Below are 72,089 nucleotides of genomic sequence, written 5' to 3'. Positions count from 1 at the left end.
ATTATATTCATCAATAAAACTATAACCTACGAGTCTTTACACGTGTTTGTAAAACTTGCACCAGTTCAACAAAGTCTTGATTTTTTCGGTTTGATTGTTTGATGAGCTTATGCAATTCTGCAACTTCAGCCTTCAAGGATGCGACTTGTGCATTTTAATATATTATTGTTTTGTGTATTGTCCTCCTTAAAATGAAGTAATTGTGTTTTGAATTTTTTTTTCTTAAAGGATGATTTTTTTTTTATTTTTTATACTAGCGATATTGGGGGACGGAGAATGAAACTTAAAACCTTGAGTACATGGGTAAATGCTATCAACTACTTGAGCTATAAGCCCTTACTAAATGATAGTAATTAAAAATTTAATCATAAAGATAAAGAACTTTTGCTTTATATAGGATAGACATAATACTTTTCTCAAAAATAGTAGTAAAATAGTGAGAAGATCAACTAAATCTTGGTCTAGTGAAATTTCTCTTCCCAATATTGAAGAGGCCCTAAGTTCGAAACCCCCAACCTCCATTGATTAAAAAAAAAAATAGTGAGAGGCTTCAAAGATCTTGTTTTCGGTAGAGGTGGGCACGGTCCGGATTGAATCGGTTTCACCTCAAAAGCACAACCGAACCAATTACAATATAACAGTTTGGTTCGGTTCAATTTTGACAAAGTCATGAAGGAGACTAAATCAAACAAACCAATTTAAACATTGTTAGCCCAATTACAATCAACAAATTCACAACTTGCTCCATATTTAAATCATTTTCTAGAGTACGAAACCATCCTAAAACTCAACCTGTCATAAAACTTCAAATTTCAATAACTAATGTAGCTCAAATCAAATTTTAATATATAGTTATTACCTAATTAGAGTATTACACATGTAAACTATAGTATAAATAAATAAATATACACATAAACGGTCCGGTTTAGTTTAGGTTGGTTTATAAAAACTCAAAATCAAATCAAACCATATACAGTCCATTTCGGTTTTTAAACCGTTTGACTTTTTCTTAGTTAAAACCAAACCAAATCAATAATTACGGATTGATTCGGTCAATTTCATCGATTCGGCTGAATTGATGCCCACCCCTAATTTTCGGTTATAAGAACAGATATGAATGCAATTTGCAAAGTTGTGAGATGTTTAAATTCTAAGTTGGGCAGACTGTATGTCCCTCGTTGTCTTATTTTTTATTTCATGCTATAAATACATCATGGACAAGAAGCAAGTAGTTTGGGTGAAAGCCCCCAACATTTCCATTGGTTTTTGAGCAGTGGTCGGCTCAGCCAACTGAGAGGATTTGTCCCAATTTTCACACTGTGCAGAATGCATAATTGTACACATATACCCTATTTCATTAAAAATGAAGGTCATCACTGCTCTCTCTCTCTCTCTCTCCCTCTCTCTCTCTCTCTCTCTCTCTCTCTCTCTCTCTCTCTCTCTCTCTCTCTCTCTCTCTCTCTCTCTCTCTCTCTCTAATTCAAATAATTAACAATAATTCTCTCTAGCTAATTGAATTCAACTAATATTGTCAGATCCTCTCAGAAGTACAACAATGTGCCTAGATTTTACCTTTGGTCCACACAACAGCTGTGCTTTTGTTTTACTCGTCCAAAAGATAGACCAGCCCCAACTTATAAATTTAATTAGGTCTCAAAAATTGAGATGAAAAAAATGGTAAGAAAAATTCATGTTGCTAGGACAGCAGGCATCTTCTACTATACTCTGTGGCATGTCAACCCATAAGATACCCATATATCATATGTTTGTGTCTCACTCGGGAGGCTTTGATCGCACTGTAAATCTAACTAGGATTAGTCAAATCATCTTTGCTTATCAATGCTTTCCTTCTTAAATAGCAGACAATACATATATAAAACTCTTGCAAGAATCCTATATATAATTGAGAGTTTTTTGGTTGGATGAGTAATTGTAATTTTTATAGCATAGGACAAATTGGATCATCCTAATCTTGCACATGTAAACAATGGTATGTGTATGTACCAACTAACTATTAGTTCGGTAATATTTGTATTCCTAATGTTCGGTGATATTTGTATTATTAATGTTAGAAGATAGTTCAAGTTATCTAATCCAAATTACAATTTCTGCTACTATATTTCTTTAATAAAAAGAAGAAAAAAAACATAATGTATTGATTGTCTGGCATGATATTAAAATTCTAATTTCATGACGTCCTCGACCATAGAGATTATCAAGCTAACCAACAAGGTGAGGCGGCTCTAATACTGTCTACATCTGTAAACTAGCTTGAGATACACAGCATTTGTCAATTGAAGCTCAAATGATCAATTTCCCAATTTTGTTGATATGAAATGTGTAGGAATATCTTTAACATATAAATCCTCTTGATCAAGTAATCAACATGTTAACTACTAATCCCAATGTTACATTCAACTTAATTTCATTATCAAGGGTGAATTCTAAAGAGTAGAGTAGCCAGACCAGAACCAAAGACGTGCGACAGGCTTATCTATAGAGGCCCTACCTGACTGTATTGTCCACTGTGTATATACAGTACTTGTATCAGACCCCCCCAAAAAAAACAGTGATTTGTATTAGAAATGGGTGAGAAGGAAAGAGGAAATGCCTGATTGCCGTGCAGTGATCAGTTCTCACAAACAAAGTACGTCCAACACATAAATACTGACTACATCTTGTGGGCTTGCTGCAAAGCTAACCAGCATTGCCACCCACTTCACCTCTTAATGCGGAGAAAGAAAGAGAGAGAGAGAGAGAGAGAGTCAATGCTAATGCTTTTATGTTGTGGGGTCTTTTTTTTTATCACTTACTGGATATTAGGTTGAGAGATGTGTGGAATTTGCCTTTGCCATAATGTATATAGGCAAAAAGGAATAGACATAATAAAAGGGGTTGAGGTTTAATTGGAGATCACAAATAAATGAATCAAGTATCCTAAATGTGTAGTTCACAAATTTGATTATCTTAAGTACATAATTGATCTCATGACTAGATTGCCTATGTGGTCACAGTTCGGAAAAATTAAACCTAAAAGTTCTTTAGCAATAACCCAAACCTCACTTTCTAATTTGACAAGAAGAGATCTATAAATCAATAGCAAGCTATAAAGGCCTTGAACTAGTATTGGACAATGCTAACCTCTTACAACCAATAACGGAGAATCCGACCCTTAACAATTAAATTCTAACTGCCTAATTAATAATTAAAATATTATTAGATGTATCAGATGCCGTACATAATATGTCGATATGGTGCACGTAACGTGGTAAACTAAAGAACCGTAACTTCACAAAAATTCTATTATTAACTCAATGGGTATGGGTTTGAACCTAACTATTGAATTCAATCATATCCAAACATAAAAACAAAGAAAATCGCTCTCCCCTTTTCCTTTATTTGGTTGGGACGTTCTCCTTTTGCTTAAAGCAAAGTCACTTCCATTTGCATAAAAGGATGACAATACTTGTACAAATGATTGATTCACAACACATGCATGCACAACAGCTTGTAAATTTGTCACATCAGTTTTAAGTATATTTCACCAGAAGAAACATATATATATTTGTGGGGTAGAATTATAAACTAGTCTCTTTTTTATATGGGCTAAATTTGGTTTCTCCCCAAATCTTGTTTAACGAAAACTACAAAAAAAAAATAACCATCTTAAAATAATAAATAATATACCTAGCTATTACCCATTAGTGTTCATATAGTTAATTTTCTACAGCACCATTAAATTATTTCAGACTTTCAGTGTACTCTGTGGACCATATATGAGAAAGAAAACAAACAAAAAGCAAGTTTTTATTATCTTGCAACAAATTATACTCCTCTCTCTCTCTCTCTCTCTCTCTCTCTCTTCTCAGCTTGTATTAATTATCTTTCTCTACCTTACCAAACTGAAAAGTTTCAAAGCCCCTAGATTATTGGTACCTTGATGACAATTTAAAATTCTTTGGAAATCAGAAAGAAAGCAGGAGGCCCTTGAGGAAAACCAACATTTGAGCACAATTTCAGCACATGCATAGAGAACATGAAGTGGGGGGTGGTGGGGGAAACACCATGTGCATGTGGGATTGCAATAATATATTTCCATGGTAAAATACTGTACATGAGAATTTCAAACCCATGCAGCTAAGTAAAATGAAATATGGATAGGGTTTTGAGAAAGCCAAAAATATAAATAAGAAAATTATATTTAAAAATGAACAGAACAAAATCTAACGTTTAGCAAAAAGAGCCTGTCTGCAGCAGTGTGTTTGACCAGAGATCCCATGCTATCCTTTAAATATTTTATGTTTCCAAGACAGCACGAGTGTGTGTGTGTGTTGCATTGTAATTGTAAGACATATATAAGTCTACTTTGAGTTTCCATGTCCATGTCTTGTTTTGTGGCTTCCAAACATTTCTGTCCTGCAATCGCAAATCCCTATAAACATAGAGATCGATGGACTATTTGCAGATGTTAATGTTAATTTAATTCAATTCAATTCTCATCAATTCGTTTTGAGGGTTACAAGTTTAAGAAAAATAATATTTTCAAATAAGATTATGACAAGGTTTGTGACATGCATGTGACCATGGGAAAAAACTCAGTTGAATTCTGCTGCAGGCTAGTCAAATTCACGACGGAGACCGGCCCAGTCAAATTCTGCTGCAGCCCAAACAACTCATTTGTGTTCATTTGTTCTGTTTAAAACTACAAGCCTCCACTATTGCCTATCAACCATGGCAGCGCCATCTATCTAGATTCTATTACCAAGCTAGCTATTGGCCTAAATAGTGAGGTAGCCATGCAGGCATGAGGTGGTCATGGCTCTTTATGGAGAGGTTAAGGTTATGAATAGCTTAGTGGGGTCAAAATTTCACCTAACTAAAGTATTCACAATCCTAGCCAATCCGAAACATATTTTCTTCGCTTCACTCCTATGTCAAACCATGCTCACTGGCCCGCCTAATTTGTTAGGGTTTGACATGAAACATAATTGTAACGACACAAACACTGTTATAGACTTTGAAACTCACACAAAATTATGGGGGTTAACCTATATTATGAAAAGCTTTGAATCATATTCAAGTCAATTTGCCAAGACAAGATTAATAAATAAACGGGTTTTGAATCAACTAGCCAACACAAAATGAACACGCTCGAAATTAACTAGCTTGAAGTTTCCATGTCGAGTCAAATTCATGTAACTCATTTAGTTATATTAATTTAAATTTTTGTAGGGCTAAAATTGTATACATAAATTTGCTTTTTGTAGAATGTTCTCAATATTATCATGATTTTCTTATTATATATAAGTGGAGGAATTGATATATCATGTTTTTTGTTTGATAAACGAGTCAAGTTGGAATTGGAGATCTCTGAATCTTTTAATACCTCAACACGACCCAATCCCACCAGCAGTGGAACCTACAAGCGCATACGCATTTTGTCCCTCACCAGGACTCTCACCAAATCCATTGCAGGCAGTAACCTCCAGTCCAGTCCCTGCTCAGTGGCTTAACATGAAAGAAGCAAAGTTGATCCAGTATTTTCAACCAAAGTGTTCGAAGTAACTCCTTTAATTCCTCCATTGGGAAAAACTGGATGTTATCTTGAGATCCATCAACAAAGTGACAAAGACAGCATTTATGAAGTTAATGATTGAACCCTACTATTCACATAAAGATATGACATCATACATCATCAAATACCTTGCTTCAATATTCCAGCCCTCTCTCCATCTCTTTCTCAAGCCTGAACTCATTAGTGGTACTCATACTTCTGCAGGCTTATGTAGCCATCACAGATTCATCATTCACAGGGGCTGATCAGTTTTCTGGTCTATAAATACGTACTGGCTGAGCTATCATTATAATTAATGGGCCCATCTCTTTCATTTTTCTGTTAACAACTTGAAGGTCCACTCATTATGGCCTGCACAAGAAATTGTACAAAGAGGCACTTGGAGCATTGGGGTAAAATTTGACCCCAGCCCCCCTCCTTCTCTATCTCTCCAATCAAATCCAACAACAAAATTTATGTGTGGCTGTGAATGAATGATGAGGTTGATTATTATTATTTTGGGGACTTGAGACCCCTCCATACGGACTCCAATTGATTTTGCTTTGTTTCCGTCCAGAGCCCTGCCAAGCACCTCATTGATTCACAATGACAGGTTAAGCTTCAATATAACATGGCATATCTTGCAGCAATCAGAAAAAAAAAAAGAAAAAAAAAAGTATATGCGTCGCATTGCATTTTGAATTAATAGTCATTGAATAAAAGATGGAGATTTTACCAAATGTCCTCTCACTGTGATTATGAGGATTTTAATGGATATCCCCCCTTTTTTTTTTCAAAATTTCAATCTCTTTTTGCATTTTTACGGAAATTTGAACTTTGATCTTATTGGAATCCTAGTAGTTCATGGTTGGCAAGTTGGCAACCAACTGTTTGTTTCATTTGCACAAGTTCCAACCCTAGCAAAATACCTATTGGTTTTCAGTCATTTGAGTCTTATGAATTACATATATTTCTCCCTTTCTTTCCTTCATGCCATTGCCGTTGCCGGTAACTAGAACTACTTTCCACAAGTTGGTAAACCAAGCTCAAAACAAAACAAGTTAATGACATGTTTACTTGAAATGAGAGAAGTCATGAATCGCAAAATCGAAAATTAAGAGAGGCAAGGACTGGATGAGATCAATAACTGTGGATTACAAATGTGTAACCAACATAATTTTTTATTCATTAAACACCAGAAGTTTGCTCTAATTCCTATGTGTTCGGAAATTAGAAATTCAAAATAAGTATAAATCTAGGCACATTAATTAAAAAATAATAATAAAATAATGAAATAGTCAAACATCCAAAAATAACAGCAAAACAGGGAAATGTTATTCCACTTTGGATTTAACATTTTAGTTGGAGTAAGTTTCAGCTTTTTTTTCTGAACCTAAAAAGTGCCTCGTGGGATTTGCTCTAAGTCCCAAAAGAAACCCAACACGGGGAAAGCCCATGATGATTTCATTTCTCTGACTGAGGCCCAGAAGATGCCCACTCAGGTCAGTGCTTTCTGCTTTCCATGGAGCTCTCTCCCCTCCAAAACCCTCTTCAAAACCCTAATTCCCAATTACACTATTGCCCATCAATTTCCCACCATTACCAACCTAAATTTAACGTCTTTTTTTGTTTAATTTTATGAATAGGTAAATCATCCTCAACCTCAACCCAATTCTTTTTTTTTTCTTTTTTTTCTTTTTTTTTTAAATCTCAGAGTTGTATAAGAATTCCAATTAGGCTGTGGTTGATTATGTTATGTCTGTTTTAAGTAGTTGTGTTAATATTGATTAGGAGGAGATTAAGATGAGCCAGCAACCATCGGTGATCCTAGCAACGGCTAGCTATGACCACACTATTCGGTTTTGGGAGGCCAAAAGTGGCCGCTGCTATCGTACCATCCAATACCCTGATTCAGTATGTCTCTCACTTCCCACTTTTCAATTTTTAAAGAAAGAAATTATCTTTGTGTGTGTGTCGTTGTAAATTTTGGATTTTGGAGTTTATTGAGATGTTGGTTTTGTTTTCAAATGATAGAATCCAACTGAGGTAAGCCAATTAGTTGGCATTGAGAGGATTTGAGATTGGTGGAGTGGAATGGTTTCTTTTGTTAGGTGGTCATTGAGTTTCTTTTAGTTCATAGTTGCTTGATTATGTTTTCTGAAAAGATTGGAAAACTTCCTGGTGGGTTTACTTATTGTTTATTTAATTCATTTGTCTGATTTTTCCATTTTTCATGAGCACAGCAAGTTAATAGGCTCGAGATTACTCCAGATAAACGCTTCCTGGCTGCAGCCGGCAATCCTCACATTCGATTATTTGATGTTAATTCAAACAGCCCTCAACCGGTTTGTCTTTCTCACTCTTAGGTTTGCTTTAGTTTTTGTTGAATTTAGATGGGGACTTTCATGATCATTTGTTCTTCTTCCATCAACTCATGAGCATCCTTTTGGTATAATTGTCTGGCAGGTGATGAGCTATGATTCACATACTAATAATGTAATGGCAGTGGGATTTCAATGTGATGGAAACTGGATGTATTCAGGTTCTGAGGATGGTACAGTAAAAATTTGGGATTTGAGGTAATTGTTGACAACACACGTATGCTGTGATGTAGGATATGGGTGAATTGAGAATTTAGGTAGTTTAGCGGAAGCGAAAACCATGGAAAACAGAAAATAGAATGAACAAGGATAGGTCTGGAATCACGCCAAGGGTATGGCTTCACACCAAGTAGTCTCCAATCTCTGGAAAATAAACTTTTCTTTATATCTCAACAACTCAACTCCATAATGAATTACATAGAAGGGGTATTTATAATAATCTAACCCTAGAGTGAAAAGGAAAATCAAACTTATTCTAGGAAAGAAATCTGGAAAACTTAGAGAACCTAGGAACTAACAAATACATTAGGAAACTAATTAATAATTCCCTCTTCCATCTCTTTCGTTTGTGAACCCTACAAAGATGTCCTCATCATGCTGGTTGTGCTATCTATTTTTCTTTTATTAAGTCTTGTTCATATTTTGTATATAGTTTGTTTTTCTTATATGTTGAGTTAATCACAGAGCTCCAGGTTGTCAACGGGAATATGAAAGCCGTGCAGCTGTTAACACTGTTGTGCTGCACCCAAATCAGGTAAACTATTGTCTCGTCCCTTTCTGCTATGGAATATATACGTTAGGTAAAAATGTTATTAGGTTGTAGTATCTTCATAACTGCTCAAGTTATTAAGAAGGATATAGATAACATTGACTTTCATGATAATGTAATTGTATGTGTTTTTTTTTCTTGAAAATATATGATAATCTTCGTAGACGATTTTGGTTTTGTGTCTGGTAAGCTTAGAGAGTGCCAAATGGCTTTCCCAAAAGAGAGTAGGGAGGAAAAAAAACAAGAAGGAAAGCATCATGCTGGCATATGTGAGCTCCTACTTACATTAGACTGTTCAAGTATGATGTTGAACTGGATGGAAGTTGGAACATGCATGCAGTTTTCCATACAGCCCATTGTCATATCTGGGTAACTATCTTATGAGAGTGAACTTTCCCATAATCACCGTACATTGACCATGTACAGAGTTTTGGCTCATCAAATTGTTTATATAGAGATAGTGTTTGCTAAAAGGTCTTAAGTTGATGTAGTGAGCCAGTGGCCATCTGTATTCTGTTGCAATGATGTTTCCATGGGTTTTGTTCAAGTCCAATTTTTAAGTCAGAGTTGTTGTTTCATATTCATTCTTGTTCTCTTAATTGTCAATTTTATGCCCTTGAGAAAAATGAAAGAAGAAGGAAGAGCTTGCATGCCATAATGGTTTCAATTGTTTTTCTAATCTTTAAATCTGTATGTGGTTTTACAGACTGAACTGATATCTGGGGACCAAAATGGCAATATTCGTGTTTGGGATTTGACAGCAAATTCATGCAGCTGCGAACTGGTATGCTTCGCTGTCTTGCACTTATGTACTTCATATACACCTTTTATTACTGCTATGATCAAAATTGCAAATCTAAAGTGGTGATTTTGGGGGAGGTTTCGTCCCCGTTTTCATCTTGCACTAGGTCTCATTAGGAACCGTGTTGTCTAAACAGCAATCTTTTTTAAAAGCCTTGGTATTTTTTTAGGTGAAATGAAGATCTAAGTGGGCAAAGTCTTTACTAGACTCGTGCGCATATGTTGCGCTGTGTTTAACAATAACAACCCATCTTAAATAGAAAATAAATTTGAAAAACAAAAACACTGCGGTGTTCAATATGCAGGAATAGATGGTAGATGGGAAGGGGATTTTTGGATGGTAATTACTGAGGATAAGAATGTGAAGTCATTAACAGTGATGTGTAAATTTAACGGTTCTTTTGGATGGTAATTTACAGAATGGTACATTTAATATCAATCTATGGGGTGAATCTAGGTTCCAGAGGTGGATACGGCTGTAAGGTCATTAACAGTGATGTGGGATGGGAGCCTGGTTGTTGCAGCAAATAATCATGGTACATGCTATGTTTGGCGCTTGTTGCGGGGAACCCAGGTAGTACCTTTATGCACTCGATTATCTGATTTCACCTTCTTATCATACTTCATTCATTTTGACGCCAAGTACTTTTTCTTCCAGACTATGACAAATTTTGAGCCACTTCATAAGCTGCAAGCACACAAGGGATACATCCTCAAATGTCTTCTTTCACCTGAATTCTGTGAACCCCACAGGTTTGATCCATCAAAGCTGATAACCTTTTCTTTCTACCTTTCATTTAGGGTCAAATCTATTGTTTTATTTCGCCTTCATTTCCTACCTGGTATTCTCTCTAGGTCAATAAACTTTTGCCTTTTACTATAACTTTCTTTTTTGGTTCAAACAATATCTACTATTTTATTTTTGCCTTCTGTTGCTAGCAGCCAGTATATTGATTTTGTCACTTGTTGGCTTAACCTGTCTTTGTACTTCTAGATATCTGGCGACCGCCTCTTCTGACCACACTGTCAAGATATGGAATGTTGATGGTTTCACATTAGAGAAAACTCTAGTAGGTAATTATCTGCTATACCATTAAAGGTGCTCATTTTAGTTTACAAATTACTCAATACGCCTGATTGCTTCTTAAAACCAAGCTATATGATAAATTAATCTTTACTGTTTCTTTACTTCGTAGGACATCAGCGGTGGGTATGGGACTGTGTTTTCTCAGTAGATGGTGCCTATCTTATAACAGGTAATAGTTCTCAACAACTGACGATTTTAAATGAACCCATGTCTTCTGAAGCAGCTTGTAGATAACGATGGACACTTGACAATTGAGGATTTTCACTAGGAGTTCTAAACCTTAATCTATAAAATGTCATTTTGTAAATTGGGATATGGCAGCACCCTATCCTTTTTCTGTCAAGTTCGTAAACTAATGCAGTAGTCAAACTTGTGCGATAAATTAACATTCAGATTCTTAGTTTTCTTCTCTCTAATTTTTCTTTGAAAAATAGTGATACTGATAACAGATTGAACAATTTATCAATTATCCATGCAGCTTCCTCAGATACAACAGCAAGACTTTGGTCCATGTCCACTGGTGAAGATATCAGGGTGTATCAGGGGCATCACAAAGCAACCATTTGTTGTGCACTTCATGATGGAGCTGAACCTTCTTCATCCTGAACCAGAATCGTCCTTGGCTCATCTACATGCATGTCTGCCTCGTGTGTATATGTGTGCGCGCACACACAATTACATTATTGTTTATAATGGAATTTTATAAAAATATGGGGGTGCTACATATCCTATTTCAGGTTCCCCATAGAGATATTTTCCGCCTAATGTGCATTATGTGTATTACTTTTGTAACCAAAATAAAAAAGTATACTACTTTCTTCATAATTCCTCGGCACTTTGTTAAATCCACAAATTATATCGTGCCCTGTAATAGCAGCCATACAGTACTGAACAAGTGAGATCAGCTATGCCTGCACTGTTTATTGTTTATTGTAACTCGTGAGCAATGTTTCTTATTGTAATCTCATTGAATGGTTTGTAATAACAGTACTGCTGTATAATCCAAAACTTGGCTTTCTTGGCTTTCATTCTGCTTGTACTAAGTGGTGGGGGGAAAATGATACAGTAGACTTTTTGGGGTTTCTTCCCAATTCCCATTTTATCTCTGTATTTGGTGCTTCATCATTTGCAACCCTTTTCTTTGAGGTGAAAAAAAAAAGGGTTTTTCCCTTTAAAATAAGGTGAGTTTTTGGGGGTTTTGGCTTTAAGTGAATAAGAATGTAATTTCGACAAGAATATATATTTGTGTGTTAGTGCAGACACAATGTAGCATTTCTGATACCAGTCTAAAGCCACAAGCACCACGGCACCCTTTGTACCCGCTGGGCGAGGTCCGATTCGGTCCAGTTTTTATCTTAAATTAAAATCGAAAACGGTACTATTTAACTGGTTTGGTTTGGTCCAATTTTAATGAACAAAAAATTAAAACCGGTTGGTCTGGTTCAATTTTTTATTTTTCTAATTTTAAACCGGATTATTATTATTATTACTTTATACAAATTCCAACTAAAATTTTATGTTTTGGGCTTGAAAATTAACAAATGATCCAATTTCATAAAAAGAGAGACATTGGCCCTAGAAAAGAGAGATGTTTAGAAGTTGGGCTTGGGGAAGTAATAGTTATGAGATTAAAAAAAGTAGCATTTGATTTAAATAATTTTGTATATAAAAAAAACACACAACCGCTCCCGTTTGACTCGGTCTGATTTTTTCACTATAAGAATTGGAACCGGACCAAACTGGTCTGGTTCGGTTTTTGGTCATCTCGGTCCAATTTTTTGTTAACTCGGTTTTTTCCTTTTTTTTTTGGTCCATTCGACTCGATTTTCCGGTTTTTCTGGTTTGAATGCCCACCCCTACTTCGTACATGAAGACAATTATTTAGCTAATACTTATAATCTTGTGATGATAATTTCCTTTATATAATTACAGTTCTACCCTAGTTGGTTAGGGTTCATGGCCCTGCCCACTCTATTTCTGGAGGATTTGCGAATCCCTCCTGCTTATGTTAAAACTTTCCAAGATCCGCCTCATGGGATCCAAGTTGAGAGATAAATTGAACATGTATGGCCGCCCCTATTGGGATGTACTATTAAACCTAAATTGGGGTTACACACTAAAAAACACAGTAGAGTAGTTTATAATCCATGGTGGACTTGATTTTACCAAAGATGATGAGAATGTTAATTCCCAACCATTTATGCAAAAGACCATTTCTTATTTTGTGTGGAAGCAAAGGGAGAAATAGGGATGCTAGAAATCCACGTCGGGTCCTCGCCCCTAATGAGAGGAGATTTCGAGGGGGGGGGGGGGGGGGGGGGGGAGTGGGGTGTTGAGTACAGGGATCTCCAATTTAAAAATGCCCGATCGGAGACGAGTCGGGATGATATTGTTATCCCCATTCCTGAACCTGACTCAATAAATGATGTATTTATTTTTAATTAATAAATATATATAAAATAATATAATATAACAATTAAAAAGTTTTAATGTATAAATAAATAATTAAATAATATTAAGTTAAGTTTTTTTTTTTGGACAAAATATTAAGTTAAGTTAGATTAGTCTATTAAAGTAGCATTGCCGTTGTAATGTAACAGCTGTATGTACAGCCACATATCCTTTTCTTGCGCAAGTTTTTTTTGTTTTCCATTGAGTGAGGACATTCATCTTGATGATGAATTGTCGATGAAAACAATATGTTGTATTAGTTCCATTACTTTTTAGAGATATTTAGTCATATACTCATTCTTAGCACTAATAATATAAATAAATCCTACACCATTTAATTTCTATAAACAAACCCAAAAAATGACAATTGGCCCTATTGAATTTAATTTTTATTATTAAATTACTTTAATGCCCTATTTAGTGTTTTGGGCTTTTTTATGAGATTTTGGGGTTGAGTTTGTTTTAAGAAATCAATGACAATTTTGTAATTTAAAAGAAGTTAAAAATCTTTTTATTATGTTGTAAATGAGCTTTGAGTGTGTTTCTAAAGTTCATTTCATATAGGTTTTTTTTAAAAATAATTTGGACCTCTATATTTGGTATAATAGTGAATCTCCCTAATTTGTATCCCATTTTCTCAAAGAAAATTATATGATTTTATTATTTTTGTCAAATTGAATTGAGTTGAATTTGAGTAGTTGAGTGAAATTTTATAATTCAATTGAATTTAATTGAGTTAGATGATAGTTTAATGTGAAATTGAAGTGTAATATGGATAGTTTTATATTTTTTTAAACATATAATTGGGGATTCGGGCCGGGTTTGAGATATGATCCCCCAACGCGAATGGGAATGGGGATTCCCCGAAATATCATACCGGAAAAGGGGGCGGAAACAGGAATAGAGATGGTACTGCCATACCTGACCCCTACCCGCTTGTTGCCATCCCTAGGCTCAAACATATGAAATCAAAGGCCATTACTTTAACGACATGCATAACTCACCAGATAAGATTAGGAAGTTAGGATGGTGTACTTAGAAGAGTCTTTTTCCTACCATTTTTCTATGGATTAATGATCAAAATGGTCCCCCAACTATTGCTCAAGTATCATTTTGGTCCACTAACTAAAATTTTCATTTCAACGATACTTCAAGTCTTCATTTTGTATCAAAACGGTCATTCTGTAACATTTTTCATTAAATTGGATCATGTGAATTACGTAGACGGCACATGCTCCAAATTTAGGGGTAAATTGGACTCTTTACCAAAAAATAAAAAAACCCCAAATTCCCTCATCACCCCCCCATCTGTCCCACCCTCATTAACAACCCTCACAAAAAAAACCCAGCCACCACACACGCCGATTTGACTAACCTGCAGCCTCGCCTCTCTCTCTCTCTCTCTCTCTCTCTCTCCATGTATGTAGAATGGAAACAAGGTGAAGGGCAGGATAAGTAATGGCAGCCCACAAATTGCACAGCACTTGAGGTGAATAAAATTTGAAGGCTAATTAGCATTACCTTTTGCAAATACATTAACTCTCCATCAATAAATAAATAACGAAAACAAATGTAAGCTTGCCACTGCATTGTGCCAAATTCCAGCAGAATAAATTCGAACAGCAGCAAAGCAAGACAATGGTTGCAGAGACTCAGAATCAAAAGCCACCAGAGCACCAGGAAACAGAAACGCAACAAACACGACAACATACTCCATTCGCACTCACTCACTGCTTTCAATCAAGCCTACGTTTTGCTTCACAATAATCATGCTATGAGAATTTGGGAGGGGGTTCTGCCGAAATGGAAGAAGGATTGGTTGAAAGCCCAGAACTTGAAATCGCAGTAGCAGCAAGAGATGGTGGTAGAGAGACGAGGAGGCGAACATGGGTTTGATTTGAGTCGGAGTGAATGGGTAGAAGACTCTGATGGGTTTGAGTTAGATTTTTTTGTGGAATTTTTATTTTTATTTTTTTGGATTTTAGATATTTGGGCATTTCAGTTTTTAATTTTTTAAATAATATTTTACTTTTTTGCCCCTCAATTTAACAGAATATTTCAGAAACTGAGACGGTAGGATCATTTTGATACCAAATGAAGAGTTGAGGACCATTGAAATGAAAATTTTAATTGATGGACCAAAATGATATTGGAACAATAGTAAGGGACCATTTTGATCATTAAAGTCTTTTTCTATAGAATTTCAACTTCACATTTTTAGTTAGTTATTGAAAGGTCTAAGAAATATCATTGTTTGTAGTTCTGGGTATTTGAGTCCTTTCACACAGGGTTTTAATGGCCATTTTCCTAAAAGTGTGATTGGGTGTTGATAACTCAACTCAGTCAATATCATCAATTTGCAATGATCAGACCTGCGTTATTAAAACAGACCTTGGACATTACATGCTTAACGAAAAAAGAAAAAAGAAAAAAGAACTCATGTAAGTGAAATACAAATAAAGGGCTGCAATTGGCCCAAAATATGTAAAAATCTCATATATATATCTCTATCTCTGTGTGCATTCAACCTCCATCTTGTGCATCAAATCAAAACATCCAGTACCCACATTTACTGGCAATCCAAGACAGATCCTAGCGGATGGGGTTTCCAAGCGATCCACCTGCCCATGATATGCTGCTTCAACAATGAACTTGGAAGCTGTCTCAAAAGTCATTTTATTAAACGGAGATATCGACTCTACGATGCCTCCGAATCGATTCAATGGACGATAACCACCAGCATGAGTCATAAAGTCAGCTATTAGTGTAAGATGCCTAATGTTGACGGATATTCCGTAAGACTTGAAAACATTATTTATTTCTCGGATGATAGTTTCCCTGGCGGCTTCTACTCCGTAAGTGTTCAGCATAGCATGTATGTTATTGGAATAAATATACCTGACATCAAGAACATCTTGCAGTTGCCAAAATGTACCGAAATCAATTCCAGTAGTTTGCAGAGCTGGCATCTCCTTTTTTTCCTTGGATGAAAAACTTTGTTTATTTTCAGGATCCTTCCCAAAGCAGAGGACTTGATTTTCATCGCATGTAATTTGTTTACAGTCAGCAACCTTTCCAGATCTCTGAATATAAACCTTCTGGGCTGTCTTCTGAGCAATCTACATAACATAATTCAAACAATTCTCAACACAGGGCTGAAAGAGAATGTATAGTAATAAAATATATAATGAACACCTGCATAGTAACAAAAATATAAAACGCCACATGAATCTAATTATACTCGTAAGTTAACGGCGGTTTTGGGTGTGCTTTTTATTGTGCTGTTTTCATTTTCCCTATAGTTTTTATTTATTTTTATGAAGCTTCTGACCCATAATAGCTTGTAAGAAGGAGAAATACTGAGTGATGCGTGGGCTAACTTGCCAAGGAAATAAATAAGAGCAGAAGTGTGACAACGAGTAAAACTAAAAGTACCTGAGACAGCAAAATATGAGGTTCATTGTCGGCAAATCTAAAATGGACCTCGAAGTGGAACCCTTTTGCTGACACAAAAATTGCCCTGTCAGTCTCCTTTTTTACCATCTCTGCTCGGACCTTCCTTTTCTTTCTAATTTGGGATCCTGATTTGGTCTTTTTCTCCTTTGACTTGGGCTTAGCTAGGTCCCCAGCTTCTTCTAAAGGACTTCCAGGCATTTCATCATTAGCATCGATGACCCCAATTTCACCATCCTTACCAATTTCAACTTCATTTTCCTCCTCATCAATTTCACTTTCATCTCCATCTGACAAGTCTGCCTCTCTCACTTCATCATCACAGCCATCTTCATAATCCATCTCATCTGTAGCTTGTAGCTTTCGCTTATGGGCATCCAGACCAAAATCCTCGACCCCTTCACCATGTTCACCATCATCTGCACCACCATTGTCATCATCTTCTTCCTCACGTTGAGATCTTTTTTCAGGAAGATTTTCATCTGTCTCATTTGATGCCTTTGGTTGTGAATCAGGCGTGAAATTTTTAATACCACTAATTTTAGAAAGCAAAAGAATATGATTTTGTATGGCATCTTCCAACTCCCTAACAAACACAATCTCTAGGATTTCCTCCCAATCTTCTGATGAATATTCAATGATGGTTCGAAGATGTTCAGGTACGTGGAGTGTCATCTCAAGCTTATAAATACGGCAAGTTTGACCATCCTGAATGAAAAATGGCACAAAGGTTACTTTCATACTCTCGATTATGTCTGCCACAGTGATCTTCTTCAACTTATCAGCTAGCTCCTGAGCTTCCTCCCTGCATATAACAAATAGAGTATTTCTAAGTCTATAAACAAAAAACACGGTGGCCCTACATTCCATAAAATGTCCAAGTAACAAAATACTAGAGGACAAACATCAGATAACACATGCTCAGCAGGGTTTAGCAATATTTAAAACTATGAAATACATAAGATCTGTCATTGAGAGCGAATTTACAAAAAAGCAATTGGACATCAATAAACACTAGGTATTGGTTATCAGCAAGGATAGCTTTGCACGCAAAGTTGCATTCAATTGAGGCAGAATAAACCCTTACATCAACCCTACCCTCACTTTAACTATGAACCAGAGCCTTATGTGAAAATAAGATTATTCAATAGCTCAGAGCATTCTCTTTGAAATTTTGAAACAATAAATCCGTACTGTTGCAAGGTTACTTAAAGACTTATAACAAAATATTAAATGTACAGTATGTTCAGTTGTCTACTAACATACCCACCCAAAAAGAAAGAGCAAAAGTATATCACAACAACCAATTAAAGACTCACTTCGATCTCCCCTTTTGCAATGGGCATGTCATAACTGGCGTCTTAATATCATTTGCAGCAGTCATCAAGATCTCTTGGAGGCGTGGGATTCCAAGGGTCACATTCATTTCACCTCGTCCCGCAAGATGGAAAGTATTCAGTCTGAAAAAGATAGCAATAACCATATGGCAGGATACATATTAATATAACCAAAAATAATGCTCGCCTAAATACAAAAACAAAGCACATACCAAATGCAATTGGTTGTACCAAAAATAAGAGAGGAGAGATAAATTTTTACATCTTTTTTTCTGTTTGAAAAATAGAGAAATCTTATAAAGCAGAAAAATATACGATTAGAAAGAAAGTGGAACTGATGGCCAGTTCAAAGAGACCTGCGAAGGAGAACGACAAAGGCTAGCTAATGCTAAAAGGGTTTTTAGCAATAGACTCCAAAGAGCAGCTCCCTTTAGCAAAAAAATTAGCATCTTCTAATCTTCCAATTATTTTATTTGTCCATGTCTTTTAGGAGACTAAATCAATTTGTCCATGTATTTAAGGAGACTAAATCAATTTGTCCATGTCTTTAAGGAGACTAAATCAATTTGTCCATGTCTTTTAGGACCCATTCTAAATTCTGATAAACTCATCGTAACTTAGTAAGAGTTACACTTTAAACTGTAAATCGCTGAAATAAAAAGTAATACACTTCACTACTAATCACAATCCACAGCCTTAATAAAATTAATTTTAGATTCTGTTCAGGGTTTGGGGAGGGCTTAGATTCTAGGATTTAGCTAAAGCCTTAAATCCTAAATCCATAGCCCACAATACCGAGCCATGCTAGAATAAAATCCAAAAGTAACTATGTAGGTATTACATTTATGTCACTCACTGAATTTGCTTTCTGTTTCAGTTTTGGCAGCTGAGCACTAAACCCTAAGCTCCAAAATGACGATTCTACATTCTAAAGTAATCAACCTCAACCTAAAAATTTAAATCCTACCTGATCAACAATCCAACCCTACCAAACCATTTATTCAGAAAACAAATAACAAATTTTAAAAAATAATAAATGTTCCATAAAAGCAGCAAGAAAAATGAATAATTTTGTTTTATGCATTGGCTAAAAATAAGTAAACGTTTTTCCAAGTTCTTAACTAAAACTTACAAGTTTTGGACCAAAAATCTGAAAGATTTTTTTTGGTCATCATATCTGTGAAAGATAAACTCCTACGTTATGCAGAAACAGATGCTCAAAGTACGGACCAAAACTCCTAAGTCTCATTGCCAGTCTTCAAAAGTCCATCTAATTTCTCTCCAGCCAAACCACCTAGAGCACAGCGAAAACCATGCAACTCCACATAATTTTGACCTTCATCCCTCCTCATAAAGAAGAGAACAAAAGTCCAAGAAATTACTAAGCTACTTCTGGCTAACTAAACAACTTCAACCACGGACACAAAATCACAAAATGTGAAAACATGATCCACAGATTTTAAATCCTTATTTTACAATATGCACCGTTGGCAGAAAAGGCAACTGTTTGATCTATTTCCGTGAACCATATCACAAGTATGGACCATGCCATGAGACACTTGCCAAGTAAAGATGTTCACCTTGGAGGGAACTCTTACAATCCAAATCGATCCTTATGGTTGAAAAAGCCTACACTGCAACAGTGTTGCTTAAAAAACAACCTTTAGATTTACTGGGGAAACTTCCTGAGGGTTCTACTTGTCGTTTTCCTGACTTTAGCCCTGGAAGAGTGGAACCAAGCAATTTCTGAAAGAAAAAAATTAATGAAGACAATAGCCATCATCTCAGCTTCACACAAGTTCCTTCTAAGCCCAAAGTCATAGTTCAATAGTAAGACAGTAGAGGCAACAAGCCTATTAGCCATGTTGTGAAACCTAGAGAAGTTATAGAGTCTAGAACACACATTTTCCAGACAACTCTCCCAAACATGCATCCTCCGAAAACTTAATTATGTCCCTGTTTCCCCCTTTTTTTCAAAAATTCAACCTGAAAACCTACGTTGTTCCCAGCCTAACCCTTGCATCTTGAGATGTAACCAAGGGCAGACATAAATAGCAAGAAAATGAACATTTAAAACAATATGAGAAAAGTAAAATGAAAACTCACGTCATCTGTGTTGACGGTTCTCCTACAGACTGACCGGCAAGAACACCAACTGGTTCTCCAGGTTGAGCAAGGCTACAAAGGTATTTGTGCTCCATTAACTTCAAGAAATCCTCTTGGAAGTTATGATCTTTCTCTTTCAATGCCAAATTATGCACAAACTTCTCTGCTTTTTCTTTAAGAGCCAAAGGCAAGTCTTTAATATAAGGATTTAATTTATCCATTTGACGACGACCTTTCTTGTGAAACATTTCTTTATTCTGAGAAGAATAAACATTAGGAAGTAAATAAATTATTGAAAAATGGTTTTGCAAGGAATTCATATTCAGAAAACCAAAAAGAAGTCCTTACAGCTATTAGGGATTCAAACTTTTGAATAAAGCTCGTCATATGGACATCAATGCCATCTTCTCCATAACGAAATTGAATAATGGAACCATCAGCATCACGAACGGTATTGTCATAAGAAACCTTTAGGCACTCAAGATTTTTTATTATGCATCTTTGCAAGTATCCACTACGAGATGTTTTGACAGCTGTATCAACCAACCTAGCAGTATGAAGATTGTAGTTAAACAAAGAAAAAATCAGTGAAATGGTTACTAAGGATACAATATACCATTGGCTTTATTTGTTTGACCAGGTAAAGAAAAGAAAATATTTTTGATCATCCCACAATAACAACATGATGGCACACAAGTGCGCAAAAACACTCCATGTAAGCATAATAGTGATTTTCTGTTGTGACAAATATGTTTGAAAATTTTAATCTGAAAGGCTATTCCTAAAAAGGATAAACTAGAGCTTCTCTAAATAATTTTAAATGAAAAGAAAAAATAAAAATCACAGGTGAAGTAAGTGGCTGAAGGAAAAGTTTGAAAATGAAGAATCAAAATGCATACAAACCGACACACAAGCAGCACACGCTACCTATGTTTACAGGCTATAGCACGCCCTTCACTAGGGCTGTCTTTCAGAATGAGTCCTCTGCCAAAACGGAAAAAGGGACACTTTTTGACACTAACAAATACAGGGTCCCAAATTCCGAGCTATATAATTTTCTTGGGGAGGAGGGAATGTTTTTTTATTTATTGATCTTTGGGTTAAAGAATAGATAAGACGATCAGTGTGCTATAAAAAAACCACTACAGCCTTTCTGAAGACACTTACACTCGACAAATTTAGGGAAAATTTTTCAAATATATGATCCAGGTAACCCAAATAATGCAAGACGAACTTGTACAGACTTGGGCCTACTCATAAGCAACAGCTTATTTATTCAAAGGATTTAACTCTTTCCTGGGCTCCATCTATTACGGAACTACAACATAATCAAGCATGCACATCGCCACACAAGAACAATATATAATTAAAACAACAAATTATAAAATGAAAACTAACAGCAAGCAAAAATTGGTTGAAATCTTACATCCAAACTCTAAATCTATCTCAAAAACATTATATTGTAGAACGGAGGAAGATTTAGTCATGCTCAGCTATTAATTGTCCCCTTCTACTATGAAGATTGAAAAGATGAAGTACAAGAAATAATTCTTAAAGGCATTGTGGCACAATAATACAATCAATCCAGCAATACTACAATCCAATGTACCTCTCAGAAATTACTGTAAAACCATAGCACTGACCCAAACCAACACTACATTATAAAATTAGAGTAGACACAGCAGTTGATTGGTGGTTAGAACTTATGGACTATAGGGATTTCTTTCCTCCCCAAAAGTCTGCTAGGGTGGGGAACTGAGGAAGCGGGACGAGAGGTTTTTTTTAAATATTTTATATTTTATATCTATGTAAATCTTTTATCTGTATTTTAAAGCAAATGAATGCCATCCCAGTATGCAAAGTACAAGAGTGATCCCTTGGTTACATATTACTTGCATGGAGAATTCTATTGACACCTCCCAAAATGCTCTCTACACCCCCTAAATGTTTATTGTGACTTGTTAATTAAGTTGGTGGAAGGGGTTTACAGAATCTCGTTACATATGAAAAACATGGTCCAATAAACATGAAATCAAATAATTCTCTTTTTAATATTATGTGATGAGTGTTTTTATTTTTCCAACCTTGATCTTCGTTTCACTTCCCCAAGGGAAAAGCAAGTCTCAGTTACTGAGTCATAACTCAACTTAAACTAGGAGGCTCCATTGCTTGCTTGAGATCTAGAAACTCAAAACATGCAACCAAGACTATGACAAAAAACCACAGTTTAAACCTTCTTATCCACCAGCACTATGATATTTCAAGCAATACAGCTGCACAACAGCCCGACGGGTACGGATGCTGTGACATAAAGCTTGCAACTTCCATCAAGAAAAACAAACAAAAAAGAAACTAGAAAAGAAAAAAAGCATATCTTATATTCTTGCACGACAAAATATTGCTTAGGGAAAAACATAAAGGCTGATGATTTCCACCAAAGACAACTTAGACAGGGTGGAGAAAGAAGTTTAAATTACCCTTCACGGCCAGCCATGCAATGGAAATAGTACTCCTGAGGATGAAGACCAGTAAGAAAACGATCAATGATAAAGCCTCCTGCTCGAGATGACCAATCCCATGGGGGAAAGCACGGTAAGGTCTTTCCAGAAATCATTTGAGGGACCCGTTTGCCTTCTAGCTCTTGCTGACCCAAATATGAAGTTATTTGTTGGAGATTAGCCTAATCAAAACGTTAAACAACATTAAATATATATATATATATATAAATATCTATTTATGAAGTTTCTTGAGTAATACTTTATAACAAAATTTGACAACAAATAATTCGTAGCTTACAGATGGTAACATGTAGACTTTTAAATTAAATCAGAACTATCATACTGTTGCACTGGAATGGTTTACATGATACAATGCAAAGGGAAATTAAACGAATCCCCAAAAAATAGGGTATTGGTACAGTAAGGATACAAAACAATCTAATAATATATGTATTTTTTCCTTTTCCTTCTTCTCTTATTCATGTTTTGTTTCTCTGTCCAAATCTCCTTAAACAAAAATAAAGTTCATAATTTTAAAAAATCTTTAAATTCAACCAGAGCAGAAACCCCCCTTTTTCTGAAAAAAAACAATACACCACCTTTGGTATCCCTTGCATATCCATCAAGAATCCATATGTATCCAAGGGTCAAACTTTACAAAAATCTATCAGATATAAATTTTTGGCAGAGCTGTCATACAATAACTCGCATACTAACATGTGCCTTGCACCCGATGTTGAGTATTGAATATAAAATAAACTGTAAAACTGATAATATAAATAACAACAACAACAAAAATAAGAACAAACATATCTTAATAAGCATGATCATGATGTAGCATAAAAAGGGAAGATGAAAATAGCACATGCAGGTAATCCGTACATGTAGAAGCTATAAAGAATTGCCTTTATTTCACAAAGGAAATCTTTATTTCTTATTGTGACTTGTAAGTAAAATATATACTTAGATATTTTATTACCTTTGACATGGAACACATCACATGCAATTTCACATTACACTTTATAACTTGATAAAATATTAAGGTATGTATACCCAATGAACGTATTACAAAATTTCTGCTAAAATACATATGTATCAGTGATAAGAAACAAATCTGGTTGAAGTAATGTCAAAAGCATAACTACTCTTAGTAATCTGATAGTGCACTATCATGTTGCACATAACTCCGAGCATGAATAAGTAAGAAGCAAACTCCAGAAACTTACCACACTACCTTTAGCCCCAGATGTTGTCATAAGATAGATACAATTTTTAACAGATGGTTTTGATAACCCCCTCAACAATAATTGTTTGAACACATCAGAGTTGGAGGTCTTATTATTAAGCTGACTAATCATTCTCCTATCCAAGGATGCCAAGGCAGATTCTCCATTACTCCGAATAAAATTTTCGATGTTTAATTGCAGTTCCACTGGATCTGCAAATTTGATCAAGACATCAAACATGCATTAAGACAAATGAATCAAGAAATGAAAGGAACAAAATGACTGTAATAACTTCAGAAAGAAAGACAGGTAAGAAATTATACATCTCCATTTTAACCAATTTTTTTGTAAGATTGAAATTCTCACCCTAGCAGACTCTATCTGAGTCTGAGACATCCAATGGCATGCTAATTTTCTTTTTGAAGTTAATACTCCAATATCCCATGTTTTATTGAGATTTTACTTGATATTTATGTATGTAGAGAGAGAGAGAGAGAGAGAGAGAGAGGGTGCACCTTACAGCCCCCATGTCACGTTTTAGCAGCAGGATGAAAATACAATAGTTAATAGAAAATGTCCTACTTACGTGTTGCAATCTTCTATGCTAATAACCGTTGGACCTTGGTCCAAACAGTTACAGAATTGTCCTATAAAAACACTGCCCCACAAATGCCTGTATACAACCCAAAAAAATTTCAAAGCCAGCCACCATGCCGACAAACATCATGTATTTCCATCATTGCTAACACTCGTATATCAACTCGTCCCCATCTTGTGGAAATTAGATTTTTCACCACAGGTTTCCACCGATAACAAGTATATAGACCTTCCACCCCATAACAGGATATAGAAAACACTGAAACGTCAACTGACGTTTTTGGGCTGTGGGTTCACACTCTAAACATTGCTTCCAAATCATTCATACAATGACCTCACAATCATCAACCAACATATGTGTGTTGACATAAAAATGTTCACTAAGTAGCTTTTCTGGAAAATGGCATACCTTTTCTCTTAACATCTTTGACCTCGATAAAATCACGGTAAACATTTTCACCCACATCTTCACAACTTTCTAGTTGATCCTTCATTTTTGCGTCTTTGCTTTCCAGTAGCAAAAGATCATCAATCCCACATGTGAACCCATGCATCTGAAGCATAGCACAATTTAATGCAAGTTTACAAAGTTGCTAAAAAAATTATGGCAAACAAGAAATAGAACTAAATAATTAACAGTGAAAATAAATTCTGAACCCGACTAACCTGCAAATACACGGTAAATAAATGACTCAATACAGAAAGCAATTTTCCTGCAGTATCTGAGCCATAGAACTCCTGAACTGTATGGACCAAACCATAATCACCAAACTGAGCCTTGTCAATCACGCCGCGTACTAAGTTGTTTCTATATATTAATAAATGGTTCTCATCAGGCTCCTCTTTTTCCTTTGAGCTATCTTTATCAGTTGCTTGTTCTTTGCTTGGTTTCCTCTTTTTTTGTTGTCCATCATTACCAGATTTATCTTCTCCTTCAACATTTTTACAATTAAAAAAACCACGTGGGATTTTTGCATCTCTTTCAACAGTAACTGGCGGAGAACCTCTAGTAATATGATTTAGCAAGGCAGTGATGACCTACACAAAGGAGACAATTTCATTTTAAATTTAAAAGTCCAGGAAAATCACAATTGTTAAATTAGCAATCAATAAAAAGAACAAAGCAAAGACAGATAAATGTAGTAAGCGTCCAAGAACATCACAAATAGTTATGCTTTCAAACAAGGAGAAAGTCATCCAGATTTTCAACGGAAAACACATTTTGACCCCTAGTTTGGATTATAAATATAAAATAGCTGAGTTAATTTACAATAACCTGCTTTCCTGTCCAAAGGGGCTCTGGTTTCCAAATTGCCGGAAGAAGGGGCTGCATTGTGCCTTCAGAGTTAAACATGAAAACTTTTTTATCTGGTTTGCCAGAGAAAGCATCTGACACACGGGCTGAAACACAAGAACTGTAAAGAAGCTGATTAAATTGATCCCAACGTAAAAATGTATCCTTCTTTGTAAGGAGGACAGCACTTATAACATGATCCTGAAATTTTCAAAAAAGAAAAAAAAAAAAACAGCAATAATTATTTAGAGAAGCACTGGTATTGTTGATCAAAATATTTCACGTAAAAAACTTAAATATTATCTTTAAGTGGCATATTACTATTATAATTATTAGATACCTGAATCAAGGCTCTAATGGGATCTCCACTGGTCGGCTTTACGTACTGATTATTTGCATTTACGATATTGTAAGCTTCCGAACGGGAAATTTCATCTTGCGGAAAATGAACATTCATCTCATCACCATCAAAATCAGCATTGTAAGTACTGAAATCACAACATTAAATCACAAATTACCATGTGCAAGCCAAAGACAAATTTCAAGGATCATAGTTCATGTAGTCAATATGTAAACAAATATTAAGATTTATATATGTGCATATGTGTGTGATATATCAACCTGCAATTAGCATAGTGCATGCGAATTGTTTTCTCCCCCTTCAATACACGAACTACATGCGCCATTATACTGGGTTTGTGAAGTGTAGGCTGCAAAATGAAAAAAAACATGAGCTAAGCACTCAACCAAAAAACTAAACGTTAATCAAATTATAAGAAAAGAAAAGTTAACCTAACAAATTATTTGAAGTACAAATGAAGCCACTTCACCACATCATATTATTGAGATTAGTATATTAATACATAACAAAAATTTGAATCAATAAAACAATTTTCACTTAGTGCAATGCCAAAGAAAATCTTTTGAAATAGGTACAGTAACATTATCTATTATAAAAACCTAATTTTTATGCTAATGCCAACAAATATCTCAAGTTTGTCAGCCTGTGCATTTAGCTTTAGTGAAGCATTTCGAGGTTAAAACATAAGCAACAAGAAGTGGAGTTGCACAGCCTGTGAATTCATTTGAGCACTGGATCAGTCATCTAAATATTCACATACAAAGTCCCATACGCAACCACTTAATAAATATGATCTAACATTCAACTATTATGTAATCATTATTTTGGGTCAACACTTAGGCATCTACACCTTACATAGACAAATCAACAAATACCAAACTTCTTTTCTTTACAAGTAAACAGAAGACAAGCAGCATAAGCCATTTACCACTAGTATGGCAAACACAGTACTAACTGCTTCATACCATAATGTTGACAATCAGCCTGGATAGCAAAACAACTTAAAACCTCCTCAACACAAAATATGGGTAGAGAATTATACATATAAAGTCAATTAATCAATACCTGTCGATTGACAAGCACAATGTCCCCATCTCGCAAGTGACGATGCACTATTTTACTTTCAATGTCATTATCAGAGCCCTTCCCATGTTGCATGACAGCCCCTTTTGAAGAAGGTAATTTTCTTGATATTGAAATGCGTTCTCTCCTGTTTTGCCTCAAAATCTTGGGACCAGATTTATCAACATATTGTGTAGCTCCAGGATGGATTTCAGAACCGTTGACAATAGCATTCCTCAACTTGTCAACATTCCACGGAGTAACTCTCTGTAGGAAGATCGACATTAAAAATAAAAAACAACATTGACGCTCCATTGAAGCCATAGAGCCCAATAGTAACCCTTACCTCAGGATATGTTAATCTCGTTGCAAAGTATGGAGGAATCCCAATCTCATTAACAGCTAAGTAGGGATCCGGAGATATGACAGACCGGCACGCAAAATTTACCCTTTTGCCCATCATTTTCTGCCGGAACAGGCCTTCCTTCTTCTCAAGCAACTGACATATTCCGGGAGCCGCATCTCTTTGACCTTGACCTAGAATTAAGTACAGAAGGGTCATTGCTTAACTTCTACAGACAGGTGAATAATTGACAAAGATCATGCAGTAACTAATCCAGCTACCGAAGATATAATTATATAAGAACCTGCAAATAAATAGCGATCACTACATAAATGCACCAATTACCGTACAAAGGGACACAATCCATCTAAGACCCATGGAATACTAACATCAAAGAGAGTGGTCGTGGAAATAAATAAAATCCAACACAGTATAACCTTGCATTTATTAAGAGCAAGCCATTCAGAACATAAAAAAATAGGACTCCCAGTCAAGGTCATTCAAGTGTTTAATAATACTTTGGGAATCAAAACAAGGGTTGGGCCCACATAAAATCAGCAATCACACTCCTGATTTTTCAGGAGTGGGAATCCATGCTGAGGGTGTGGTAATGTCATTGCTGGTAATCATGGGTCATCAACAATCACTCTGATTCCAAGTTAGTAAACATGAGAGCAGTCACTTTTTGGAACCTTGTGGAGGAAAAGTGGAAAAAGGATTAGAGGGGTGGAGTAAAACTTATTGGTCAACGGGGGGGAGGCTGAAATTAATCAAATCGGTGTTGAGCAGTTTCCCAATCTGATATCTATCACTTTTTCAAATTCCTTGAGGTGTGGCACAGTGATTGGAGGGGTTAATGAGAAACTTTTTTGGTGGGATTACTTAATAAGATGGGATGTGGTGACTCAAGTTAAGGAAAAAGGAGGTGTAAGGGTGAGTATTAGTGAAAAGGAACAAAACTTTGCTTGGAAAGTGGCAGCGGAGATTTCATACTGCATGAAAAAGGCAGGGATCCCAAGATTGCGGCTAGAGACTTAAGTCGATGCCCATGGATTTTTCTAAAGGGTTTTTTCTTTTGTTGTGTGGTGTCGCTTTCGAGTGGGTATGGGAAATAGTAAGGTTTTGGGAAGCTGATGTCCAAATCTATCCGAGTTTCATTTATATGCTTCAAATTGATGTTTGAACTTTTCAGGCTTATCAATCTCTTTTTTTTATATGCATCATTATTGTTCTCCAATTTCTATCTATGATTCTCTTTCAACACTTCTACTGCATGCTGCACATGAAATTTACTGATTGTATTACAAAGAATAATTAGAGGAATACAAAGAATTTCAAAATAATAATAATAAAATATTAAGGGTGCTTTTCTTAATGATTTTTTATACATAAAAAGGTAAAAGGAACAAGCAGAAAGCAAAGATGTAAAGGGAAAAAAAGGAACTATAGAACCAAATATTTGAACACAACACAAAATTTATGTCTTAACAGAGAGAATCCAAAATACACATTCACTCACCAGCAGCAGTTTTGCTATTGAACATCACATTTATACTCTCTTGAAGATCCCTCCACCGTCGAATTATCCTTGAGTGCTCTAAGTTGGTAAGAGTTTGGCTCAAAGAAACATTTGCCTCCAGCACCTTACTTAATAAGACGGTTTGAGGATGCTCCATCACCTAAAAGAAGCATCAAACAAGAAAGGGTAATATTGTATACATCAAGAACATAGAAAATGAAAAAGCACGACCAAACAAATAGAATTCAGAGAAGGTGGTGGGACATAGCACATTACCCCATAACCACTCCAAGTAAAACAAAAATTAACAAAAAATCTAGAACAACTCAAACAAGATGCAATTCCATAAAAGAACCTTTTCTAAAAATTTAGTAAAGGCTTTGGGTGGTTCTCTTGTAGCAAGTTTTTACTAAAAACAAATTCATAATTCTTATATACTTCAAAACGGAAAAGAAGAAGCCTTTCTAGATGAAGAAAAATAACTGAGTGGGTTCCATAAAAAAAAATGGCACAATGATAATACAATATGTGGTACAGAAAACAACAAACCATCGAAAAAAAATATAAGGTCAATATTTTAGCAAGGTTGGTCAAAAGAAGAAACAAGTTTTGAGCTTAAGAGTGCTAAGTCTATCAATAGAGAACCACAAAACTATCTCTTTTATAGATAGATAAATAGACAGAGAAAGGTATTATTATTCTATCCATCAACTGAACTATCCAGTTACCAAAGGACCTTACAATCACAAGGGCCTAGAGTGCAATAAAGGGAATCCAAACGATCCAATGATCTCTCCCCCAGTAACCAGAATCCATCTATGAGGGAGTATATTAATGTGATGGATAAATAAACATATAGATAAGTGTCTATGCATGTATATATATATATATATATATATATATAGAGAGAGAGAGAGAGAGAGAGAGAGAGAGAGAGAGATAGATAGATAGATAGAGAGCACAAAAGTGGGTCCCTGAAGTAAGATATACATACAGAATCACCACCCTTGGATGGAGGACGGAATTTGATTGGTGGTACAAGAACAGTCTCCAAGAAAAACATAGAGTAACCTCCATTTGTTCCAGTTTCTTGGCACTGGATATCACTAATAAAAGAGCAGAGTTGAGATTCATTTTCCCACAGAAGCCTAATAATTTCTTTAACCTGCAAGAAATGATAAAATTATAAAGCACTTCAAAATAAGGATAAGTTTTATTTTGAAGGTCCGCATAGCATAGGCCCAAGTCAATGACAACAATTACAATCATTAATCTCATCCATGTATCATAGTTTCACACTAACAATGGCAAGGAACATACCTCTGTTGGAAATAGATCTCCCGACAAGGAATTTTTCTGCTTAAAGAATTCACTGAGCACTTTGCTCCCTTGTCCTTTTTGCATTCTTGTAGCAACATTGTTAAAATTATTATCCTCAAGCATAGATGCCTCTTCATCTTGACCAGTCAAGGGTCCCTCCAGGTTGCACCCTCTGAGGACATTTTCTCTCGCATGGTCATTGCCACTCTACAACCACCAACCCATAAAGGTGAAATATTAGTTACAAATCCAAATCTTACAAGGCTGAGGACCCTTAATATTATAATAAAGGTTATAGACTTGTCCATGTTTTTAAAGACAAAAAAGAAATATAGATGGGCAGATATCTTCTTACATCTATATATAGAAAAGTAAAACTAACAAGTGCTCAATATCTGTGTGAAAGCCCAAACTTTTTTGCTTTTTCCCTTTTTTTAAATCAGAAGAATAAACTAGTGACCCTTTTTTATAGGAAACACAAATTTCTATTGAAAAAGAAAAATAAGAGACAGAAATGACGGTCCATCATCTCTAGTTAATCACAAAAGCTAGAAAATTATAGGAAACGTATTACAATAAGTTCATAACTCCCCCCAAGATGACTCTGGCATTGAACCCATAAAGGTGCCACAAAAAATCTACTATTTTCCTTAGAAAATCCACTTCCTCACCCAGTCCACTTTATCTTCAAAGCCTATATTTCTCTTCATCCAAACAACCTTAAGAACTATATTAAAACTGTTGATCTTTATAAAATTACTCTCCTTATTAGCACCAACACAGAAATGACCAAAAATCCTCAACCAACAAGAATAGCAATTTTCAGGCCAAAGACGCACTAGTCCAAACAATTGTAGACCCAACAGAAACCTAACCAGAATTGAAAACATTGAAAAGGCAATGCCAAAAACAATAAATTAATACAAATTAATCTACACGCTAGGCATCGCAAGGAAACATGGATGAGGAGAGAGACAGGTACGAGGTTTCTGGCTTGGAGAATCTCACAAGTATTAGTTTTCTCATCGGTTGCCAAACTAACGAAATAACAACAGTTTAGGAGGTAACCAACCTTCCAAATCACCTTTTTGGAAAGAAACCTTCCAAATCATCTTAAAGGGCCTGTAACTGAATCATGACTACATGTTTGCTGGGCCTAACTAGAATCAAAGATATATTATTAATCCAACTATCCTATAACCCAATTCCGTCCTATAGACAGCGGAAACTGAATGGGATCTGGAAATTCCCTATCATTCAAATTCTAGGGGACAAAGGAGCCATGGAAGATATTATAACAATCAGTTAAACGAAGAAACAAAGCACAGAAATATGGTTCTCCATACAAACTTCTTCCAAAACTTAGACAACAGAATAAATGAAGAATAATAACCCTCAAAGATATATTTCGAAGGATATCGAAAGAACCCTGTATATTCCCCCAACATTCTGTTGAACTCCTTACTTACCCTCAATGATGGAACCCACCAAAAATCTTGCCCGAAGGAGTTAAATCTGAAACATTCTATAGAAGTTGACTCCTTGGCCACTGTCAGTAAGATTTGAGTTCTGAGTCAATAAAGGTTTCTTACTTTTCAGAAAAGAAAGAAGAAAACTCATGTTCAAGGAGTTATCTCCACAACTACTTACTTAAAAAGGCTTTAATTATAAATTCCAATGGCTAGCTGCGCTCTATGTTTTGGTTTTTCACACAAGATCACAATTAATTGAGTGTTATCTCCTCCCCTCATCAGTCATCACTCAATTCACTATATGTTAGGAATAGTACTACAGGCACCAGCTATTATCTCAACTTTTTAATACAACTGATGTGGCACATAGCATGGCAGCTGCTTACTGGTTGTAAATAAATGGGGGTTCACAGTGTGCCCAAATACAAGTAAATGAAATGCTGCAACATCAGTTGGGATTTAAACATTTGGGATACGAGTTGGTACCCCTAGAATTATTAATACGTAGTGACCTCTTATTCTCTGATTCATTCCCGATATTTGGTTATACAGTTGTGTCTTCCCTCTCTGATCTTTCTTCCAATCAATTGTTATTCTCCAACTCTATCTAAAAGAATGATCAAGCACATGTAATCTGAGGGAAGTAAACCCTTATGGTATTTATGAAATAAAATTAACTCTATAAAACAAAAATTGAACCCTAAAAAACATGCAATAGACAATTAAAAGGCATCCAATCTTCCTGTTATTATCCCTTGAAATAGTTATTGGACAAGTAGCAGAAACAATGTTCTATCTATGCAACAAAGTTATTAGAGAAGTCTTCCTAAACTTTTCTTTCAAACATGAAGGAAGAAAATTTTATTAATGAACAACAAAAACAAAGGAAGCCACAGGCACAAGAGATAGAAGTGTCTACCAACGTCCAAGGACAACAAAATGCCTACTAAAAACCTTACAGAAAAATTAGGTCATATAAACATTGACATATGTAAGCAAGTTGGCACAATCTCATGCTGACACATTCATCAAAATATTGGAGTTCCACTGCCTTTCATTTTTACCACCAAAGAAAATGAATGCCAGGACATACTAATAATTACAGAAGTAATATTTTATACACCACTTCTTAACCATAAGTTTAAAAGTCAACAGAAAATAAGGAAGCATATCTTTTTAATAACTATGAAAGCAGATACTAATAATTTCTCTAATAGTTCCATTTACTGAGTATGGAAGACCATACCATTTGGAACCATCCAAAAGTAGGTTTACTGATTTTGGGATTTTTAGCCTTGCAATTCTTGCACTCTTTCCCATGTGTCGGTAAAGCCTTATCCAAAACAGACATTATCTCTGTAAACTGAAGAGAAGTCCATCCTTGCTGCTTCGAATCATTGTCTATGTGATTACCACTCCCGTTGCAGTCTGAGTATTCACTAGGTGAGTCAGACTCTAACCTTTTAGCCCCAAGAACATCACCTTTCATTATGAGTTTCAATTGGGAAACATGTTTCTCAACCTTAATCAAACAAGAAAGAAGCACAACAGAGAAGGGGAAAGAAGTTAGAGAGGATATAAGGTGATCAAGAAAAAAACTTCTGAAAGCAATAAAATTAAGGGAACACCACAAAGGGCTAGAGAAGACGCTAATTTCATTTCACCAAAGTTCAATTACATGCTGTCGGCTTGTCCGGAAATGGTAGCAGAAGAAACAGGTTCTTTGGAGAAGTTTGTGGAGAATGTTGAACAGCAAGGGATTATAAGCTGGCAAAACAAGGTCAATATGACCACAATGACCCGAACACGTATATGCTGTCTGACCACACGTTTGGCAACTGCATAAAAAAAATAAACAACTAAGTCAATCAACAATAAGTCAAAACATCAGGATTCGAACTAGATAGCTGCACTGACCAAAATCAATCACTTATAAAGTACTACAAAAAATGGAATTTAAGAAAGTAAGAATAAGAAATATGATAATAATACAGATTCCAAAAAGACACTTCATTCTCGTGAAAAAACTTAGTATTCTCTAACAGGTCATAAGTTAACAATGTATCAAGATTTTGTTTAACGTTCTGGCATACAAGATTTTGTAGAACTTCATTCTATGCCATATTATTGATTCTCCGAGACCATTCATGGTAATGCAAGAAGAAAACAGTGGACAATACTAAGCAAATAAAACATCATTATCGGCTTGGTCCCAAATTACAGTTTCCACACATCTCTGAGAGTAGAATACTCATTCCAAAATAAAGTGGTTCAGTTTTGCCTCTATTTAGTCAAACATAAGCATACCTCTGTAAATCACTAACCCTTAAAATAATAAATAATAAAACAAAACAAATAATATGTTTTAACTGTATAAATTAAATCCATGAAACCATTGAAACGAATGTGCAGAGAGCTTAGAATGCAAAGAATGGGCATGAAAAGTGGCATTACAGTTGGCCGCGTTCATCCCCTAGTGGGCCCATCGCCTTGTCGTAAAGGCCACCATTCACGGGCGTGTGTGTTGAGTCATCGAACAAAATTGGGCTGGTAACCTTCACAAAGCTGTGCTTCCGAACCTCTTCGTCGGTGAAGAAGCCAAACCTAATCGCATCCACGGCCGTCGTCGGAACCTGAGATAAAAGCTCCGAATTTGTAATAATTCACAAATTCATTGAGCTTCCCCATTCGACTCAACACAATAATACGACCACGACCCACTGAAAGTAAAACACAAATACAATCCGTATATACATATAATATACAAATAGATAGAGAGAAGGAGAGACCTCTGAGGCAGCCATGGCGACGATAGAGAAAGAGAAATATTGGAAGGAATCTCGGCGGCAGAGGAAGAAGATGAAGTTTGATTTCAGAGAGGGAAAAAGGTGTGAGGGTTTAAGCGAGGGTTTTGCGGTTTTCAACTCGCCGCAAGTGAACTACTCGCGTGCGTGTTGCGGTTGTCAATTTACCCTATAAATTACTTCCGGTAAATTAAGAACACGAACTTTTTGAAAATAATTAATTTAAGGGGTGTTTTCAAATTAAAATTTTAAAAGACTATGTTGAGATTATTTAAACAATTTTGTTGTATTAATTAAGACTATAGAGTATTTTTCTTACTATTTTAATCCAAGGTGTACCTTTATTACTCTTCAAAAATGGTGACACATGTTCATACGTTTAACTATAATTAACTCTTTGTTTTTTATTTATATGATGACATTATTATGAAAGAGAAACAATGCTTTAATAAAAAATTTCATAATTTATCCTTAATTATTCTATTAATTAACCCAACAAACTTTCCATTTTTCTATTATTACAAATGAAGCGAACAACAACCCAAATAATTAAAAACTTCATGACGATCATTACTCAAAAAATAATTTATTCATTCGACACTATTGAACACTTTGACTAGAAAAAAAAAAAAAAAAAAAAAAACTCTTGAACGCCACTCCTCCTTCATAACTAAGGTATAAAATATCGATGGTATCGGAAATATCGCTATTCTAAAAATATGAAAATTTCTTTAGAAATATCGGGATATTATCGATATCGATAAACCATGGAAATTAAAAGAAAAACTTGGAATTTTTTATTGAAACTTTGTAGGATGTTTATTTTGTCAATTATCTATTAGTTTATCATAAAAAATAAAAAATAAAAAATAAAAAATGAAATGCATTGCATGATGAGTTTAACTGATTTAAGTTGATTATATAGCGAGTTAACAAATGCTGTGAGTGTAGTAAGAAGATTAAATACACCATAATCATTTACATATAATGATTTACTATAATATTTTACACTTTATATATTGCATGGTAAGATACATGATTGACTTAGTGCCACATTTTTTTTGGACTTAGTGCCACATAGAATTCCCCTTTACGTATTATCACAAAAACATAAGCAACATGGTGGTTAAGGCATTGGATGAGTGAAATGGCAAGGGGTTTGAATCCCCTTGGCATGTGTGCTTTGTGTTTTTTTTTCTTTTTTCCATTACATCGATAGTTTTGATATTTTCATAGTTATAGCGATATTTTGACAAAATATTGTTGAAGTGTGAGGGAAATTATCGACATTGATATTTTCCGATATTATCGTTGATATTGTCAATATTTATACGATATGTGTACGGATATATTCCCAAATATCCGTGACCCGAAAAAACGATAATATCCTCTATATTTCGTCGATATTTTAGACTATGTTCATAACCAATGACGGTCCCATGAACAAGCTAACCTAGGCTATAGCTCAGGGAACTTCTTTTTTTTTTTTTGGACTAAATTAATACCCTAGCCTAGGCAACCCAAATAAAATCTTATTAACTAACCCCACTAGACTGACTTTTCCTCTCTCTCTTTCTATGGGAAAATAGGATTTCAAATTGACTTTGGTGTTCTTGCTTGCGTGTATGAATTATCAATTAGGGATTTTGATAAATTGATTAGTTGTTAACATGTTGATTGAAGATGTGATAAAGGCCTAGTTTTTTTATTTACAATTGATGACATTTTTTGGATTTTGATTAGATATTTAACTATTTAAGTATGTTTTTATCTACATGTACTAGCATTTTGAGGGGTAATGCTCAATATGTCCCCAGTGTGTTTTTTTTTTTGTCTTTAATAAAATTCAATGGTACTGTCGAGTTTTCAATAGGTTTGTACGTAAGGAAAATTTAGCCCACTTTATTTTCGGGTTTTCAAATCCTCGATCCATCCGTGTTCATAACCCACCAAAAAAAAAAAAATCAAATACTAAGAGGCTTTAATCCTGTGATTAATAGGAAGCTTTAATTCGAATTGAACTTAACTAAAGCAAATACTTTGATCACTTAACAAAAAAAACGAAACTGATTGCAAAAAAAAAAAAAAACTTCTGGTGAGCACGCATAAAGCATCAGCTATCAACCAAGGCTGCCAAGGGGTGCAAACCAAGTAGAGAAGGTTGCTGGCAAAGTTTCCAGCGACGGCGCCGCGTTTTCAGTTTCTATTGTTTTGATTTATTTTTTAAATTAAATTAATCAAGAAAAGTGAAAAGTTTGAAATGAATGCGTTTCGTTTAAATGTCCCTTAATTTAGTTGAGCCTGCAGCGTCCTGTTTCAGATTTTAGTTGTATACAAACTATAGCATGTTTAAGGGCTAAAGAAGCCTTGAAGTAATTTTATTTTAAAAAAAAATTAAAACAACAATTTTGCTAAGTCTACTGAGGGTGGACAATTATGTTCTGGAAAATGTCATGCTTAACCAAATTGCTCCCGTACACATAAATTACACCGAACAGAAATGATAAAAGCGAAAGGGTCATGTCCAAAGCCTCACCGTGTTCACTAACAAACAAGATCAAAGGAAGTGTAATTTCTGAGGGGCATCCTAGACCTAGCAGTGCTGCTCCGCCCATTCTTAAGAGTCTATACAGAAATTACCCTAATCAACCAGCAGTTAATGAATTGATATGCACACAAAATATGCGTTTTACAGAATCAAAGGGGCACCACAGAGAAAGAACTTTAAAGCTCGACCACACTATGGTAAGGGAGGGGTGACGAACACACAAGCAACATGAATCACAAGTTGCCCAGCTACAAAAGGCTTGGGAATGAAGCTGTACTCTATTGCTGTTTTTCTGGTTTGCCTGAAGACTCCCCTTTGTTATTGTTATTTGTAGGAGCCACTGGGGCAGGTGTTGAACGCTCTGACTGCGAAAATCGAATCAAGATCTGCATAAGGACAGTAACAACGCCCAAACCCAATGCTGAAAATGCAATACCCTTCCACGAGGATAGAAGCGAAGACCAGTAGAGGAACTTTAGAGCCCCCAAAATAAGTAAACAGGCCCAAGCTGTAACAACCTGCACTAAGCATGAGTTAATTAGCAGTACTTACAAGACACCCCCAGTTACCTGAATATAGAAAAAAGGTAACACGGTAATAAATAAAAAATTGAGTGGCAAGATGGCTAATTTTTAAGAGCACATATCCCACCAAAAGAGACTTTGGCGGCCGACCAGTAACTTTCAATTGTTGATCGCCGAAAGTTTGCTCTACTGTGTGTTTGTCCAACAATGCATCCTAGTATATGAAAAGCAAACAAGAAGACCATCAAAATTAGGACATTAATACATGAATTATTGGAAGCAAAACCCGATTTGTCAGTTCAATTTGATTCAAGAATATATGTGCAAAATACATCTTAATCTTTTCCCTTCATTTTCCAAGTGCATGTATTTCATATATGATACCGGAAATGCCAGGAACACAACCATGCAACACATTATATAGTCGTCACCTTGGCTACAAATATATCTTTACACCATTGTGCAACAGCCTCATCAGTTTCAGGCAAATCCCTCATTACATGCCGCTTGATGTGCACATGCACCTGCAAGAGAGTAACAACCAGGGCAGGCAAGTTTGTATAAGCCAAAAACCCAGATATAAACAGGGCAGCTCAGTGCACAAGGCTGCTGCCAATCCATAGGATTCAATCAGTAATCACTAACATAAACAATTTCAAATTTTGTAATCATAAAAAGCATTCAGCACAATTTCAAGACCCTCTGAAAGTCAAATGAATGTACAATGCAAATCTAGCATTATCACAGTAAGTAGAAAAGCTTCAAATTATGTAGTTGACATCCAGAGATGACACAAAGCACTTGTTACTACCCAAGCGAGAAGCACGAGCCATTGAAAACTCCTCACAGATACCAAAGGACCCACAATGTTCAAAAAAACATAAAACAAAATCATTGCCCTTTGCCCTTTTTCCTCCCAGAACATTAGAAGAACATGCTCAATGAAGAAATATGCCAACTAGTGATTCAAAACCACAAGGTATAAGGGAATTGATAATGCGAAAATGATCACAGTTTCACTACTCGCATTGCACATCACACCACAACTATCTGGACAGATGTTTCTTAGAATGCCTTGCGTAAAAAAGCCGCATGAGTGTACTCAATTAAACAAAAATGTGCATTTAACATTCTGTGTCAGTTCTACACGTGAATTTAACGTTCAAACCTACATGCACTTGCTACAATTAAACAACTTACACAGCCTTTTTTAAAATCTCAAGTAAGGCAGGCTTACCACAGAAGGTCGCCCCTCAAAGAGTCTTAGCATTGTCGGTGCAGGTGAACTTTTAGGAATAGCCACTGTTACATCATAAATGGCTGGAGCAAATGAGCGCATCTGACTCACTGCAGTGACAAAACCCTGAAAGAAACAAGAGTTTTACTAGATAAGCCAAAACCATGTGTAATAGGGAATAAGGGCCTGTTGTAAAGGAGGATTCCAGAACATTATACTTTCTTATGCTGATGGGAATTCCGTAACCAGCCAGGCGATGGAGAAGGCATCCAAGAAAATTATTATTATTGTTTTCTTAAAGTAGTATGAGAAAATGCAATGAGAATTTTACCTTAGTACGGGGAATCAAAACATTTCTAGGGACAGGAAGCCCTGTTGCGGCTGCATATTCTTGAGCTGCTAAAAGCTTTGCCTGTGTAAAACGAGTGCCTTCTACAAACAGAGCCAACCAAAAGGGCTGAGGGAAGTCCTTCAGCCGTTGAACACCTGACTGCAGATGTATTACCACAAGAAGCACATGAGATCCGCAAGGTTACTCCAAAAGTAGACATTTTAACGTATTGCATATGCACAGCTAGGTTAGAAAAGAAATGTCCCCATTCAAAGTGCAAGGCTAATCCTAATCCCCTTTTACCCAAGTCTAACAATGGCTCCTGTTTGGTTTCAAGGAAATGTGATAGTAGTGAAAATTCAGTAAATAAAAAACAACAATTAAAAATTAAGTCAAAGAGTCAACTTATGGATAAATGTTAAGTATGGTCTCAGTCAATATATTTGGGTCTTGGAAAGACTCAATGTCGTACAAGTTTCTTCCTCCTATCATCAAAAGGGTGTCTCTTATAAAGCAATCACATTTGGGAAGAACCAAAATTAAGTATTGTTGAAAGACCTGGTGATTCAGTATCTCTTTTACTTTCTATTCTTTCATTTTTTTTCTTTTTCATTAGTCCTTTACTTTCTAACAACCATACTCATTTATCCTTCCTATTATTTCCCACCGAACTTTAGGGTTACAGAAACTATGAATCTTTCTTTTATCTAAACCTCTTCTAATTGCCAGTTTTCTACCACCTATGACCACAATAATCATAGGCAACAACTCACCTTCTTTTGTCCTACATCAACATGGTAGCCGAGCCAAAACATTCTCTATGTTCTTCAAAGTTTCCCGTTTCTTCAAGTAAAACGGTTATAAATGCAGAACTTTCATCTAGGTTTAAGGATTTGTCTGGCACTCAGTGAGTTGATTGAAAAAAGAAATCAGTTCATTGAAAAACAGTTATAGCGGTAGGAAAAATGGAAACATCAATTTGTTACATACAGTCCCTAAGCAAGAAGAACCTAGACTCTTTGTGGAAGAGAAGTGTGAGAAATTGGAATTTACTGAATTATATGGGGACAAAAACCCTGAAGCATTTCTCAATTAGCCACATGGCTTAGCTTTTTATGTGGCCTCTCTTGGCAGATGAGTGAATCCTCTTTTCTGTAGAGAGTTTGGAGGAAAAAAGAACTATCAAACTAATTATGCAGTCATTAAAATTTAGGAGATAACAAAATGACTATGAAGTTCATCTACAACACACTACTTCTTATCAACTAATTACAAGCAACGAGTTCACATACAATTCTCAGAATTGGTGCTACGAAGTCTATTTTGAAGATATACCGTCTGATTCTTTTGCTTGGTTACAAAAGTTGACTTCAATGAAATGAAGATATTTACAATATCTATGTCCAGATTGCTTATCAAATTGAACAAGAGTATAAAGGAGAGACTCCTTAAGAGTTTCATGAGAAAGCAAAACCCTCTAGTGTAAAGAACAACTTATATGTGCCTGTGTATATCATATGTATATAAAATATGTAGATAAACAACCATACACCAATACCTTTAATGTGCCTTCATCTTTGGCCCAGCTTCTTTCCAAGAAAAGATACTCAGAAAACCACATTGACCACCCTATGACCTGCACGTAGAAGGCATGCCATTTACTGACAAGAAATAAGGAACACCCAAAAATAAGGCAAATGAGAATGCTTATGTTAAATGAAATGTAGACTGGATGACAAAAGTGGGGCCACAATACAACATTTGCAGCAAAACCCCAAACCCGCAACTATTTCATGAAAATGTATCAAATTAAATTTTTAATAAAGTCTATAAAAAAATTGCAATATGGTCTGAAATTAAGTATTCAATGACATCTAAACTTCTAATTATTAATACCTCAGGATCATAACAGACTCACAAACTTCAAAATCTCATCTAAGTTGTTAAGGTTAAAAACTACTCTCATTTAAGAAAACATTACAAAATAACAAAAAAGACAAAAGGACCCCTTGTGGGGCCAACTCTGCATTGTAGTTTAATGATCTGAACCATTTGTTTTCTCTCCATTCAAGAATCATCCTTGTAAAAATTGGCCCAATCGAAAACCACCTAACCATCTGATTATCATTACGATCATTTAGGGTTTACCAGAAACACTGTTTTGGTCTATTTATTTTATCACAATTCGACGTTTTAATGATATTTTATTACGCTATTTTTTCACAAGGATGACTCTTGAATGGAGTCTTAAGAAAATAGATGGCTCAGATATTGAACTACAATTAACAGTAGGCCCCACAAGGGATCTCATTTGTTTGCATTCCTCTATGGAAAGAGCGTCTATGTATGCAATGTGTTCTTGTCAAGACAATGTGGCAACCTAAGATGCTTATGTTATCACACTATGAATCTAGACCACACGTTCAAGCAAGAATCAGCACAATATAGAAAATATCCCTTCTCCATGTGTGTGTGTGTGTGTGTGTGTGTGTGTGTGTGTGTGTGTTGTGTGTGAACTTAACAATTTCTGACTTAAAAGCTTCATCTCCACATGCTGACAGGACATCTTAGGGTGGAACATACCGGAAGGAATTTTGATGATTTCTTCATTACAGCTAAGGAGCTTCCAAGGCAACCTGACCGCTGGATAAGTACATTTAGTTCTAAATCAGCAGCATAAAAAAATTATAGCACAGCACTAGTCTATATTGTGAACAACTTTTACATGCACATGTGAATAAATCTCAACTATAACTTTTGTGTGCCTCTACAAATGTAAAGTAAGCATATCATGAAAACAAACTAACAGATAAAAAAGTACCTTTTGATAATTTATTATATGTATGAATATAAACACGTTTCTGATATATATATTTGTGCATCATGCATGAGACTGAACTATGATAAATAAACAGTGTACCTGAGCCAGAACCCATCCAACAAGCCAATCAATATCACTTCTATGATTGGATATGACAAGTGCATGTTCTTTACCTAGAAAATAAGAAATATGAGCAGATAAATGAACTCTCCTGCATAATTTTGAAAAGGACAATATATACTTAGTCCTAGGCACAAAAACATCAAACAAGAAGTTTAAGCCTTACCCATTAAATTAAAGGTTTCATGGTCTGTGTAAACTTGAATCTACAGAAAGAAAAAGAAAAAAACAAAGGGGGTTAACTAAATCAAGATTCAGTTAAGTGGACATGGAAAAAAATAAATTATGGTTCAACTTCGAGTTAAGTGGGTCTTCATATATATAACTTTTCTAAAGGTTCTATAAAATAGGTAAATAAATAGGATGTGTATGCTATTCGCCTTTCCATGTTCCTATACTAAAGTTTTCAACTGTACTGGAAATATAACGACCCAGTAATGCACTGTCCATATTAGAGTGATACCCCACTAGACACAATAGGATATCTTAATCTCTCACTATTCTTTTTTTCTTGATAAGTTACTCTCTCTCACCACCTTGAAACGGATAAAAGAGACAGTGCACTGTTGCCCTTCGTCTAATAAAACACAAGTAAATTTGCAACCAATCGCCTCTCTCCACCCCCCAAAAGAAAAATATGCAACCAAAACCTTCCTAGTTTAGGAATTGAATTGATAGCATTTTAGGGATTTATACAAGCTTATGAGAAGAAAATTTGATCCACATGCTTGGATTTCCTCCTTCAGCATTACATCTTCTAGTCTTTCTTATGGTAGCAATTGCTGCTTTGAATCTTTCAAAAGCCAGCAATAACCTTAATAATTGGTTCGTACAATTGTATGGGCAAAGATTTTTTTGAAAAATACGTAGTTACAAGCTAGCAGAATAAGTGGGAAAGCACTTTAAAAATGCTCAACATATATTAACTTATTTGCACTTTAAGGAAGTTAAATCAATCAAAACCACTAAAATCACACGATATGGGGGGCTAGCTAATACCTTAACACCTGCCCACCAATCAATGAGCCACACCAGCTCCAGCCACAATAATTCTGCCACCACTCTGTTTATCCTTCTGTATAAATTCTTAGACACAGGCCGAATAAGAATGAAGCAAATCGCCTGAAACAATTGACCAAGTATGCTAAACAGATTAAAAACTCAAAAGAAAAGAAAATGATACAATCGATATGATAATTGAACAGAAAAAAAAGAACAGAAGTGAACTCCTAAATCTCAAATTTTAACTCAGTTTTGAATAATAGAATTAAGCTCAATGGACTCAACAGCATGTGAGATTCAAAAACGAAGTTCTAGAGTTTCGTTTCATTCCCAATTGTTCTCCGAATCATTGGAATTATACAGGCCAGATTAGAAAGTAGAAGCAAAGCCGAGATTCACATGCACGCTGAGAGACGTACGCTGCCCAAAGAACCCACTTGAGAAAGAACAAAAACATAAGGCTAAAATCAATCACTATAAGCAACTTATACTGAAACCCCGGAAAGGAAAGAAGCAGAACCCTCATAAAATACAGCCCAAAAATGAAGAAATCAATAACAAAAAGAAACTGAAAAATGAGTGAACCAAAAACCAAATCTACGCAATTACGAAAATAAAATCCAGAACCATGAAGAGAAAAGCGAGAAGGTGGTTACCTGAATGAGATTGACAACGAGGCCTGAGATGAAGAAGAGCAGGCCCAGTGGGACGACGACAGCTGCAGCAACAATCGGCATGGCCCAAAACCCACAAAGAGGATAGAAGGAATTTCACAAACACACACAGATTTCAAAATTTCAAATTCCCAAGTGCTCAAAAAGGAATGAAAATTCGTATTTGGAATTGAATTTAAATTAGAGATTTAACGAGCGAGCCCTACGAGGGCAAGTATCCGGAACTCAGGCACTGTGAGTGAAACGTGTTTGTGAAAATGCGTCAGAATAATGTTGCGCGCTTTAAATGCCGTTTCTCATATAATATTAACAAGGGAATGAGAAGGACGGCAATGTGTGAGAAATGGGCTTTTTTTTCTTTTCTGGTTTTTTGCAATAAAACTCTGTATTTATTTCTTGACCTTCTGCTTCCTTGGGCTGATAACCAACAAGAGTTGGCATAATATGGTTGGCTTTGAATCTCATTGTAGATGGGGTTGATGGGGGGTTGGTGGGTCCATGGCCCACATCTTACGAATTGTATCCAAATAGTCAAATATTTGATTTCTTATCAAATACAGATGTCTTGTTACTAAACAGTGTGGCATTTAAAGTTGTTACCTGCCATCTGATTCATCGATCACATAAATTCTTGTTTTAATGTGAGGTGGCAAACTTTTTTTCTTTTCTAATACGGTACACGGATGGTTCCAACTTCCAATTTATGACATATTTAAGGGCTAAGGTTGAATTTTTGAGCTTAATTGAATATTTGGCCCATTTTACTATCACTAAATTGCCCATACTAGAATGAGTGGCAAGTTATAAAGGGTAAGTTATAAGGAGTTCATTTTATAATCATCAGATCAATACAAGGGTTAAGAAGAATTGAGATAAAGTTTTATAATCGGGTAGGTGAGGAACCCAAACCCAAATTTAATATCCAGAATTGAAGTTGGTCCTAAAAAAAAAGAGGCAAGTTTCAAGTTTGAACAGAAAAAACTCATAGCTTTAAAACTCATAGCTCTGAAAAACCGCTAAGCTCTGAGAAATGATTGAAGGCAACGATTACCGACGGTTGAAGGCAATGGTTGAACGCAACTCCGTTCTTTAAATCCTGAAAAAGTATTTATTTTGAGTGGAAGGGGCAAAGGCGTGGATTCCGAAATAGTAAAGGGGCGAAGCAGTGGAAGGGGAAGGAGAGAAGCCGTATTCATTGGAAGTGATAGGTTCTATTTGTGGAGCAAAGCAGCACAAAGACCCCACACAAACACCTTGTGATTGTTCAATAACCACCATTTGGTGAGTAATTTATGGAATTTTAGTTTATGGTTAGAGTAACGGTTTTCCTCAATTTGTACCATCAATGTTGTTGGATTTGACATCTCTTCTTTGTGCTTCACTTGCATGTTAATTTTTGCTTGGATATATGTAAAAAACGAATGAAAATCAAGTCAATAACATGTCAATAATGATATGAATAAGATAATGGTGTTGAATTGGAGGATGCCCTCAAAACCTTCCACATTTGAAGCAGCGCAGAGTGCAGATTATCTCTCTGGCGCTAGAATATATATATTTTTTGAAATAAATATTATTTCCTTTGTTACTAAATTTGCCTGTGAAAAATGAGAACATATAATAATAAACTCATGAATAAAAGTGCAAAGCATTTGAAATAAATGTTGATCTATGACGATTATGGCTGACTGAAGAAAAAACTAGAAAGAAAGAAAGATGTGGCAATGGCTTAGCAAGCAGATAGCAGAGCAGATGCTTTACTTTGCTTCCTTCCACCATCTTTCTTATTTATTTATTTATGTTGTATTGTGTATGAGATGACAATAATTGTCATGTGTTTGAAGTGCAGAACTTGCCTAGATTGCACTCATACTCACGCATGGATCAACCATTGATTGGAGTTTGGATCCATAAATAAAACACATGCTATTGCTTGTAATTCACATAATCATTGCATTAACAGGTATTTGCACAAAATTTGTCATATTGCTTTGATGATGTTAAAGCACATGTGATCAGTAATCCCTATGTGCGTGTACTTTGTAAAATTTGTAATGTGCCTAGTTAACTAGTTGTGTAAATACCAATATGATTGTGCAAATACATGGTAGTATATGTGTTCACGTTATTTCATCTTGTATTTCAGGAAATGGGATCCAACGTGCAACTAGTATGGCCAGAGTCAGAGGCATATGCATCACGGGTGAACAACTGCTCACATGCAAATTCATCCCTAGCTACAATTCGAGCGAAGTTGAGTGCCGAACAATTAGAACAATTCAAGACATCATACTTTGGTCATCTTCTGAATATAGATAAGATTCAGTTTAGCGGGCAGATTGTGCATGGGGTTGTGTTGCGTCAAGTAGCAGGGCAGGGTGTGAAAGACTTGGATGGACTGAGTTTCTTAATAGGGTGTGACGTTACTCAGTTCACTCGTCAGGATTTCTATTTGATCACAGGGCTTCATTTTGGGGAAGTGCCTAAAGTTTTCAGTGGAGAAAGTGATGAAATTAAACTTCAGAAAAGATATTTTATAGACGAAGGAATTACATGTAATGCTTTAGAAGAATCATTTTTGAGGTGCACAGAGGAAGATGACATCTACAAGCTAGCTCTTGTTTACTTTGCTGAGTTAGTGGTTTTGGGAAGGGACAAGCATTTGAACATCAATGTAAATTACCTGACCCTTGTAGAGGACTTGGATGCATTCAATAGGTATCCGTGGGGTTCAGTGTCCTTTGACAAAACCCAAGACAGTCTATTTTCTGCACCAACAAAGTATATGAAAAGCTTTGAAAATGAAGAGGGAAGAGGGAAGGGGAAAAGTAAGGTAACGGGAATAAGCCGGAGAAATGAGAAGGGCAAGAAGGATAAGCATGGTGAAGTGCAAAGGGGTAGCTGGAGTTTTAAAGGTTTCACGTATGCTTTCCAAGTACATGGTAATAATGTTCATGTCAGTTATGCTTTGTGGACTTTAAAACTTAAATAATGACTTTTGTCCTGTGAATTGTGTAGATTTGGGTATATGAATTAATTCCTAGAATGGCGGACCTGAATTACTGCAAGGTTGTTGATTCAACAGCTGTCCCGCGTATTTTGGATTGAAGAACTACTACGTCTGTTCCCGAGATGAGAAAGTTGAACAATTATTTTTTCCAGAGCAAAGAAGTTTGGTTTGCAGCCCTTGAAACTGTTTATAAGATTCAATGAAATTATTAAGTAGAATGATTGAATATGAATCTTGTCTGTATTCTGAAACAGTCAATTCAGTTACGGGCGCTACGTCCGAGTGAAGAGGAAATGAGACAACCATATTGGAGTTGGCCACAGGATCGCCTTGCTATTGTCTCGGCAGAATCAATTCCTTCTTCATGTGCTGACCTTGATGAGTTGAACAAGGTGGTAAGCTTGTTGAGGTCCAAGTTGTTTCAAGTAAAGCGGGAAAAGGACGTCCTTAAGTTAAAGGTCATATGGATGAAAAAAAATTTGGACCACTGTTTAGGTCCTCAATTTGAGCAAGAAGTAAGGAGGGACCTAGCTTTACTGAAAGAGAGGACGAATCGTTGTGTCATGTCACATCTATTTAAAGGATGTGAAGAAGTGGATGACATTGAATGAGATGAAGAGTCAAGTAACAGAAATTAGGGTGAGGAAAAGGAAGAAGAGGGGATTGAAGAGGGTGAAGTACAAAGAAAACCAAGTGAGGTAGAGGAAGCTCAAAGGAAAAGAAGTGAGGGAGAGCAAGTGAAAATAAAAAGCAGCAAGGGAAAGGAAGCGCAAAGAAAGAGCAGTGAGGAAGAGGAAGTGAAAAGAAAAAACAATGAGGGAGAGGAACTACAAAGAAAAAGTAGTAAGGGAAAAGATCCGCAAAGAAAAAGAAGGGAGGGCAATGAAGTGAAAAGAAAAAAAAGTGAAGAAAAGGAAATGCAAAGAAAGGAATGTGAGGAAGAGGATGATGAAGTTATATTGCTTGGTGATGACATTAGCAAAAGCCCGGAGGAGACAAAGGTCGAGTTTACTCTCGAGAACATTGATTTGGATCAATCTACAGCTGTGCTATCTCAGTTGAATGTTTGGTTGAATGATGAAGGTAAAGCTGTGGAACAAGGGGTCCAATTACGGAAGAGGAAGAGGATTATTCCTATGTGGAAGATCATTGAAGCTAGTGAATTGGTGAAAAAAACTATGCTAGAGATAACCCGACTTCGGATGTTAAACCCAATGAAGGCAATTCCGCATGATGATATGATGAAATTGCTGAAATTTTGTTGGGAATAGCGCCATAACCCAAAGTAAGTCCATTGTTTTTTAAGATAGAAGGCATGCGTATATATATTTTTTAATTATTGTGATCTAAAACTTTTTTATATTCACAGTTTAGTGATGCAATCTGGCAACGTGGAAGCTGAGATTGAATTCTTCGCTTCCCTCATCAAAGTTGACGGTTGGCTGAAAGGAAATGTAAGTTTAATTGATTATGCATTTGTTTTAATGTACATAGATTATGAGATTGACAAGAAAAACATGTGCAGCATATTGATTTGGGGTTGTATCTCATCCGGAAGCAACAACAAGAGTTAGAGGTTGTAGAAATATCGGACTGGACAACAACTGATATATTTTTTTATGGTATGTCATAGGCCTTGACCAAGTGCAGTTAACAATTACAAATTATCCATACTTGCTTTGTTGAGGTGTTTAACCATTGATTATTTTCTATTTCACATAATCACATCCATACTTGCTTTGCTGATAATAAAAGAAAAAAGAGAGTAGGTTGAGTGGAAAATTAGAAACAATTTACTGAACGTTGTAAATGGCGGTTCCGGCGTGTGGGATGAGTTGGGAGAACGCGTATAAGGTGTATGCCCCTTGTATGTTGACGAAGTATAAGCATTGGGTGGCTCTAATGATTGATCTGGTTAAGTGTGAAATCAAAGTGTACGATTCAATGGTTTCACTTATTCCAGATGAGATCTTAAAGGAAGATCTCGCCCCGCTTTCAATTACAATTCCAAATTTTCTCAACACCCTGGACTTTTATGAAGAAGGTTTTTACGCAAACGATTGCAGCCGAGATTGGTGGTGTCCGTGACCAATAAAACTGTGGATGTTCCGCAGCAGTTTAATCAATGAGCACAACTTGTTAATTTTTTTTTATTACTTTAAATTGTCAATTACGCTAGAATGTCATTACTTAAATTGATCGAGTTCTTATTTTGCTTCAGAGGCGATTGTGGCATGTTTGTGTTGAAGTACATTGAGTTTTTGAGCGCTGAGATTCCTTTAGCTACTTGCACCTCGCAGAACATGCCCTTTTTTGCGGTTGAAGTTGGCTACAGAGATATAACGGGGAGATACTTACATGCCATGATATTGGTTGAAATTGGTTCAGGTACATGATGGTTAAATTGGTTTTGGGAATCTCCAATTTGAAACTCATGTAAGTACACAATACAAATCCACGGGTCCTTTTTGAATTCTACCTCTGCTCCTTAATGCTTCTTTGTCTTTCCCAATCTTAGTGTATTTTTGTACATAATTTTAGGTTTAAGTTATTGGACAATAACAATTAGAACCAAAATAGTGGCAAATATTATAGCGGATGCATGTTTTCATTTTGATTAGTGTGACACTAGGTACGTTTATTCTTAAATTTGGCTAAATGTATATGGTAGCTGGATGCAGAACATAGACAGAAAAATGAAGAATCTGAAATGGAGATGCAGAGGCTTGGTGAGGAGAAAAGTAAATGGATCACTAAATCTATTGCACGTGGGCAATCTAAATGAATAGGCAGATGCGTTTTTTCAGTTAGGCACATACATAGCAATTCCTATAATAGAATGTGCATCTGCAGTGTAAAGTTTTTGTGGATTTAATGAAACAAACATCTGTGTAATATTGGCATAACTCCTTCACGACATTTATATAACCTTAATCAAACTGCATTCAATTGGGATTTGAAGACTGCATATGTGAATGGGGACTAATGACTTTTTAAGTGTATTACATCATTGCAAAGTGATATGTCATGATTTATCCAAGCCACCATTCCAAATATCAGATCCCAATCTTTAAGCCGTTCAACATGCCTTGACTTAATCGCAATGGGTTGCATCTTAATAAGATAATTCTGTAAGGAGAATAGGCGGCTATGCCCTCGCCTCCAATGTTTTATTCAACCATGCCCTCTTTATAGAAACACATGAAAAAATATCTCCAGTTGCAATGCTATAAAACTCCCTATTAGCCGCGTACTGCCCCTCGGGTTTGAATCCCCCTCTCTTTTGTAATCGGTTAATAAATTTGTTGATTTTCTTTATTTTATTGGTTTTGGGCAGCTCAGTAACATAAAAGTAATGTATATTGCTTTTTTGTTGCGTCTATATTGCATGTCTGTTGCATCTATATTGCTTGTCTATTGCGTCTATATTGCTTGTATATTGTGTGCATATCGTACGTTTATTGCGTGTGTATTGATTGTTTATTACTTATGAAGGAAATAAACAACAATACACAAGTAACAGATAAACAATATACATACAACAGACAAGCAATATACATGCAATAGACAAGCAATATACACGCAACAGACGTGCAATATACATTTGGCCCCAATTACACCATCCATAAGGAAGTCGTATTGAATAGAAAATTCTACTTAACAGTTGTTCTTCCTACTAAAACAAAGAATAAAGACCGTTTCCCCCTTTAAATCTAACTCCTTAAATCTTACTTGAATAGTACTATTGCCCCCAATAAACATGCAATATTGGAGCAATAACATGCGATATACATGCAGTAAACAATCAATAAACTGTCAATAAACATTCAATATCGGAGCAATAACATGTGATATACATGCAGTAAACAATCAATAAACCTTCAATAAACATGCAATATCAGAGCAATAACATGCGATATACATTCAGAAAACAATCAATAAACCTTCAATAAATATTCAATATCCGAGCAATAACATGCGATATATATGCAATAAACCTTCAGTATACGCAAATAAACAATCTATATACACGGAATAATTATGCAATTTAAAAAAATGTATTGTCTTATTATTGCATCGTATTGGCTCTGTATTGTGATTTTATCGTCTTCGTATGACTTAATTTTTTTAAAGTCAGTCTTGGAAAGTTTTTGCTGGATTTCAGACAAATAAATGTTTTTGTTTCAAACAATAATTTAAACTCAATGCCAATCCACCTATTTGAAGAACAAAAATTACAAATTGCGTTTGAAAACTCATTGGTGGTGCATGCAACATGTCTTTTTGGGGAGAACTTTTACAAACCTTGAAACTGTGCACTTAATTGGTCATTAAAAGAACAAATAATATGAAAATTGATACAAGTAATAAAACTAATACAAAGTCCTTAATGGACTTCAGCATATTCAGCACCGTACCATCATACGTGTCATCTTACTGTTCTGCTTGAGCGGAGGCCCCATTCGAATCCATTGCAACTGGTGGCTCCCTAATTGCAGGCATCATATATGCAAAATAATTCTGTCTGAGTTAGACCTAGGTTTTTTTTTTCACCCACATACATATTCTAGAAATGAAAACTTACATAGGAGGTTAGGCACTTCCAAAATGGCTTTCCTCAATTTTTATCTGATTTTGAAACCTGAAGCACCATTGCAGCTCCACAATACTGACACCTCTTTGTTTGAGCGGGAGATGAAGATGAAGACATGTTGAATCTTCTCACTTGTACTTCTTCTCACTCAGATCTTTTCACTGAAACCTCTTCGGACTCATACCTTCTCACTCATAGTTCTCAGTCATACCCCTTCACTCATAACCCTAAACTTCTCACTCAGCTCTCTCTCATCTCTGCCCAAATCGAATTATATCATTCTTATCTATGTCTGGGTGGGTTGGTCACGATCTGGACACCTGTACCTTCAAAATTGTGGCACCTTTTACCCCAAAAACTAATATAATATTTCACTCCAAATATTAATCTGAAAATTGAGGAGACATTGCTTTAAATATATTATTTTCATTATATTTCATTAAGGCAACTAGTTGGATAAGAATCCATCATCATTGGTTCCATTTTAATAACCTTACTAGGGTTAGTTTGGTGTGGGAAAATAAAAAAGTATCTGATGGGACCTTCTGTGACTAGTCAGTAATCCATCACATTTGTATCAATGAATGTGATGGCGGAAAAATCATAAAAATGGCTATGCAAATAGGTTATTAATTGACTTTTTGACTGTCTGACTCTCTTTGCATTTCGATGACGTTTTCCCTTACCTTCTCTTGAATTTTAGGGTGTTGGGTTCAGTTTCTTTAAAAATGTTCAACTTGAAAAAACCCCAAGTGGAAACAAATTTTTAAAACATTACAAACAGAGGCTAAAACAAAACCAAAACCCCATATATTCTCATTTCTCCCCTCTTCCACTCCTCAAATCGTTCCATTCCAAAAACATTTTGATGAATTCGAAACATTTCACTACACTCGGAGGAAAGATAAGGAAGCATCTCCATTTGGATATGCCTCAAGCCTTCATCCCGGAGTTAGCTTGGTTTAAAGTGATGTTATACGTAGCAACCCAATCATCGGAAGATCTCTTCCGTATGGCATCTGTGTGCCCATTATTCCATACGTTGACAAACACTCCACAAGTGTGGAATACCATTTCCATGGCAAAGTACCCAGACCATCCTAGTTGGTACCATGCCAATCCTGCGGTCCGGCAGTTCTTGCAACAATGCAGTGCTTGCGAAAACCCTGAGTCGATATTTAGAGAAGCGTTCAAAGTGTTTTTCATGCAGGGTAACCTGGAAACGTTGTATGGGATGCACATTGCAGCCACAGCAGGCCATATGAAACGGCATATCTAGTTTGACTACTTGGCATGTTCAGAATTGGTGAGTCAAAAGAGGATGCATTAGAATTTTTGTGTTCTTTGAATCAACATAATAGTATTGATATGAAAAGAACCAAGGATGCTTTGAGACGAAGATTAAGCCGAGTTTTCTCTGTTGCAAGACATATCGTAGATATGTTTTACAATGGGAAGATTAAGTTCAATCACTGCAGCGCTTGTAACAACAACGAATGATGTTTTGTTATTCAAGGCTGGCCTACTGAAGCAAAGATAAATCCTACCTTCTGGACTTGTTGCAATCGATGCAAATGACACTGTGAGAGTGTTTTTTGGTTCAAGGTAATGCGTGTGTATGTTGTACCAGGGAATCCATACCCTTATAATTAGTTGTAGTATGTTTTTACGTTTTTTATGCATTATGGACTTGCTTCTCTTTAGTTCTAGGTTAGCTGGCTACGTTGTACAAATGTTGTTTAAATGTTGGGTTTTAATCTATTTTGTCTGGTGTTTGTGCTGTCATAAACCGTTTTATATATAAATGTATAATTACTGACATCATAGACGCGTACGAATGACATTTTACTGACATAGATATTTTGCACAACTGCAATCTTAATATTTGGTAAACGAAAAGGCATGCATGGAGTGAGTAGGTGTCTTTTCACTGGTGCTTGGGAATGACATTTTCCCACTTATCTTATCCCAAACGATTTGGTTACACGTTTCTTAGCAAAACTTGAACAGTGAATGACTTTGAATAATTTTTTCCTGATGTTGTAGAATGGATGGCTTGTCTATTTCCATTTTATTTTTCAAAACATCCCTTGACCCTAAAAAAGAAAAAAATAATAACAAATTGAAGCTGAGAGAAACTGATTAGCACTAGAAATCGTCTATTCGCACGCAAAATAAAAATAAAAATAAAAATTTCGAGTAAATATAATTAACAAATGTACAGGCTAAAAAGTAATATAATATTAATAATAATAATTTACGGTAAATAATAATAAAATACTAATGTAGCGTAACCATGAAACAGGGAATTCAGTAGGAAGATGAAGTCTCAATAAGTTCGTAGCAATTTTCGGAACATTATTGTGATTTTTGTGTATTTAGTTATGAATTTTGTATAAAAAAGTAGTAAAATAATAATTAGTGTAACATCCCACATCGACCAACGGAGAAGGGGTGATGTGCCTTATATGTATATACCCACCTCCATCTAACACGAGGCCTTTTGGGGGCTCACTGGCTTCTAAGTCATAGGAACTCCAAAGTTAAGCGAGTTAGAGCTAGAGCAATCCAGGATGGGTGACCTACTGAGAAGTTGCTCATGAATTCCCAGAAACAAAACCGTGAGGGCAAGGAGGGGGGCCCAGAGCACGACAATATCGTGCTACGGCAAAGCCGATCCCGAGATGTGACAATTAAAGAAGTGTACTTATGATTTGGGTGGTGATATCATTAGATTGTTCAGATATTATCTATGAGAGAGAGAGAGAGAGAGAGAGAGAGAGAGACATGGAAAGAGAGAGAGAGAGAGAGAGTTGACCTGACCCCACACAACTACTAAAAGTGAGCTTTTTGAATTATTTGGACATGTTTTAATTTTCAAAGTGTAGTTTGTTCAGGTTCTATGAGAAAATACCAAAAAAAGCATTTTTTCTTGGGTAGTAGAGGGGCAATGAAAAATCTACAGTGAATATTTGCAATGCTTCCCTTCTATTATTTTTTCATTACTAGCTACCATTTTTCGGGGTAAGTACATCTCACAAGTACAAAAACATTCGAGTTTACTTCATACGTATAAATGATGAGTAATCATAATTTGGTATTTACCATTTGCCTTTACTAGTCTAGACATGTATTCTTTGTCCAGAGGCTTATTTCGATTTTGAATGATCTTTTCTGCATGAAATTTTAATTTTTTTGTGGCCAAATCAACATAACCAATGGCAGTGTTCTCTGTTTTTGTTTATGAGTGTTGTATAAATGGGTATTTATTAATCTATGGTTATGAAAATAGCATGGGCTTCTTGCCAAGATAATTGAACAAAATGGGATTCTTTGCCTTATAAGTAACAAACACAACTGTACATAACTATGCTTGAGCCATTCCCTTTTTCACAATTTATGCATTGAGCCAGAAAAAGAAGGAACTTTTACTACTTGTGCATGTTGTTCTTTTCTGGCTCCTACTAGGTGGGGGAGTAGTCAATTGTAAAACTTTGGAACTTATTTGAACATAATCCTTTTGATGCTATGCTTTGTTATATGGTATCAAACTGATATGACTTTGATACAGTGGGAAGCCCTTGCTTTGTTTCTCATCAAGATTAGCATAAATCAGTTGCGATCTTCAGAGGATGGGTGACCCACTGGGAAGTTGCTCGTGAGTTCTCAAAAACAAAACCGTGAGGGCAGCGAGGGGAGCCCAAAACGGACAATATCGTGCTACGGCGGAACCGATCCCGGGATGTAACATTTAGGCTAAAAGGCAAGGATGTGGCCATATTGACTGACGTACACTTGTGCAAGTGGTGAAAGGTGACAGGCTGAGATCGAGCCAGGTGTCCTGTTGCAATTATTTTAGCTTTTTTAGTGCAAAAATCTTTGAAAAAAGTTAATAAATAGTAGAAAAATCCTATAAATGCCCCTAAAATTACTTCGGCCTCCTTGTGACGTTATAAAACTAGGGTACCTTATAAATCATTCGTTTCGCAATGAAAAAATCAAAATTGTTTTAGATAACTTACTTTCCTCTTAACCCTAAGTATATATGTTTGTTAACTTTAACTTCAATAACCTACATCAACAAGCATCCTGTTAATGTTCGGAATTATTTTGTAAAATGCGTAACCATGAATCGGGGAATTCATTAAGGGAGATGGAGTCTCAATGAGTTCATAGCAATTTTCGGATCATTTTTCTTATTTTTGCGTATTTAGTTATGAATTTTCTAAAAAAAAGTAATAAAATAATAATTTAGGGTAAAAGACAAGGATGTGGCCATGTTAACTGACGTACACTTGTACAAGTGGTGAAAGGCGACGGGCCGAGATCGCGCTAGGTGTCCTATTGCAATTATTTTGGCTTGTTTAGTGAAAAAATCTTTGAAAAAATGTAATAAATAGTAGAAAAATCCTAAAAATGCCCCGAAAATTACTCCGGCCTCTTTGTGACGTTATAAAACTAGGGGAACATATAAATCATTCGTTTCGCAATGAAAAAATCCAAATTATTTTAGATAACTCACTTTCCTCTTAACCCTAAGTATATATGTTTGTTAACTTTAACTTCAATAACCTACATCAACAAACATCTCCCGTTAATGTTTGGAATTATTTTGTAAAATGCGTAACCATGAATCGGGGAATTCAGTAAGGTAGATGGAGTCTCAATGAGTTCATAGCAATTTTCGGATCATTTTTCTAATTTTTTGTGTATTTAGTGATGAATTTTCTAAGAAAAAGTAATAAAATAATAATTTAGGGTAAAAGGCAAGGATGTGGCCATGTTGATTGACGTACACTTTGCAAGTGGTAAAAGGTAACGGGCTGAGATAGCGCCAGGTGTCCTGCTGCAATTATTTTGACTTTTTTAGTGCAAAAATCTTTGAAAAAATGTAATAAATAGTAGAAAAATCCTTAAAATGCCCCAAAAATTACTCCGGCCTCCTTGTGACGTTATAAAACTAGGGGAACCTATAAATCATCCGTTTTGCAATGAAAAAATCCAAATTATTTTAGATAACTCACTTTCCTCTTAACCATAAGTATATATGTTTGTTAACTTTAACTTCAATAACCTATATCAACAAGCATCTCCCGTTAATGTTCGGAATTATTTTGTAAAATGCGTAACCATGAATCGGGGAATTCAATAAGGGAGTTGGAGTCTCAATGAGTTCATAGCAATTTTCGGATCAATTTTCTTATTTTTGTGTATTTAGTTATAAATTTTCTAAGAAAAATTAATAAAATAATAATTTAGGGTAAAAGGCAAGAATGTGGCCATGTTGATTGACGTACACTTGTGCAAGTGGTGAAAGGTGATGGGCTGAGATCGCGCCAGGTGTCTTGTTGCAATTATTTTGGCTTTTTTAGTGCAAAAATCTTTGAAAAAAAGGTAATAAATACTAGAAAAATCCTAAAAAAAATGCCTCGAAAATTACTCTGACCTCCTTGTGACGTTATAAAACTAGAGGAACCTATAAATCATCCGTTTCGCAATGAAAAAATCCAAATTGTTTTAGATAACTCACTTTCCTCTTAACCCTAAGTATATATGTTTGTTCACTTTAACAAGTATATTTCCTTAATATTCGTTATATAATTTATAATAATACAAGAATTAGTTTCCTTTCATATATAAGGATGTAAAATTATCTGTTTTGTTATAATAACGTACATATATAATAATTGCACCGCTGCTTTGAAGCCATCATTACAACTGCGCCTAAAGCTTTGAACACATTAGAGGTATTCAGTAAGTTGTCCATATGCAACTGCGCCTAGAGTTTTGAACACGTCAGAGGTATTCAATAAGTTGTCCATATGACGCCGCATTAGGAATTAGTAATATATTTCTATCATTTCCAATCACATAAAATAATGTCATACTTTTCTGAAAAACCTCACACCATTCAAGCAATTTTAAAATATTAATGAATATTTTTCCTAATCTATATGAGTGATTATATATTCACTTTGCATTTTTTTCACAATTTATGTTAACTTTGAGGGATTCCACAAATATATAATATAAAAAAAGAAAGCAATAATAGGAGATGAACCAGTACAAAACACAACACATAAGTGGTACAAAATAATGCCATAACCTTGTCACAAACGCACTCACAAATGCTTTTCCATAAACCTTGCCCTAACATATAATAAATAAAGGCAACATTGCATATGATGCAACCATGTCCAAACCTGATACGTCATAAATAAAAAAATCGACATGGCAACAACATATGACTGAAGTAGATGGACACTTTGCATCTCGTGTTATCGTAATTAAAAACATCAAAATATTAAGGTTGAAATCTTCTATAGTAGTAAGCATCAAAATAGGTTTGAAGCAAAGTTTAACGAAAATTCAAATTCCACTGATTTGCCTCTGCTCAAACACTATAACCAAAATGGTTACTTCCCTTGCTAAGTATATTTGTTAACGTCGGAAACGGTAATAGATGACCAATCAAACCCGGGTACGACAAGTGTTGCATAGGACCGGAAGTAGTCGAATCCAGCTTGCATCACACGCTTTTTTGACTCCACTGCATTAGATGAGTTCTTGTATTTATTTTTGAACAGCTACACTCCGAAGTCGTTTGTGTCTACACTTCATGCACTGCAACTTCGCCCTATCCAAATTGGCCTGCCTTTTGTCATCTTCAAACTGGCCTTCAACAAATTTCAAACGTGCCCTTGCCTTTTGGATTTCATCACCAAGTTGAAGATGCCTCTCCTTCCAGAAAGCAAGAACTCTTTTAGACTCAAAACTTCCAACAAAATGGTCATTCTGTCTAGGAATGTGACACTGCTTGTCTGGTGACTCACTTGCATTTCGAATGCAGTCTTTGTTTGGAGGGGTTTTTATTATGCTCACATCAAACTTGGTTAGTAAATCCATTCTATGGGGGGAGAAAGTTTCAGTAGATGGAGACAGATTCAGTGGAGGACTGAGTTTTTTGTGGAGGGAGAGTTTCTATGAAGGGGGTGATAGTAATACCAATAAAAGGGTTCCTGCCAAAAAATATTTGGTTGACAATGTATAAATTAATTTTTGATCTGATATAATCTAAGTTTAATCCTAACTAGTTTGGTTACTTTGGTTGGGTTCACTAACTAGATGTCACTTCCATTCAGTTTCTTTCAACCACTACCAGTGGTGTAAGGAGAGTGTGAGGTTGACATGCTTGAAAAGCAAAACCTGACACCTCTTTTTTAAAAATTGAAATAAGGTACATATGTTGACTATATGCAAGCTTTGGTATGTTGGTCTATAAAGCTATGTCCCATTTTTCAAACGAAATTGCATATGCAATCCTCATCCTTTAAAACAAATAGGATTATTTAAGCATGTCAACCTCTTCAGGCGCCAACAACACAGTCGAAGATGAAAAATTGGAGTTGCAAGTTCCATTTCCACGTTGTATTCGCCGACCTCTTCCATTTTCAACATCATTTGGGAGTGAAGGGGACTCCAATGATCCATTAGAGGCAATACATGCAGTCAGTAGTAAGCTAAATTATAATTCCAAACTGATCAATTCATGGCACGATAAATGTGTTGAAGACGAGGCCATTTTGACTGATCTTAACATTAGAGTTAACAAAGCGTTCTCCCAAAAGAACAAGTACTTGAACTGAGTCATAAAAGGAAGCTGAAAGCTGAGGAGTTGGATACAGTAATGAATGATGAAATTAAAGGTTGTTTGATGAGCCATATGCGATGTAACACCCCGACTCTAAATTAAATTCCTAAATTAAATTTCTTAATTTAATTAATTTTGAATTTACGGATTTACCCTTGGGGTAGGGGTATTTTGGTCATTTTATTACCCAGACAGAGTTTGGGGCAGTGGTTGGTATTTTTGGGTAGATCGTTTTGAGATGAGTCTGTAGACACGTAGTAGGTTCGATTCGGAGTTGTAACGAAGAAGTTACGATCAAAACATCGACAATGGCAAAACCGTAAATATTTAAAAACCAGATTTTTCCTCTCTCTCTCCCCCCCCTGCGAACAGACCCTCTCCCCCCATTTTTTTCTTCTCTCACGACAGCACCTTCACGCCTCCACCATTGCCACCACACACCTCCAAATTGAGCGGCACTGCTTCCGTTGAAACCACCACACTTCCTTCTTTCCGTTCCAACCCACCGCCACCTCGATCTGCCACTGCCGTCGCCGGAAACAGCCATGAAATAAGGCTGTTTTGACAGTTTTTCAACAAACTTTCGGCCTCTCGTTCTCTCTCATTTCTCTACCAAATTTGACGAGTAAGGTATGGTTTCCTACATATTTTCCATGCTCTAGCTAATGGTTGGATAGGATTTCATTAATTTTGAGCTTAGGTCAGTTGAATTTCAACTTAGGGTTCAGCCAGTTTTGAATTTCCGATTCTGGCCACTTTTGGTCACTTTTTGGGGTAGGCCTAAGAACAAAAGTGACTCCAAATAGGGTGTTGTACCTAGGGTAGGAGTCTTGAGTCGAGGTGTTGAGTTTTCCCGACGAAGGGTTATCGCTTTGGATACCCACGCGCTGCCAGAGCGTGTGGCGGAGCGTGGGCACTGTAGCAAACTTGCATTTTTGTACCAATGCGATCTCCTGGTTGTCACGAATGCGTAGGATTTCGCGGATCTTAATTCGGACATCGTTTGACTATCAAACTGATTTTCACATATTAGGAGTTATCCGGGTTCGCCATGTTCGGACCGTTGGATCGAATCCATTCCAATTTATGTTACTCTAGACTTTCTTAGGAACGTGTAGGAATTCGCGGATCATGAATCGGAGCCCCGGATGTTCCGATTCAATAATTTAAAGTTTGAAGATTTTTCGATAACCGTTCGATCGTGATTGATCTAACCGTCCTTTTCGGACCAAACTTACGGGACATGTGTCTTAAACCTTGTGGAACTCCTAGGAACTTCCAGTTTGTTCCGTTCCTAGTACACTCGTTAGAAACCCGGGAAATTAGGATTTTAATTCAAGTTCTCGTTCGAAATATTTTGTATTAATCTCGTATTCGTATTCTGAAATAGGTACTCCGACCACGCATACGCAGCAGGTGGGACCCTCTCAGGGTCAGGCAGTCTGGGACTACTTGTGAGTGGACTTTGTTTTCAACTTATAAGCATGGTTTTATAATGAGAACTTTCTGCATATTGATTAAATAGTTATTGAAATGCATGTTATATTTAATAGTTGAATTCTTGATTTTCATAAAGTATTGGTAATATGATTTGGGTTTTGACATATTGAGTATCTTGAGTATGTATATATGGATTTTGAGAATTTCTATACATGTTTGGCTATGTGTGGGGTACTTGGGTTGTTGAGATAAGGTTTTGAAAAGTGATGAGTATAGAATGTCAGTTTGGAGTGCTATAAACACTACCCTATGTACCTCCCCAGATTTGAAACTTGAGATATTTAGAAATGTCGGAACCGGGGGCATCCTTGACGGGATGTTGCTGTAGACCCTTGATTGGGTAGTCCGCGCGCATAGGATTGGTTACAGACGTACGAGTTTTGAGGGTATCGGCTGTACGTGCTGGCTGAGAGTTAGTCCCCTAGTTGGACGGCTCGTTCCCTAGTTACATGGTGAATTGAGGACTCTTCATAGGGACTCTGCCATGGTGACTAGTCAAACAATCCCCCAGTTGGACTGTTTCCCCGGTACAACTAGGTGTTGGTCATATTTATATTATTATTATATATGTATATATATATCTCTTATATTATATATATTTACATATGTATCTAACTATTCATTCATTCTTGTTTTTTGGTGAGGATACTTCCTTGCCGGTCGTGTCAATGGGTACGCTTTCGAGAGTTTGATTTGGGACTTATAATATTTAATTGGTGGGTTTGTATAGTGTTCTGTTTGGATTTCGGACTTGGGATTTGGTATTGGTTTGGTTTTGACATATATGTAAATATTTATTTGATTATGATGGTTTGGGATGCATTTGGATTTCTTGCATGGTTTATTAAACAGTGGGGTTATATTATGTTGGTTTACACTGAACTGAACTTTATTTTCGTCCACTCACATTTTTTTGTTTTGCACCCCCCAGCCAGTAGTTGACTGAGCTCCGCAGCTGAGCCGGATCGTGTGCTTACGAGCCTTGAGCCTTCGTAGGACTCCTTCATTCTTTTTCCCTTGAACTTCGTTTTGTTGTATTTAAATTCCTTAGGTATGCTATGTTATCACCCTTGCTAGGGTTTGATCTTTGAGGCCGGAGGCCTTTGTTGTAAACTGTTTATTTGCTTTAAAGCATGCTGCTGGTTGGGTACCTTAAACTGTGAATTTTGAGCAGGTTGAATTTTTGGGGAAATGTTCAATTTACAGGGGAGACTCTACCAAAATTTTGGTAGAAAGTCTCAATCCTTAGTAAGTGGGCCCGACATCAGGGAGATGTCGGTAACGAGATGGGATTCGCTCCGGTTTTCCGGAAATTCTGGGGCGGGTCCTGTCATGGATGCGAAGAGCACCACAGTGAACTGGAGTTGGCATTCAACGAAGGATTCGAAAAATTCCGAGCATTTTGCGGCAACTACTTATACAAGTTATAATTAGGACTATGTATCCCCTAATGCTGTGAAAGAGATACTAGACGATGGTGGTGACATGAGTGAGCACAAGCACGTCAAAGCTGCTCGGAAGAAGCCGACCTATACGAGTAAGTGATTGCGACTACCGCTGTTCAGTTGGTTGGAGGTGATCGTGGTATTGCACAAATTAGAAGTATATTCTCTTAATGTCATTATTTAATTTAAAATAACATAAATATCAGTTTCATTTGCTTCACATATAATTATTAGGACTATGTATTGCAAGTCATCATGTGTTTCTTCTGTCTAACATTATATTTTGCAAATATCGAAATATAATTCAATAAGCTGTCAATATCACAGCACATTGGGAATCAGTACAGTCCCATTATCATGTTCGTTCACATTAAAGAGCTGGCGTACTATTTCTCAAAAAACTGACCCGTGAGTCATAAGTAGCATACCATGTGCTATACATTGTTTAGTGACTGGTTTATGGTTTATTTATATATAATAAAATTTCAAATATTGTTGAATATTTATTTCGTCTATATCATTGGGGACATGAGTGACTATAAGCACGTGAGACGTTGTTTAGTTGGTTGGGGAGATCGTTGTATTGCTAAGAGGGAGCACATAAAATGCTTTGCAATCAAATATTCTTTTGTGTGTGGAATTATGAGTAATTCAAATGTCAGTATACCCTTTAATATTTTCCAAGCGTTCGAAATGTGATTAGCTGCAATGTACTTTTTTACACGCTGCTTTCTAATTATTCTGTTCCAACAAAGTGCTTCAAGTATCCTTCAGTTACGAATGTTTACAAAATCATGCACCTAATAACCAGTCGAGCTCAGATCTTAATAACCAATAAAACACTAGAACATAACATTCGAAAAAAGTGGGTGCTACTGGAAATGATGAGTGCTGCTGGAAATCATTATTGCTAATGAAAATGCTGCATTAGCCTGTGACATAATCAATGAATCTCTGTTAAAACATAATTCACCATAAACTACCAATTTTACATGGTAAAAGTCATTGCTTCTTCACATAACTCAAAATCTGATACTTTATCAAATGTCTATGAAAATTTCTAAATAGGGAGAAGACGTAAAATTAACATGTGTCCAAATTTCATGCAATAATCAAAGCAAGCAAATTTTCATTTCAATTATCAATGGACACAGTAAGAGCCCATCGGTGGACATGAACAAAAAAATAATAATAATAAAACTGCATCTAGAAAATTTCACCTGATCATTAGTCTTCATAACAACCGGGCTTCGTATAATAGAAATATAAATCATTCAGTTGGTTAGTGCATCCTGTCAAATTCGTCCAATAATAGGTCACTAAGATCTATTGGAGTTGATTCGTCATTGTTCGATGGTGATGTCCTGCATAAACACCAAACACAAGCACATAAAAAATTTACCTATTCAAATTTTAGGTGTTATTATAAATAGTTTTAACATCTTACGGTGTGTTCAAATTTCTTGGATATTGTCTTATATCATGACCAATGTGTCTACACTCCTGACAGTGTCTTATCCCTCGCTTCATTGCCTTTTCCTTTGCTCTCATTACTCGTTTCGACCTTTCTTTGCACCTTACTCTCTTTGGGTCTTTCATATATTGTGTTTGAGAGCTAGATCCTCTAACTTCGTTATTACTTGCTTCATCCTTCAACAACTTCAACTTCACCCGCAAACTTTTTAGAGTCTCTGACAGTAGCTCACATCCTTCTTCATACATTAATGCATCCTCAACCACATCTGAAGCAAGTCGGGACATTGTACTCCGCTTTATTAAAAGACCAGGATCTGAACAATCTTTAATTTTGTTGCCATTTGCATCTGACACCAATCCAGATTTCGCAGTTTTCTTCCATCTCTTCAAAATATATTTATCGGGCATATATTCAATATAGTCTCTTCTGAACAATATTAGGATGTGTGTGCAAATAATTCCAACAAATTCAAATTTTTTGCAGCTACACGATGCGTGGTCAGAATCTTTGACATATACGACTTCTGCCACTCTTGTTTCCCAATTTTTCCTTTCGCTCACATTAAAAACAACTTTAGAAGCATCCTCTGTTTTGAGCTCTAGGAAACATCTCTTACTCAAACTTTTGAAACATTGTCCTTGTGTACAAGGTAGCCGTTTGTTTGTTCATTGGCATCGGTAGAATACATTGAACCACTTCAAATGCATCTACGTGATCAGCAACCAACTCTTTTTGACGTTGATGAGAAAGTGCCCTCTCAAATCGTATTGTGAAATCCATCAACGAATTTCTCCTTGATATGTATTGCTTGAAGAAAGCATGAGAACCTTCCGCTCTTTGGCTACTTGACATTCCAGCGGCAAAAAAGTGTTGTGCGTAGGTTGGAACCCAAGATTTCCTTAAATCAAACATTGAACTTAGCCATAGATGGTCAGTCAAACCAGCCTTTGTAACCACAATATTCCACTTTGCATCAAACTCATCCTTATTGTCAGTATCCCATATGGCTTTCTGAAATTCACGCCAATACTCCTTATAAGCAGAATGTGGTAACTTAATAGAGAACTTTGATATGATGTGCCATACGCAAAATCAATGAAATGTAGTCGGGAAGGCTATTGAAATCGCTCTGGTCATTGCCGCATCTTGATCTGTAATGATCGTTTTAGGTTCGCCACCTGGCATGGCTTTCTTAAACTCCTCAAACATCCAAATAAACGACTCAATCGTTTCCTTGCTAAAAAATGTGCATGCTAAGACAATTGTCTGACCATGGTTATTAACTCCCAACATTGGTGCAAATGTCAAGTCGTATTGATTCGTGTTGAATGTGGTATCGAATACAACAACATCTCCATAAAACCCGTACACCCGTCTAGAAGTTTCATCTACCCAAAAACATCGACTAAACATGTCATTGCCATCTCTCTCAATCTTGAAATAAAAAGCCTTATTTTTTTTTCTGTTCAGCCATAAAATACTCGGTCACTAGTTCAACATCGTGGTTCTTCATTTTCCCATTCACACCACATTCAAGATTGTAAATATCATTTTTGATAAAACCGATTTTGTCCATTCCTTCGGATTGCACCTAAAAAATACTTACCTTATGATAAATGAGAATATTTACCGAACCTAACTGTTTTGTAAGTACTTTTGTAGAATCTGAAATACGATGGTGTAATCTCAATAAATGCACTCTTTCTGAGGGTGTCATCTTATGATTGTGTCCCTCTGCAAAAAGAGAGATGGTATACTTCTTGCTCTCATTTGTCTTCACAACCACAATCTTAGCTTTGCAATTGCATCTACTTATTCCCCGCTGTCTTTTTCTCTCCCGAGTTTCATCTTTCTTGTATGCACCTTGTTTGCAACATACAAATTCTTTCCTCAGAATCTCTTTCTTATTTTTCCGCCAAAAGCTGGAATGAAGTTGAATACCAAAGCCAGCCAAGAATGCATATCTATTATTGAAATTATAAACGAGGTCAAGCGAGTCGAACCTCATCCCAACTGCTAGTGTTTCTTCATTTCTTACTTCAGGAATGTAAACCATCCCCTTAGCTGTTACACAGTCATCATTCTCTGAGGCCCAGACATTTTACCCACGTATATTATTGACCTACTTCTATATTACTGCATAGCAAATATTAATTCATTAATCAATCATTACTGCATTACAACATATCAATGCATTCCATTTACACAAAACATTGCCCAAATTGACACAAAAGACGCATAGCCTAGTTTGTTGGATTTCGATACACAAAACGCAAGCAAAATTTAATAATAGTTACGTAATCTCTTGTGAAATAATATGAAAAAAATAACATTAGAACCAACATGTTCAACTAAGAACACAAATGTAATTCAAACCAGCAATTATAGAACTTCACCCAATATCTTCTCCAAATGCTTACTCCTAATGTCATGAAACCTAAGTTTAGGATCTTTTACCTATATTTCATAATTTCCCACCCCCACCAAAAACAATCAACTAAATATAGTGAATATTCATAAGAAAATGATGCATTATTGATGGCAAAAATGACGCATTATTGATTCCACAAATGACGCATTATTGATGCCACAAATGGCGCATTATTGATTCCGCAAATGAAGCATTATTGATGCCACAAATGATGAATTTTCCACCCTTACAAAAAATAAACCAAACCCAATAAAATCAATTCAGCAAGAGTGAACTTACCTCTCAAAGTCAATCGGGAGCTCCGAAGTCAGTCAGCTTGAGAGAATGTGGTGAACATTAGAGAAGACTCTTTGGTGGTGGAGACTCCATCTTTACCACAATCAGGGAACAACTGCTGCTGCGGCGTCTAGCTACAGAAAGAGATATGCTACTTTGCTTTCATCTGGAATCTAGTCTGCTGAACGAAAAAGAGAAGGGGTTTTCACTTGAGCCATAGAATCAAAACAGGGCAATACCTAGGTAAGAGCCATTAATCGTCATACCGAGGATATTATAGATCGCAGGCCTCCCAAGGAGCTGATGACAATGGAGCGACTATAGGGTTTGGGAGCTTTGGATCTTTCTAATTGTGGGTTTGCGTTACATTCAAAAAGAGAGGATTGTGTTCTTGAGTTTTTCACAAAGAGGGAAAGATCTTCAACTGAAGTTGGGTTTTCAACGGGTGAGATTTCAACCCGGTTCTACATGCACCCTCTTTTAAAAACTCATCGTTGGATTTCATCCAACGACTCTTACATACCCATCAAAAACACCCCTTATAACTTCCCGCTCACTGTAGATGGACTCATCACTAAATAGAGTCAATAATAAAAAAGGTTAACGTTGAGGCTCAAAAAATCTCAATGAAGGTTCATGAATATTTTAGACCCAATGCATTATTGTACTATAAAAGAAGCCTAGCCAGTGTACTCGTGGAGGCCCATCAAATAAGGCTACTAAGTGCCTACACAAGTTTTGACATTCGCACCATGCCGAGCGAGACTACAATTTGGCATGTGGGGATGTCATGGTATATGTATACCAATCACACATACAAACATGTAAGATTTAACAACTTCACATGCCCGAGCTCACCTAGCCCACTGCTTTGTCAAGCATTATCTAGCACAACCCTAATCCACTGCAGTACAATATAGCCCGAGCATAAACATGCAAATAACATGCAACACCAAGCGACTTCCTTTAGTGCTAGACCACCTAGCAAGCTTAAGTGGGGCATGCCGAGAGGGTTGTGGGGTACGAAGGTCCACAAGCCGCACGAGAACTATTGAATAATGGAGATTTTGGGATGCTTGGGAACACTGAAGTCTAAGCTCATTCATTTAGTTCTCCCATGTGGATGAGCAAATGATATATTCTTCAAGATCTCCCTTTACCCACTAGAAACAAGTTATTTTCGACACTCCTACTTACCTATTGGAAATAAGCGTGTTCTGGCACTTCCTTTCAACCATTAGAAACAAGTTTTTTTTTCTTTTCCACCGACTTCCTTTACTAGCTGGAAATAAGAATTTACTAGCGCTCTTTTTTATTCGCTCGAAAGAAAACGTTTCCAGCACCTCCTTTTACCTGTTAGAAAGAAATAAAGGAAATCCTTCATCCTTTATAAATTGGTGTCCATGACCCAAGCAAAGGGTCCTCCCCTAGGCTACTACACGCATCCTAGCAACCATTGACTCCTTCATTGGCTATTGCAAGCATCCCAATTCTTCAGTCATCACACCTCTTTTCTATCTGCTGCAAGCACCCCAACCATAACCTCCTCAAACGTTTCCCTCATCTTCCTATCCTTGAAACCATTCTTCCCCTTAAGCTTCATTTCAAGCATAATCCCAAGCTACCCATTAATCCTCCCACCTCTAGAACTCATAAATCTCTTAAAAGCCCTCATCCTATACTTAACCACAGCCAAAACCAAGCAAAGAACAAGCTGTATTCATTGATTTTGTATGATATAATTGGATGTCAAAATGGTTTCCGATTTATCTAATTTTTTGCAATGATGATCTATGAATATAGACTTAAAAATAGATGGTTTCGATTGTTGAAAAGAAAATGGTAGGGAACCCTAAAGGGCGTCCCTCAAATAAAAGTATTTAAAGGATCTCTCAATAGAAAGGAAATATATATATATATATATGTATGTTCAAAATATTGCATCCATACAAATATTTGCACGATGGCAAGCTATTTTAAGCATATTTGATTTTGATATTGAATATTTGAGAGGAAGTGAGAACTTTATCCCTGATTTCCTTACTAGAGAATTTCTACAAGGAAAACAATGGCAGAAAGAAGAAGAGAAAAAGATAAATAGAAAGAACAAGCCAGTCAATCCCAGTCACTCAGAATCCTCCCTCCATCCATGAGTCAAATCAAACACGAGTTACCTTCCCAGATTGTCCCCTTTCCGGGATGCTCTCCTATTCAAATTAGTAACAAATTTGCCAATCTATAAGCCACAGTCGGCCAAATTCGTCCCAGTTTTCAGTCAGCCTTAATATCTAGTCATGATCCTTTCCAAGATACTACCCAGTCTACCCCTCAAGTTGTCTCATATCAAAAGTCATCCCCTTCATGATCAAGAGTAATAGTCACATTTTCATAATTGAGTCCAAATATAATGCTATTTCCAACCCAGTTACCATCACCAAGTCATATTTCCCGCCTAATAGTCATTTCATCCCTCCAACACCTTTTAAGAATCTGAAATTTTACAGAGATATCCTCCATGAGACCCAATCCATCACGATCAAGCCAATCAAAGATCGTGACAACCCTCATATCATCCTTTACCACTCCCTTTACATCTGCCAAATTCTTAGTGAAAATGAATAGAGCAATCATCCTTATGATCTGAAAGTTCTTCAGTCAGAACTCCAATACATTTACTATGATTACATCAAAGCCTGGTATTCCATCTTGCTTCACCAAACAGTTGATTTTAGTCACTCATGGTTCCTTAATTTTGACAGCAAATACAAAAGCCCTTTTCCCTACTGGTTTCTCCATTGGTGGGAAAAACATGGTCCAGTCATTGACCTCCTTCCTCCCCAAATGCAAGATTTAGTCAATTATTTCACTAACAAAAATAAATTCAAAGAGTCTGAGTTATTCTTCCCTAATTTACTCTACTTTATTGCCAAATACAAAGTCTCATGGATCCTCAAATGGTCCTATCAAGTCAATTGGGAAACCAGAGTCCTATCTCACCAATTTTCAATCAAATGATGGGATAAGTTCAAAATTGAGAGAATTGCATATTATGTTTATTCGGACTTTCCTCCAGTCAGGAATCCCTGGGACTTACTGTTTGGAACAGGTCTTACTGTTCGGACACCAAGAAACTAGAAAGTGACCATTTTTTCTTATAAATATTTTGACTAGGGACCTTAGGTATATTCCAATCTTGAAAATATAATTCATTATTAGACTTATATTCTAGTTGTTTTTCATTAACTATCTTTGGGACTGGCTTGTTCTTTCTGTTTATCTTTTTCTCTTCTTCTTTCTGCCATTGTTTCCCATGTAGAAATTCTCTAGTAAGGAAATCAGGGATATAGTTCTCACTTCCTCTCAAATATTCAATATCAAAATCAAATATGCTTAAAATAGCTTGTCATCATGCAAATATTTGTTTGGATGCAATATTTTGAACATCTTTTTCCAAAACATGCTTAGCAGACTTACACTCAACTCGGACTAAAAATTTTTGTTTAGTAAATCTGACTGAAATTTATTAATGCATAATACTATAGATAATTTTTTTTTTAATAGTACTATAATTATTTTGGGATTGTGACCAAGTACCAGAATGGAATCGAACAATTAGCTCAGTTTGACTATATATATATATATATATATTTTTTTTTTCTCACACAAATATTGCCCTGTTAGCATCTCCAATTAAACTATGATGCCATTACTTCTAATTTTGTTAGGCTGCATACTTTCATCTTAACATTTGAATTTCTTCGCGGCTGCAAGGCCATTTCGATGACTTTGGCGTCAAGGCCACCTAGCTGGCCTTTTTTTTTTAAAAAAAAAAAATTAAAAAAAAAATTAAAAAAACTTTATAAATAATTGTTTTTGTGCATGCAGTTTTGACCAATTTGGCCCAAAAGGCTATTTATTATGACTATGAGGTCATTTAACCCAGCATGGCTGTAAGGCCAAATTATATATATATATATATAAAATAATAATAATAATAATAATAATTGAATATCACAAACAACTTTGCGGATTACTAATTTCCCGCCTTCTTGTCGTTCTTTAATGTCCTCAAAACAAGTAAGAGAGTACAACAACATCTTGGTTGACGCCCTTAATGAAGATGATGGTGCTTTCTCCAATGACTTTTATGATTTTGCGTCCGTGCCTGCCACCCCACACAACATGGTCCTTGATCGATCTAAATTGTAATTGTCAGTTTAATTTGGTTTGGTTCTAACAAAAAAATAATTGAATTGATTAAAAAGTGGTTTAAAAAATAAAAAATAAAAAGCAAGTAATGGATTTTTTTTTGGCAATTTGGCTAAAAAAAAGTTGAAAAATGAAAAAGAAATGAAATTGGGGTTGGGCCCGAATCAGATGACCAAATTGAACAATCATAAATTAGTTTGGTTTGATTTCATCTGCAATTTTTGTCAAAATCAAACTGAAATAAATTGTTTTATTATAATTGGTTCGGTTAAAAAATTATAACACACTATTTAACCAATTAGCATGATATTTAATACAAAACTCCTTATATAGTTGTTGAGGCCCAAAAAATCTAAGGCTAGGCTTAAATATATTTCTAACCCAGTACGACACCTAAGTTGGGAATAAACTCGACTTTGGTACGCAAGAGTTCGTCATATGCACTTGCACACATGTCACGCCAAGCAAATACGCAACACGCCACGCAGAAAGGTCGTAACAAGCCCATAAAATGTACTGGCTCTATGAATCCGCGCTTATTATCCCGTCAAGTTCCATTTGGCCCGCCCATAGCCTTTTATAATATGGCAAAGCTCAAGCTCAAGCATAAGCACGCCAAATAACATGCGACGCCAAGAGGAAAACCTTTATCTTGGTACTAAGCCACGTTACAAGCTTAAGTGGACCCAAGCCATGCAAATGTCTAAGGCTTGTTGATCGGGTTGTGTTATGGATGGTTACGAGTATACATGAGGCCCATTGATGGTTCAAGGAGTGGAAGTTTTGGGCTGCTTTGGAGCACCAAAACTCAAGCCCATTTCTTGAGCTCAAACATATGAGTAATTATGAGAGAGAAAACCCAATATATTAGGAAAATATCCAATGGCCTACAACACTTGAAAATATCCTACATCAGTCAAAATATCCAGCACCTTGTCAAAACCAAAGCAAAATCCATGCAATTAGGCTGCTTCTAGCAGCTTGACGAAATTAAGGCAAACCTACAGGCCGATGGAAATAAAACACCAACAACCCAACACCTTAGAAAATAGCCCAGCCCAGCACCTTATAAAATATCCAACATCGTGGAATTATTCCACATCCCTGTTAAAACTAGATCGAAGCCAAACCATCGTAAAAACCAAGCAAACCCATGTGCTAATGGAAGTAAATCACATTTTGGACCAGGACCCTTACCTATTATTTCCTCTGCAAGCTCTAGTGGGAAAAGCAAGAGGCGCCTCATCCAGATGGAGGAGTCCAGCTGCATGAAAGTCTTGGAACCCCAAAAAGCTCTATTCTTATGTGCTTGGGTTGGGGAGATTTCACCAAACATGATTGAATGGAAGAAAGTGAAGAAAAATGGAGGAGAAAACTTGATAAAATTGGGGGCTTCCAGCGCCTATAAAAGGAAGCACATTCTAGCCAGCAAAATAACTCATCCAGAGCGAGCAACATTCTTACTCATTGCGGGAAGCTTCAATTTCAAGCTATGTTCTTCCATTTTCTTCTTTTCTCTCCCATAAACTCATCCAGAAAGAGCAAGCATCCCATCTTACTATTGAAACCCTTCCATTTCGAGCTTTTTTCTTCCATTTCTTCCCCTTTTCTCTTCTAGCAAAACACTCAAGAGTGTGACAAAGCTTTAGTCAAGTTACCCATTCTTCCACCTTAATCTTTTCCTCTCTTCCCTTATCAAACCTTCCCAAATCTCCCTCTCCCCTTGCTCTGAACCTTTGTTTCCATAAGAAATCCAAACTCTCTCTCTTTCTAATGCTAAACTCATGAAGGCTCAGCTTCCATG

The 72,089-nt window shown here is 36.0% G+C and overlaps 3 protein-coding genes across 4 annotated transcripts; 1 reads left to right on the top strand and 2 right to left on the bottom strand.

Annotated features, from left to right (window-relative positions):
* LOC18770096 (protein LST8 homolog) lies at positions 6,948-11,620 on the top strand. Of its 2 annotated transcripts, none has more exons than XM_020569300.1 (11): positions 6,948-7,056; positions 7,346-7,468; positions 7,798-7,899; positions 8,021-8,133; positions 8,620-8,689; positions 9,411-9,488; positions 9,963-10,079; positions 10,164-10,258; positions 10,500-10,579; positions 10,702-10,761; positions 11,071-11,620. In XM_020569300.1, exons 1-11 carry the CDS (start codon positions 7,045-7,047, stop codon positions 11,196-11,198), a joined length of 978 nt encoding a protein of 325 aa, XP_020424889.1. In that variant the 5' UTR covers positions 6,948-7,044; the 3' UTR covers positions 11,199-11,620. The 2 variants fall into 2 exon arrangements, with proteins under 2 accessions (XP_020424889.1, XP_007202251.1); XM_007202189.2 differs by having other exon boundaries at positions 7,017-7,200.
* On the bottom strand, positions 14,528-34,564 carry LOC18769224 (DNA-directed RNA polymerase I subunit 1). The gene is made up of 21 exons (XM_020568393.1): positions 34,421-34,564; positions 34,086-34,264; positions 33,310-33,469; positions 32,878-33,153; positions 30,160-30,366; positions 29,834-30,004; positions 28,840-28,999; positions 27,324-27,514; positions 26,981-27,244; positions 26,176-26,264; positions 25,895-26,042; positions 25,537-25,755; positions 24,927-25,298; positions 24,670-24,814; positions 23,664-23,875; positions 22,417-22,619; positions 20,288-20,486; positions 19,940-20,196; positions 17,816-17,956; positions 16,479-17,301; positions 14,528-16,162 (listed from the first exon to the last, which is right to left on the bottom strand). The coding sequence occupies exons 1-21, from the start codon at positions 34,433-34,435 to the stop codon at positions 15,551-15,553; spliced, it is 5,043 nt and encodes a 1,680-aa protein (XP_020423982.1). The 5' UTR covers positions 34,436-34,564; the 3' UTR covers positions 14,528-15,550.
* Positions 36,873-44,177, bottom strand: LOC18770800 (1-acyl-sn-glycerol-3-phosphate acyltransferase 2). The gene is made up of 11 exons (XM_007202082.2): positions 43,675-44,177; positions 43,016-43,138; positions 42,183-42,222; positions 41,996-42,069; positions 41,659-41,718; positions 40,634-40,711; positions 39,076-39,234; positions 38,745-38,870; positions 37,939-38,031; positions 37,635-37,721; positions 36,873-37,501 (listed from the first exon to the last, which is right to left on the bottom strand). The coding sequence occupies exons 1-11, from the start codon at positions 43,753-43,755 to the stop codon at positions 37,262-37,264; spliced, it is 1,161 nt and encodes a 386-aa protein (XP_007202144.1). The 5' UTR covers positions 43,756-44,177; the 3' UTR covers positions 36,873-37,261.

This window comes from Prunus persica, chromosome G7 (assembly GCF_000346465.2).
Source record: "Prunus persica cultivar Lovell chromosome G7, Prunus_persica_NCBIv2, whole genome shotgun sequence".
Taxonomy (NCBI): domain Eukaryota; kingdom Viridiplantae; phylum Streptophyta; class Magnoliopsida; order Rosales; family Rosaceae; genus Prunus; species Prunus persica.
Note: the sequence above shows the minus strand (reverse complement) of the source record. Positions and strands in the feature narration are given on the sequence as shown.

Coding starts and splice junctions, on each gene's coding strand:
- LOC18770096 (XM_020569300.1), top strand. Junction 7,469..7,797: donor CCATCCAATACCCTGATTCA/GTATGTCTCTCA, acceptor TCATGAGCACAG/CAAGTTAATAGGCTCGAGAT. Junction 8,134..8,619: donor GTAAAAATTTGGGATTTGAG/GTAATTGTTGAC, acceptor AGTTAATCACAG/AGCTCCAGGTTGTCAACGGG.
- LOC18770800 (XM_007202082.2), bottom strand. CDS start 43,755: ATGCCGATTGTTGCTGCAGCTGTCGTCGTCCCACTGGGCCTGCTCTTC. Junction 43,139..43,674: donor TCGTTGTCAATCTCATTCAG/GTAACCACCTTC, acceptor CAATTGTTTCAG/GCGATTTGCTTCATTCTTAT. Junction 41,719..41,995: donor TTGGATGGGTTCTGGCTCAG/GTACACTGTTTA, acceptor GTACTTATCCAG/CGGTCAGGTTGCCTTGGAAG.
- LOC18769224 (XM_020568393.1), bottom strand. Junction 20,197..20,287: donor AGTTTGAATCCCTAATAGCT/GTAAGGACTTCT, acceptor TATTCTTCTCAG/AATAAAGAAATGTTTCACAA. Junction 16,163..16,478: donor CTCATATTTTGCTGTCTCAG/GTACTTTTAGTT, acceptor TATGTTATGTAG/ATTGCTCAGAAGACAGCCCA.